This window comes from Staurois parvus, unplaced genomic scaffold (assembly GCF_062004578.1).
Source record: "Staurois parvus isolate SC_StPar_1 unplaced genomic scaffold, SC_StPar_1.0 ptg000634l, whole genome shotgun sequence".
Taxonomy (NCBI): Eukaryota; Metazoa; Chordata; class Amphibia; order Anura; family Ranidae; genus Staurois; species Staurois parvus.
The window spans coordinates 15,145,383-15,214,342 of record NW_028318430.1 but is presented as its reverse complement, the minus strand read 5'-3'; the positions used below and the strand labels follow the sequence as shown (position 1 = coordinate 15,214,342).

Sequence of the window (68,960 nt, the reverse complement as noted above, 5' to 3'; positions counted from 1 at the left end):
GAATGAAGGCAGTCATGAGACCTAAAATTCTCATTATGGGTCTACGGGAGCAGTCTGAAACTGCTATCATGGCAGAAACTGCCTGTACTACCTTTTCGATCTTTTCTTGGGGTAGAGATAGCTTCTGGACTCTGGAGTTCACTACATACCACAAAAATGCCTTGGTTTGGGAGGGAGTTAATGAAGACTTATAACTGACAATCCACCCCAAATATTCCAAGAAGAGGCACACCTTTTCCAGCTCTCTCAGGACTTGGTGCTGCCAGACTCCGTAGATCATCAGATCGTCTAAGTAGGGAATGAGGGAAATTCTCTGAAGGTGTAAAAAGGCTACTACCTCTGCCAAGACCTTGGTAAATATTCTTGGATTAGCCACTAGTCCGAAAGGGAGAACTCTGGATTGCCAGTGACTAGAGATGAGCGAATCGAACATGACGAAGTGGAATTCGTTCCGAAGATTTGGAAAAATTCTATTCGCGACGAATCCGAAGATTAGCAAACTTCGGATGCACGAATCAAATTTTCCCAAAAATGGCGGCAACATGTGTGGCCACGGAGAAAATGGACAGAGAAGATGGGGCGGGGATCTCTGGGAAGGCGCGCAGACAAGGCGCGCTGACCCATAATGCATTCATGACATGTGATCGCATTAGCCAATCAGCAGCCAGCCAGCACTATAAATCGCGGCCATCTTAGAATTCTCCATTAGCCTCCGGTCATTCAAGAGAGACAGACCTGTCTGTATTGAGGGACAGAGTTAGGGCCACAGAGACTTTAGGGCCACAGAATCGTTACTCAGGGACACAGAATCGTTACTCAGGGACACAGAATCGTTACTCAGGGACACAGAATCATTACTTAGGGCCACAGCTATCAAAGAATCGAAAATTTAATGTGACATACACCCTTTTTTTTTTTGGTGGCTGTCGTGCACAGTTGGTGCTGCAGTTTGCCGATTGTGCAAAATAAACGGACTTTCTGCTTCACAACCACTATTGTACATTCAAAGAGTTAAATCCATTTACACGCCGGCTGGCGGTAATATTTTTTGGGTGATTAGTGCATTCCAGTGACACAAACGTACAGTTTCCAGCCAACGGCAAGCTGCAATTGACCGATTGTGCTAAATAAACTGACTTTCTGCTTCACAACCACTATTGTACGTTCAAAGAGTTAGATCCATTTACACGCCGGGTGGCGGTAATATTTTTTGGGTGATTAGTGCATTCCAGTGACATAAACGTACAGTTTCCAGCCAACGGCAAGCTGCAATTGACCGATTGTGCTAAATAAACTGACTTTCTGCTTCACAACCACTATTGTACGTTCAAAGAGTTAAATCCATATACACGCCGGGTGGCGGTAATATTTTTTGGGTGATTAGTGCATTCCAGTGACATAAACGTACAGTTTCCAGCCAACGGCAAGCTGCAATTGACCGATTGTGCTAAATAAACTGACTTTCTGCTTCACAACCACTATTGTACGTTCAAAGAGTTAAATCCATTTACACGCCGGGTGGCGGTAATATTTTTTGGGTGATTAGTGCATTCCAGTGACATAAACGTACAGTTTCCAGCCAATGGCAAGCTGCAATTGACCGGTTGTGCTAAATAAACTGACTTTATGCTTCACAACCACTATTGTACGTTCAAAGAGTTAAATCCATATACACGCCGGGTGGCGGTAATATTTTTTGGGTGATTAGTGCATTCCAGTGACATAAACGTACAGTTTCCAGCCAACGGCAAGCTGCAATTGACCGATTGTGCTAAATAAACTGACTTTCTGCTTCACAACCACTATTGTACGTTCAAAGAGTTAAATCCATATACACGCCGGGTGGCGGTAATATTTTTTGGGTGATTAGTGCATTCCAGTGACATAAACGTACAGTTTCCAGCCAACGGCAAGCTGCAATTGACCGATTGTGCTAAATAAACTGACTTTCTGCTTCACAACCACTATTGTACGTTCAAAGAGTTAGATCCATTTACACGCCGGGTGGCGGTAATATTTTTTGGGTGATTAGTGCATTCCAGTGACATAAACGTACAGTTTCCAGCTAACGGCAAGCTGCAATTGACCGATTGTGCTAAATAAACTGACTTTATGGTTCACAACCACTATTGTACGTTCAAAGAGTTAAATCCATATACACGCCGGCTGGCGGTAATATTTTTTGGGTGATTAGTGCATTCCAGTGACATAAACGTACAGTTTCCAGCCAACGGCAAGCTGCAATTGACCGATTGTGCTAAATAAACTGACTTTCTGCTTCACAACCACTATTGTACGTTCAAAGAGTTAAATCCATATACACACCGTGTGGCGGTAATATGTTTTGGGTGATTAGTGCATTCCAGTGACATAAACGTACAGTTTCCAGCCAACGGCAAGCTGCAATTGACCGATTGTGCTAAATAAACTGACTTTCTGCTTCACAACCACTATTGTACGTTCAAAGAGTTAAATCCATATACACGCCGGGTGGCGGTAATATTTTTTGGGTGATTAGTGCATTCCAGTGACATAAACGTACAGTTTTCAGCCAACGGCAAGCTGCAATTGACCGATTGTGCTAAATAAACTGACTTTCTGCTTCACAACCACTATTGTACGTTCAAAGAGTTAAATCCATTTACACGCCGGCTGGCGGTAATATTTTTTGGGTGATTAGTGCATTCCAGTGACCTAAACGTACAGTTTCCAGCCAACGGAAAGCTGCAATTGACCGATTGTGCTAAATAAACTGACTTTCTGCTTCACAACCACTATTGTACGTTCAAAGAGTTAAATCCATATACACGCCGGGTGGCGGTAATATTTTTTGGGTGATTAGTGCATTCCAGTGACATAAACGTACAGTTTACAGCCAACGGCAAGCTGCAATTGACCGATTGTGCTAAATAAACTGACTTTCTGCTTCACAACCACTATTGTACGTTCAAAGAGTTAGATCCATTTACACGCCGGGTGGCGGTAATATTTTTTGGGTGATTAGTGCATTCCAGTGACATAAATGTACAGTTTCCAGCCAACGGCAAGCTGCAATTGACCGATTGTGTACAATAAACTGACTTTCTGCTTCACAACCACTATTGTACGTTCAAAGAGTTAAATCCATTTACACGCCGGCTGGCGGTAATATTTTTTGGGTGATTAGTGCATTCCAGTGACATAAACGTACAGTTTACAGCCAACGGCAAGCTGCAATTGACCGATTGTGTACAATAAACTGACTTTCTGCTTCACAACCACTATTGTACGTTCAAAGAGTTAAATCCGTTTTTATTTTTGGGGTGCTTATTGAATTAAAGAGTATGTCAGACAACACGCAGAGGAGTGGCAGAGGAGGCAATGGTTCAGGAGCGAGCAGACGTGGCAGCAGAGGAAGGGGTCGAGGCAGCACTAGTCGCAGCCAGAGGCCAGTGCTCCCGGTGTCATCCAGCGGTCGTGTCTCCACCGACAACCCTGCCATCATCGATTGGTTGACTCGGTCGTCTTCCTCTTCCCAGGTCACCTCTGACACCTACAGCCAACGGTCGGTGGGTACGTCAGACACACCCGTTAGTTGGCATGGCCCGGGAGCAAGCCCACTGAAATCACGTGTCCTCGACCTGCCCCTGTCCTTTGGTGTTCCCTCACCAAGCAAAGTATCGCATGCTGTGGGCTCAGCCCCACTGTACAGTGAGGAAGAGCTAACAGAGGGCGGTCAGGAACGGGGGGAGACATCCGCCTCTTCAGCAGCCAGGCGAAGAAGTACTGGCGAGGAGAGTGGCTCGGTAGCCGGTCTAGAGACAGGTCTGTCTCCTGACCCACAGGCAGCCGAGGGGGCTAGTAGTGACGCGGAGACCCTAATTGATGATGATGAGGCTGATCGCACTTGGCAGCCTCGTCGTCATCAGGCTATTGCTTCCGCATCATCAGGAGAAGAGGGTGCCAGCTTGCCAGCGAGCAAAACAGTCGGTGGGTTGCCCAGGAGGCAGCAGGGTCGCAGCAGTGTCAGTGGAGCCAAACGGCCACGGAGTAGAGCACCAGCTCCACTGCAGCCTACCACCACGGCCAGTAGTGGTGCCGGTGTGCACGGAGGAAGTAGCAGTCATCCAGTGAGGAGTAGCGGGGGCAAAGTTTCCTACTCGGCGGTGTGGCAATTTTTCGTCAAGCCGCCCGAGGAAGTAAACGTAGCCGTATGTCAACTATGTGGCCAGAAAGTCAAGCGTGGCCAGGGGGCCCATGTTGGGACTACAGCGTTGCATCAGCATATGCAGCGTCGCCATTCGGTGGCCTGGGAAAACCGTGATAAAGATACGGCGGTTCTGCCTGCCCCAGCCCCCGCTCCATCACCCGCTCCGTTACTTGCTCCGTCACCCGACGTCAATCGCCCTCTATCAGCCAGTCAAGGCTCCAACACCTCTGCTGAGGGGAGTTGTCGCTCGTTGGCATCTTCCGCTCGTTCAGATGCTCCTTCTCCTGCTACTCCTCTTCACGGATTCCGTCAGCAGTCTTTCTTGGAATCCGTTTCCAAGAGACAACAGTTTGCAAGCACGCACCCGACGGTGCAGAAGCTGAACGTCCTCCTGTCCAAGTTGCTGGTGCTGCAGTCCCTCCCTTTCCAAGTGGTGGACTCAGCACCTTTCCGAGAAATGATGGCTTGTGCCGAGCCGCGGTGGAGAGTGCCAAGCCGGCATTTCTTCGCCAAAAAGGCAGTGCCAGCCCTGCATTCACATGTAGAAGAGATGGTGGGCCAGTCTTTGAGCATGTCGGTCTCTGCCAAAGTGCACGGCAGCGCCGACGTGTGGAGCTGTAACTACGATCAGGGACAGTACATGTCATTTACGGCCCACTGGGTGAACGTGGTGCCGGCACAGCCGCACCAGCAACTTGGACAGGTCACGCCGCTTTTGCCTCCACGTTTGCACGTCCTTGGTCCAGCAAAGATGTCCGCCTCTACCACCTCTTCTTCCGCCGTGTCCTCAGCCGCCACCCCCGTGCTAAGTCCCATTACCCGACCGGCATATCACATGTGCAGGGCGCAACGGTGTCACGCTGTACTGCACCTGGTATGCCTTGGCGAACGTAGTCACACAGGGGAGGAACTTCTGAGTGTAATGAACAGAGAAATCGACAGATGGCTGTCTCCGCGCAAACTGAAAATCGGAACCATGTTGACCGACAACGGAAAGAACATGGTGTCTGCTCTGCGTCAAGGAAGGTTGTGCCATGCGCCATGCATGGCTCACGTGTTCAATCTGGTTGTCAAGCGGTTCCTAAAATCCACCATCCCACTGCAAGACATCCTTAAAATGTCACGTAAACTTTGCATGCATTTCAGCCATTCCTACACCGCAAAGCACACCCTCCTTGAGCTGCAGCGGCAGAACGGAATTCCACAGCATCGCCTGATCTGCGACGTTGCAACAAGGTGGAATTCAACCCTACATATGTTAGACCGCCTTTACGAACAGCGAAAGGCCATCACCGATTTCCTGATGTTACAAGTGGATAAAGGTACTCCCCTGTGTAACTTAGATGTCAGCCATTGGCAGCTCATGCGTGACACCTGCCGCTTGCTCAGGCCCTTTGAGGAGGCCACGCTATTCGTGAGTCGGCAGGACTATGGGATGAACGACGTCATTCCTCTGTTGCACGTCCTGGAACAAATGCTGTTAACAATGGCTGGTCAGGGTGCGGTAGAGGTGGCGCACAGATCTCAACGCCACATGACCCCTGTGGGGGCAGGACAGGAGGAAGAGGAGGAGGTAGAGGTGGACGTTGGTGCTCAGGAATTATTGAGTGAAATGGGTGGTTTTTCCACTCAGCGGACAGGAGTGGAGGAGCAGGAGCATCTGGTAGAGGAGGAGGAGGAGACAGAGGACCCAGACGCACCGTGGCAGTATGCTGTGGAGATGGAGGCAGGGAGTCCCTCGCATTCCTTGGCACAAATGGCCCATAGCATGCTCGGTTGCTTGCGTAGCGACAGCCGAATAATAACCATCAGACAGAGGGATGACTTTTGGCTGTCCACCTTGTTGGACCCTCGCTACTGTTCAAAAATGGTGGCCTTTTTCACACCTGCTGAGAGGGAGGCCAAAATAAAGTACTATAAAAACCACCTATGTAGTCAGTTGGTCTCTGCCTTTCTGCGCCAACGTCCATCCTCAGACACTGTGGGCCCTGTGCGCTCGCGGGAATTGCTTTGTATATCTGTCGCCTTAGGGGCCGCTGTCTGGCGACATAATTTTTTGTCACTGTGTAGACATCTATTTATAGGCCGATGTTTGGCCACAAAAATATATTTAGTAATAACCTAGCCGTTCAGGCCGCTCCCTGAACACCTCGGGAATTGCTTTGTATATCTGTCGCCTTAGAGGCCGCTGTCTGAACAGCTCATGAATTGCTTTCTATATGTGTCGCCTTTGAGGCCGCTGGCTGGACAGCTGATGAATTGATTTGTATATATGTACTTATTGTCCGCTGTCCGGACAGCTCATGAATTACTTTTTGTATATAGCCTTCCAAACCACTCTCAGAATAAGTCATGATATTCATGCTGTGTATAGCCTTATAGGCCAATGGTCAATCAAGTCATGATTGTTATAGTGTGTATAGCCTTATAGGCCGCTGTCTTTACAACTTTATAATTCCATGCAGTATATAGCCCTATCGGCCACTTTCTGGCATCCAGTTGCTGTAGCCCCCATCACCACACTGTGCCACGGGCCCCTGTACCGCCTTCTCATACTGCTGCCAGATCCATCCTCTGCCATGTGCGTCTTTGTCGTCTGCTCACGCTGCTGGGTTCCAGTTTTAAACCTAGGCCTGTGTATGGCTTCCGAATACTGCTGCCTCCACCGCCACCCTGCGCCATGTGCCTCTGTCATCTGCTCACGCTGCTGACGGCTTCCGCTTTTTAACCTAGGCCTGTGTATGGCTTCCGAATACTGCTGCCTCCACCGCCACCCTGCGCCATGTGCCTCTGTCATCTGCTCACGCTGCTGACGGCTTCCGCTTTTTAAACTAGTCCTGTGTATGTCTTCCGAATACTGCTGCCTCCACCGCCACCCTGCGCCATGTGCCACTTTCGGGTCTCCTCACACTGCTGCCAGGTCCATACTGATTCATGGCCCCCTGTACCGGCTCCTCATGAACGTGGTTCAGCGGGTTTGCATCACTTAACGGCAAATCGTTGACAAATGCTGGGACGTTCAGTGTTGTGCGCATTAAGCCAGACACCAAAGGGCAGCACAGACCTGTTATTACTCGCTCAAGCATGGCTGAACAAAACCAGTCTCTACCACAAATTGGACCCAGACCTGCCCAGGGTCTCGTAACTAGATTGCACGGAGGAGTAGAGTCCGTTATCGGAATTAAATAGACAAAACGCCACACCAAAAAGAGTGGCCATTTCCAACACTTATTCCAGAAAGAGGAACAACCCGTTTCATATACGGCCCGTAGACGTTTCACGTCTGCCACATTCAGTCGATTTAAGATGCAAGCTCCACTTCCTGTGGTCTCTGACCGTCGATATACCTTTAAGTGTCAGCTTTGAAGCTATATTCCCTCCGGAGCACTGACACTGGTGCCCTTCCGTCAACATGCCTTTAAGTTTCAGTTTTCAACCATATTCCCCACAGAAGCCAAACTCTTGGGTATCCCAGAAGCTGCTTAGCGGGTCAGGGCAATAAAGCTCCCGGTTCGCAGGTTGTTCCGTCTTATGGATGGAAGTACGACGGTATATGATCTTCTTCGCACCCACGGCATTACCTCATAAAATTTCTGCATTGCATCTGCAATCACAACGCTGACTTCCCGGATCGCCACTCAGCCATTGGACTCTTGATAGTCGTCTCCCCACACTGCTGCTGGGGGGACTTTTTAACCTAGGCCTGTGTCTGGCCTTCAATTGAAGCTGCTTCCGCTCCGCCACTCTGCCATTGGACTCTTGATAGTCGTCTCCCCACGCTGCTGATGGGGGGACTTTTTAACATAGGCCTCTGTATGGCCTTTAATTGAAGCTGCTTACGCTCCGCCACTCTGCCATGGGCCTCTTGGGTATCCCAGAAGCTGCTCAGCGGGTCAGGGCAATAAAGCTCCCGGTTCGCAGGTTGTTCCGTCTTATGGATGGAAGTACGACGGTATATGATCTTCTTCGCACCCACGGCATCACCTCATAGAATCTCTGCATTGCATCTGCAATCACAACGCTGACTTCCCGGATCGCCACTCAGCCATTGGACTCTTGATAGTCGTCTCCCCACACTGCTGCTGGGGGGACTTTTTAACCTAGGCCTGTGTATGGCCTTCAATTGAAGCTGCTTCCGCTCCGCCACTCTGCCATTGGACTCTTGATAGTCGTCTCCCCACGCTGCTGCTGGGGGGACTTTTTAACCTAGGCCTGTGTATGGCCTTCAATTGAAGCTGCTTCTGCTCCGCCACTCTGCCATTGGACTCTTGATAGTCGTCTCCCCACACTGCTGCTGGGGGGACTTTTTAACATAGGCCTCTGTATGGCCTTCAATTTAAGCTGCTTACGCTTCGCCACTCTGCCATGGGCCCCTGTACCGCCTCCTCTTGCTGCTGCCAGGTCCAGAGTGTGTCATGGGTCCCTGTACGGCCTCCCATTGCTGCTGACTTCATCGCCAGACTCTGCCATGTGCCACTTTCAGGTCTCCTTACACTGTTGGTGGGTTCCATTTTGTGATAGGGTGCTGTATGGCCTTCCATTGCTGCTGCCTCCACCGCCACCCTGCGCCATGTGCCTCTGTCGTCTGCTCACGCTGCTGACGGCTTCCGCTTTTTAACCGAGGCCTGTGTTTGGCTTCCGAATACTGCTGCATCCACCGCCACCCTGCGCCATGTGTCTCTGTCGTCTGCTCACGCTGCTGACGGCTTCCGCTTTTTAACCTAGGCCTGTGTATGGCTTCAGAATAATGCTGCCTACACCGCCACCCTGCGCCATGTGCCTCTGTCGTCTGCTCATGCTGCTGCCAGGTCCATACTGATTCATGGCCCCCTGTACCGGCTCCTCATGAACGTGGTTCAGCGGGTTTGCATCACTTAACAGCAAATCGTTGACAAACGCTGGGACATTCAGTGTTGTGCGCATTAAGCCAGACACCAAAGGGCAGCACAGACCTGTTATTACTCGCTCAAGCATGGCTGAACAAAACCAGTCTCTACCACAAATTGGACCCAGACCTGCCCAGGGTCTCGTAAGTAGATTTCACGGAGGAGTAGAGTTCGTTATTGGAATTAACTGTGAGGGACTTTTAAACCTAGGCCTGTGTATGGCCTTCAATTGAAGCTGCTTCTGCTCCGCCACTCTGCCATTGGACTCTTGATAGTCGTCTCCCCACGCTGCTGCTGGGGGGACTTTTTAACATAGGCCTCTGTATGGCCTTCAATTTTAGCTGCTTACGCTCCGCCACTCTGCCATGGGCCCCTGTACCGCCTCCTCATGCTGCTGCCAGGCCCGTAATCTGCCATGGGCCCCCGTACCGACTCCTCATGCTGCTGCCAGGCCCGTAATCTGTCATGGGCCCCTGTACCGCCTCCTCATGCTGCTGCCAGGTCCAGAGTGTGTCATGGGTCCCTGTACGGCCTCCCATTGCTGCTGTCTCCATCGCCACACTCTGCCATGTGCCACTTTCAGGTCTCCTCACACTGCTGGTGGGTTCCATTTTGTCATAGGGTGCTGTATGGCCTCCCATTGCTGCTGCCTCCACCGCCACACTGTGGCTCCACACTCTGGTTTTGGCCCCGTGACTGCCCAAATGAGTGAAGTGTGCGGTGATTCTAAGATCGACGGCACTCATCTGCATGTCATACTGACTGACAGTATTATTTCTCTTCCCCAGCAGACTCCAAGGGCATTTAAATTAAAGGTACAGTGTTCTGCACTAATATAAAGGCTCTCTGAAGCCTAGAAACACCCTTTTTATAAGTTAAATTCGCAGCGAATATATTCGGCTCGAAGCGAATTTATGCGGCGAATTCGGCGAATCAGCCGAACCGAATTTTTGAATAATTCGCTCATCTCTACCAGTGACAGATGGTCGGATCTGTGAAGATGGCAAAGCATAAGAAGGCTTGGTATTCTGGGGCAATGGGAATGTGGAAGTAGATGTCCCTGAATTCCACAGTGACCATGAAGACTCCTTTGAGCAGATGCTTCTGTACACTGTAGATACTTTCCATGCTCCTTTTACCACAGGAAATGGTTCAACTTTCTCAGGTTTATGATCAGGCGTAAATTCCCTGAAGGCTTCAGGACCACGAACACATGGGAGTAAAATCCCTGAAACCTTTGGTCCACTGGGACGGGGACAATTACCTCCTGCTCCGCTAGATTTCTTATCCCTCCCAAGAGACCCTCTGCCCTTGTCCTGTCTCTGGGGAGATAAGTCAGCACAAAGGTATGAGGGGGGAGAGAGAAGAACTCCAACTGGTACACCTCCCTTATCAGCTGCAGGATGTACAGGCTGTCCGTAATCTTCCCTCACTGATGAAAGAACCTGGAAAGCCTTCTGCCCACCCTGAGGTCTATGTCATTTGGGGTCTTTGCTGGTGGGTTTGGAACCAGCAAAAAGGAAACTCCCCTTTTGTCTCCCTTTGTTGGCCCTGATTGGGGAGCTTTTCCTGAACCTTTGTTGGCCCTGATTAAGGGGGGCATGAAAAAACTTCTTCCCCTTATGAATAAGAAGGAACCCTCAATGGGTAAACCACAGAGATGTTTGATTGCCCTCCCAGGTTTTAACCCATACTGCCATTCGGGCTGAGTTAAGGAGGACCGCGGTCTTAGCCTGACCATCTCCACCAGAGTGTCTGCCAGTTAGGTCACTGCCTTACCAACCCCTCCAGGGAATCTAAGACTTCTTCTGATGGTTTCCCCTTTTTTCATCGTACCCCACGCAACGTGGACAATCACTCTGTGCATCCAAGTCAAAGCATTGGCGCTTCTCGCAATGCAGGTGGCTGCCAGGACTTATTTTTTATTGCTAGCAAATATTAAATTGAGGGTACCGATAATTTTGTCCAGTCCATTTTTGGAGTTGTGGGTGAAATGTGTCAGATTTGGCTTCTTGTTTCTGCACTTTTTTGTGTCATACCAAAACAAACTAAATAAACATGAGAAAGCCTAAACATTTATAATTGCAACAATTTTCTGGGTGAAGTGGTGCATTATCTGACAGAAATGCAGGGGTGCCAATATTTTTGGCCAAGACTGTATATACATAACACTTATCACCTTAGATCAGTTAGCAACCCCCGCCAGAGGCAATCACCTATGTTGGTAGTTTTGCAGTACTCTTCAGGTAGTTGATGGCCAAGGTGTACTGTGAATATGTAGCTTTTCACTTTTGGGCCTAATGGATAGGCCAGCCACTAACAAGCCTGCAGGGACACAACCTTTCCATTAAACCCTACATTTAAAAGCTATACATGACTGATAGGACGCAGATGACAACTCCCTAAAGAGGACTGCAGAACCACTGAAGTTGGCATAGGTTGCAGCTGGTGAAGAAGGTTTCCAGCTGATCCAAGATGAGTACTGTTGGGTATATACAGTAAGAGAGAATGGACAAGTGAGGCAGGTAGACAAAAGTTTTCTTTAATGTTAGCTATCATTAACAGCCGACCTGTGCTTTGCCCATGCTGATCTGAAATATCCTCCTCCCGAAGAGCATAGGTACACATTTCTTTCAATCCTTCGTCAAGCTGTTCAGCTCCTCTTATGGAGGAGCATGTGAAAGCTCTAGAATTCATAACTGGCCCAGCATTGTCACATGGGGGCTGGAAGAGTCTTTAGCCCTGTGTAAGCTCTGACTTGAGTTCACAGGACTGTATTTATTTCTTTCCATAGAGAGGGTAACTCCCAGCTTAGAAAGCTGTCACTGGAACATGTGTCCCTATTTGAAGATTTTCCCTCATCTCCTGTTCTGGTGACAATAGAAAATGATTCAACTTCCCATCCCTTTTGGTCCTAATTAACCAGGACAAATGTGGTTAATCTCTACAGCTGGGTCACAGACAACAACACAAACCAAAATCAGTCCAATACACCCTGTGCCACACCTATCTCACCATTTAGGGGATGCATGGTTAATGGCGATACTGCATTATAATTTATTAACGTAAAAAGCCAGCACATTGTTGCCCATTCACATAGGAAACTAGCACACTACATGGGTGAACCTGAGATTCTTTCCAATTTTTGCTTGCATTTTTGAGATTCCCCCATGTGGCTGGCTGGTTTTCTATGTAAATGGAAAACAAAACCCTAAAGAAGGTCTAAATTTTCCCTATTCTATCCAAAATTAGAAATAAAGTTTTTTATTACAGATATACTTTGAGGCTACATGACTAGAGACATGAGAGATGTCAATTATAAATGAAAATTGATACTTTCTAACACTGATGGCTACTCTGCTGCTTAGTTCGCTTCGCAGAAGAGGAAACAGATGAGAGCACTCTGTTTTTGGGGTGGCATTACTCTGTAGCAGAAAGATCTTAGGAAAAAAAATTACTAAGTGGTTCTTTAAATGTGTAATGTTGCTTGACCTCTACAGCCCCATCTAGTGATTGAAATTTGGAGTGCTTTGCATATTTTCATCAGTGCTTTTGGCTTGTGTGAAATCTGTTAAGAAACTGATCTAGCTAATGTCTTGTTACCATGGATACTGCATTTTATCCAAGTGTGGTGGCTGTAAGAAAATTGGATTTTTAAGCACACTTGATTTAACAGCATGCTTCATTGTATTTGTCCATTCCAAAGCATGCATTTCCCTCTAAAATTTGTACATTAAAATACATCTTCCAAGTTAGTGCCATCACTTCTCATCCAGGTTTAAATGTACTAAAATGCATGGACCAATCTCTTAAAACTGTTTGTGATGTTTGACATTAATATTAAATAGCTTCCAGATTATGTCAGAAGTGGCCAGAATGGCAAAGTCAATATATTATTTGTGGGCGATCAGCTTCAAGCAGAGAGGTAACCCAGATGCTAAAGTATGTTTAAGGGCTTCCTATCCACATTCATTTATCAGTGTTGCAGAAAACATGACCAAGCAATAGGTTCCCTCACAGAAAAAGAAAAAGTCAAAAATTCAACAAAAGTTATTTAGCCCCCTAGCTAGTAGCAAGACCAAACCTGAAGACATAATCCACCACATCCCACATGCATCCTGTCTCCAACAATAAATATCTTACAGAAAAGACAAATTATACCGTAGGTGGGGAAAAAGACGTGGTCAGTGCTTAATCCCGTGTATACTGCTACTGACCTTTGCCTGCCACCAGTTTGTCTTATGAAGCGTCAAAACCTCTGTGGCAGGTCCACTCCATCCACAACTCTTCTCTTAACTGACAGGGGCTGTCACACTCCACTCAGTCCACCCTTCCCCCCCCCACAAAAAGAAACAAATGCACAGCTAAATATGGTTAAGGAAAGGTCTTACCTTTTTTCGAGCATAATCTGCTTTCAACTTCTGTTGAGGAGATAAATCCATTTCCTCTGAGGGACCAGACTCTGATGAAGGGGAGTAGTTTTGGATCTCCGAATGACACCCATCCCCAAATTCTAACACATATACCCAAATCCAAAATCTGCATATACAACCACCAAATATGGTTAATGAAAGGACTACCATTTGTCGAGGATCACCTTCTTCTCTGCTTTTGTTGAGAAAATTCATTCAGCACCTTTGAAATACCTCTTTTCTCCTCCAGGCTCTTATGAAGAGCCGTTTTGGACCCCCAAAACATGCCTCCCTATATCCACACACCTGCCCCCAATTGCAAACATGTACACTCACACCCCAAGTCCACACAGATACATACACCTACCCACCAGATTTGGTTAAGGAAATGACCTTATGATGAGGATCACGTTCTTCCCTGCATGTCCTGAGGAGATATATCCAGCTACTCTTCATTTTCTTCTCCTACAGGCTCTGATAAAGTGGGGCAGTTTTTGGATGAAACTTTTCTCCCCAGTCCCAAATTCACACACCTGCCTGCCAAGTCCAAACAAATACAACATACATCCCATACACAGACAGCCACCTCACTAAATCCACATACTCACACACCTAAATTTGTTACATAGTTGGTAAGGTTGAATAAAGACACCAGTCCATCCAGTTCAACCTGAGTATGTGTGTTTGTGCTTATGTCACTCACATGTTCCATAGCCCTGTATATTACACATGTGAAAGTTTTTTAATTCATCTACACTCCCTGCTGACACTAACAGTTCAAGGACATCCTGAGGAATGGCAACCAAAACTGGACTGCATATTCAAGATGCAGCTGAGCCAGAGCTTTGTAAAGTGGTAGAATTATAGTTCTATCTCTTGAGTAAATACCCTTTTTAATGCATGCTAAATAGTCTGCTAGCCTTGCTTGTTGCAGCTTGGCATTGCATGCTATTGCTGAGTCTGTTATCTACTAGGACCCCCAAATCCTTTTCCATCCTTGATTCCCCGACAAGTTCTCCCCCTGGCATGTAACTGGTGTTCATATTTTTAGCTCCTAAGAAGATTGCTTTTCATTTTTAAATATTAAACCTCATTTGCCATATAACTGTCCACTAATCTAGTTGTTGATTGAGGTCCTCTTGTAAAGTTTCTATATCCCGTTATTGCCTTGCTTAGCTTTGTATCATCAGCAGATATTGAGACAGAACTATTTATTCCAATATCTATATAATTTATTAACAAACAGAATTGGTCCTAGAACAGAGTCGTGGGGAACCCCATTCACAGCTCTACACCATTCAGAAAATATGCCATTAATTGCCACCCTCAAGATGCGCTCCTGAAACCAGTTTTCAAGGTACATACTGTACCATTACAATAATACCAAAGGACCGTAACCACTTACCCCCCCCCCCCCCACCCTTCCTGACCAGGCCATTTTTTATGTTAAGGCACTGCATTACTTTAAATGACAATTGTGTGATCAATTGTGTTGTGCACAGCCATCCAAAGCAGCGTGCCAGTGTGCCCGAACTGACAGGGAGAAGAACTGTTAGTAAACAAAACAGTTCTTCTCCCCGTCAGAGATTGTCAAAAATCACCAGGTGCCGGCAAGTAATCACTGGCTAGGACCTGGTGACTGACAGCCGTGGTCACGAATGGCAGCGTGGATAGGGCGCACACACGGCTCATGCGGGCCCCCTACCCAGAAGTGCAAAATCACGTATATATACGTGATTTTGCGCACCCGTACCACCCTGGAGCAGTATTTCTGCTATAGGGCAGCGCGGAAGCAGTTAATGTGTAAATGAAGCATTTATGGGGTACTGTATCTAATGCCTTAGCAAAATCCAGATACACTACATCCACAAGCCTTCCTCTATCCAAATTGCAACTTAACTCCTCTTAGAATGTCAAAGGGTTAGTCTGGCAAGAACACATTTTCATAAATCCATGTTGGTTACTACTACTGATACTATTCTCATCAGCAAATTCTTGGATATGGACCCTTATAATTTCTTCCAATAGTATGCATACTATTGATGTTAGGCTGACTGGTCTGTGGTTTCCAGGTACTGTATATATCTAAGCCCTTTTCTGAATATAGGTACCACATTTTCTTATCGCCAATCAGCTGGTACTATTCCGGATATAGGTAAGGAAACATCCTACCTTTGGTCGAGGATCACCTTCTGTCTCTGGTTGTGCTGAGAAGATGCATCCAGCTCCTCTGATAGACTACCTCATCTTATTCAGGTTCTGATGAAGGGGGAAAGTTTTTTTACCCCCAGGACACATCACCCCTTTACCCCCAATTTTACACACCCGCCCCTCAAGTCTACATCCGCACACACATCCAAAAAGCCCACAGACACACAGCCACCTCCCCACTTACACCCCAAATCTACCCACCCAATCCACACACACACACACACACACCTAAATATGGTCCTGGAAAGGAACTACCATCTGTCAAAGATCTTCTTCCTTTTGCTTGTGCTGTGGAGATTCATCCAGTACCTCTGAGGGAAGAGCTCTGATGAACTGGTGTGGGTTTTAGATTGCCAGAATGGGTTGCCATGCCCCTCAAATCCATACACCGACCCACTTCCCTCACACACCCTAAATCAACATACAAAATATGGTTAAGGAAAGGTCCAACTTTTTGTTGAGGGGTCACGGTTTTCCTTACAAGTAATAATTGTAACACTGACATACTCATATAAAACCATACCGTATTACTGAACTGCTGCACAACTTTTGCTAGTGACAGATTTCCTTCCTCTTCTCCTGTACAGCCAAGGAAGCTGCCATCTTAGCCTCTGATTGATCTGCAGTTGTCATGGTGCTACATATGTGATCAGTTATGACACCAGCCATTTGATGGCTTGACAGTTCGGTAAAGGGCACAAGCAACTATGACCATTATCTTTCACAGTATGCCTTGAAAAGGACTGTTTTAAGAAAACGTTAAAAAAAAAAAAATAAGCACAAAGGCTATTACTTACGATCAGTGTGATGAGTCTTTTGTGCTGCTGACTCCTGGCTTAGAAGAAATCTTCCTTTTCCCCCTCCAATCCCTTCCTACCCGTCGCTTTAATCTTCCAACATGGCAGGGGTTAATAGAGCTGAGGTAGCTCATCAAGAGTGCCAGAGTATGCCCACCCTTTATGTCTAGCTTTCCATTCATAAAAGCCATACTATAGCTTCCATGAATTAAAAGCAATTTATGAATGGAGGCCAGGCACAGTGATTGAAAGGTTCACCTCTTCTATTTATAGATGTTTCATTCTTAAAGGTATAATACAGCTTCTTTGAAAGGAGGAGGAGGGCAGAAAGGGCAGGCATCGTCTGGCAGTTTTAGTGAGTGTCTGTTACAGCTCCTGAGTTGTATTAAGCCCCCCTGCATCAGAAGATTACGGCAGTGGGAGGTCAGGGGAGGAAAATTTAGACTAAACTGGGAGACAGCAGCACAAGGGAGACATCACACTGATCATAAGTAATGTCCCATAAGCTTTATATGAAACTGAAAAATAACTGGGTAGAATGCCTCCATTTTATACATTTAAGGATCTGTGAAAAACACAATATTTATATTCCCAACCAGCTGTGTTTATTAACTGCTTGCCGATGTCTAACTGCTTCCTGCGCTGGATCATGTATCTAATACGTGAACCAGCTCTTCCAGATAGGGGGCGCGCGCACACCCACCTGCCAGCCGCTGATTGACAAAGAGGAAGATAGTACAGAGCTCTGTGATTGTAAAAAACACAGAGCTGTGTCCTGACAGTGGGGATGAGCAGGTTTTTGTTTCTCTGCGAAGCAGGGAATAAAAACTGGCACATCCTGTAGTAAAAACAGCACAGTGACTACACCAAGCACTGATGTCACACAGTTAACCCTTTGATTGCCCCTAGATGTTAACCCTTTCCCAGGCCAGTGTCATTATTACAGTGTCAGTGTATATTATTAGCATTGATCACTGTATTAAGTGTCACTGGTTTCCACAAATGTATAAAATGTCAGTTAGTGTCTTTTTGCCCGCCATAAGTTACTTACTAGTATAAAAATAAAAAATACTAGTATATATACACTATAGTTTGTAGACGTTATAACTTTCACACAAAAACCAATCAATATACACTTATTGGGATATTTTTGTTAACCAAAAATGGCGTAAATTTATGAATAAATTTGATTTTTTTTTTTATTGGATATGTTTCATACCAGAAAGTAGAAAAAAATTCTCTAAATGTTTGGTCTTTTTTTTTGTTTATATTAAAAAAAAAACCTTGTGGTAATCAAATACCACCAAAAGAAAGCTCTATTTGTGTGAAAGAAAATTAAACAAATCTCATTTGGGTACAGTGTTGCATGACCACACAATTGTCAGTTAACCACTTCAAATCTTGACACTTTTACCCCCTTCCTGCCCAGGCCAATTTTCAGCTTTCAGTGCTATTTTTGAGACAGATAAAACTTTAGTTTGGTGGTATTTATTCACTACTGGGATTTTTATTCTTTTTGCTATATAAATGAAAAAGTCCAAAACTTTTGTAAATAAATAATCTTTCTTCATAAATCTTAGCCAAAATGTATTCAGCTATCTTTTTACTAAAAAAAATATAACCCAAATTAGTTTATAACCAAAAATTATAATATTGTTTTTTTAACAAACTGTCACCCTAGTAGTACAGTGTTACCATAGTGACACTGTACCACTTGTGGGGGTGTTTTGTTTTTTTTGTTTTTTTTTTTACACTGCTTGCTTTTACAGCCTTTATGGGTGTAAAAGCAATAATTTCTCCTCTCTGACTGCCTTCTTGCAGCCATTGAGAAATACTGTGAGAGCTGTGATTGATCACAGCTTGCCACATGGTACAAGGCTGTTGTGAATAGACTTGTACCATGTGACCTCAGAAGTAGTAAGCAATGATCTCAAGAAGTGATATCTTGTTTACTACTATTCATGAGATCACTGATTGGCCAATCAGTGCTCACATGATTGGGACCTTACACAGAGGTCCCGTACAGCGATCGGTGTTCCTAGGGAGCATGCACAGGCTGAAAATGCGGACGCTGTTTATGAATGGCAACCCGCTCCTGCACTTCTCCCGTCTGGCCGTTTATGTACATGGGCCAGATGGGAAGTGGCTAAAGTAACGCAGTGCCAAACAGAAAAAAATGGCCTCGTCATGAAGGTGATAAAATCTTCCAGAGAGCAAGTGGTTAAACAAACTGCAAAATCAATGTCAGATTTCTTCTAAACCAGACAGAATACTGCAAAGTACAGTGGTCAGAAGTTGTGTTATTAAATGAGCTTGATCTAAGGCAGCCCACTTTTTCATTCAAGAACCTCTTGACTCCTTAATGGAATGACACTCTGGCCCAAGTGATTGTAAGGGAACATGATGTAAATTGAATATGTTGAATAAATACATTATGCAAAGCTGCATGAAATTAAATGCTTAACACAATTTTTCAGCATGGTTTCACATAGCATGAGGTGCAGTCTCCAATACCAACATCCTTGACCTGAGCAAGTAACTGATCGGGAACAAATGTGCAAGGAATGAGGTGGACTCCTGACCCAAATACTCATGTCTATTATTGTTCTATTTCAAACCTTCTTTAGCTGCTCAAAAACATTGAATACTTGCTGTTAATTCTCAGTGGAGATTTGCCTTTAAAGCTGTACTCTGGGAGAAAAATGCTTGTTTTGTCTAGGAGGAACATTAAAAGCAATTGTACTCACCTCATTTCTCCTTTTAGCAGACTTCCTCCCAGCTGAACAACCACTCCTCCAAAGCTACTTCTAGTCGCAGACACTCTGACATCACCACGTACAATGCAGGACAAGCAGTCCTGCATTGTAAGCAAAGACATCAGGGGTTCTCCCAAAACCTAGAGCATCCGAGAGTGCAGGCTGCAGGAGGACAGGATAAGGTAAGTACAGTTGCCTAAGTACCGATTCACATATGTGAGATGCGGCTTACATAGTTACATAGCTAGTCTGGCTGAAAAAAGACAAAAGTCCATCCTGTTCAACCATAGAAAGAAAAAAAGTTATAATTCTATACCCACAGTTGATCCAGAGGAAGGCAAAAAAAACAAAAAAAACCCATGATCCAATTTGCTCCTGCAGGGGAAACAATCCCGGGATCAACTTTACCTATAAATGTTAGTATCCAGTTATATTATGAGTATCCAAGAAAGAATCCATGCCTTTTTTAAAGCAATCCACTGAGCTGGCCAGAACCAACTCTTGAGGGAGTCTATTCCACATTTTCACAGCTCTCACTGTGAAGAAACCTTTCCGTGTTTGGAGATTAAATTTCTTTTCCTACAGACGTAAAGAGTGCCCCCTTGTCCTCTGTGATGACCTCAGGGTGAATAGCTCTACACCGAGTTCACTATATGAACCAATGATGTACTTATAAATGGTGATCATATCTCCCCTTAATCTCCTCTTCTCAAGAGAGAATAAATTCAGTTCCTCTATCTTTCCTCATAGCTGATCTCCTCCATGCCTCTTATCAGTTTAGTTGCCTTTCTCTGTACTTTCCCAAGTTCCCCAAAGTTCTTTTTGTGAGTTGGTGCCCAAAACTGAACTGCATATTCCAGATGAGGTCTTACTAATGATTTGTAATGGCTTAACAGCTCTGGTTTCAGTGCGAACTGAAAAGCAGTCGTTTAGCAGTTCACTTCAGGATTTGAAAAGAGAAAACCAGCCTGAAATGGTGTTCACAAACGCATGACAGAAGTGGTTCCCATATAAGTCAATATGCTTGTAATCTGCGCCCAAAGCAGGCAACACTGCTCAGAAATCGCACAGAACTCTTTTTCAATTCGCACTGCCAGTGCACCGGACATATGTGAACAAGCATCATAGGAAGCAATGTTATTTCACTTGTCATGCGGATTGGATACAGTTCAAACCGCATCCACATATATATGAACCGGCACTTACTCTTTTCCCACAAATAAGCATGTATGCCTTGCCATGCTGGGGGACCCACACAGCAAGCATCTTTTTCCTCAGACCAAAACTGCAGCAGATGGTGCTGAAATTGAGCTCTATTAATATAATCTAGTCAATCACTGAGCTATGGGGAGAAAAATCTAGTAGAAAAAAGCAGAGGTACAGAGCAAAATGAACACAGCTACATCATGCACCTTTGCAGAGGGTGACCCATAGCCATACTCAACAGTATAAAGTAAACCTGTCAAAGTTTGACACTTCAAATTGAGCACATACTGAAAAAAATACATAACCTATAGTTAAAACCTCAATCAAAATGACTGGTGGATCAAGAGATGCGGGCAGTTGAAGTTACATACAACGCTTATCTTTTGCAGTAGTTGAGCTGCACTGGGCACTGTAAAAATCTACTGCCGGGCGCTGCTCTGAATTCAGAGCAGAGTTGCCATTCAAGTATTGTAGACCATTCTTGCATGCAGTACAGTGGGATGAGAAGATGTTGCAAGGGACATAATGCTCAGCATTGCCACAGCCTGTATGCTTCTCAGTCAGTGCCATATCCTTTCCATTGATTTCTGCTCACAGCACTGCCTGTTACTGAAACACTTGCACTTTGATCTGTAGTATCAGAGAGGAAGCATGTGAGAAACAAACGAGAAGAGGTAAAAAGGTTGTTTTTCTTTTTTAACTTTAGGAGGCATGTGCCTGCCATAATAACGGAGTATGACACTTATTTAGTGGCATACAGGAGCCTTTAATTGTACACACATATATATATATATATATATATTTCTCCAGCTTCGACAAGCTGTTTTGCAGGCCTCTGAATTGTTAGATAAAGGGGTTGATTTAATGAAATTGAAGAGTGCAAAATCTGGTACAGTTCTGCATAGAAGTCAATCGGCTTCCAGGTTTTAGCCCTGGTTCACAATGATTTCAAAGTGGTGCAATTTGGTCCCATTTAAAGCACGACTTCAAAGTAGTGCTGATATAGACACAGGTGAGATCTCAGTGCCATTTACCCTATAGTGTATGAGAGTTAAATTGCACTGAAGTGGTGAAAAAGTAATGCAAGAACTATTTTTCAAATTGCGCTACTTGAAATTGCACCTGTTAAGACAGTGCCATAGAAATACATTAGATGCCACTTCAGGTGTGATTTGTAAATCGCATGTTGTATCTGAAGTCGCAGTGTGAACAGCTCTTATTGTCAAAGCTTAATTGGACAAGCTCAAGTTAGAAACTGATTGGCAAACATGCACAGCTGTATCAGATTTTTCACTCTCCAGTTGAAGTAAATCAACTTCATAGTGTATGTGTCTCCACCCCTGTGCTGTCTGGCAGGGATGTCTGAATTTCTTTATATCTATCTACAGTAGATATAAAAAGTCTACACACCCCTGTTAACCACTTCAAGTCCAGACACTTTTACCCCCTTCCTGTCCAGGCCAATTTTCAGCTTTCAGTGCTATCACACTTTGAATGACAAGTGCACGGTCATGCAACACTGTATCCATATGAATTTTTTCGCTTTTTTTGAGACAGATAAAACTTTATTTTGGTGGTATTCATTCACCACTGGGATTTTTATTTGTTTTGCTATATAAATTAAAAAGTCCAAAATGTTTTTTAAAAAAGTGTTTTTCTTGTAAAATTTTGCAAATAAATAATCTTTCTTCATAAATCTTGACCAAAATGTATTCAGTTTTTTTAGTAAAAAACAAAATAACCCAAATTAGTTTAACACCAAAAATTATAATTTTACAAAATGTTTATTTTTTTATTTTATACTGTCACTCTAGCAGTACAGTGTCACCATGGTGACACTGTACTACTTGTGGGGGGTGATTTTTTTTTTTTTTTTTTTACACGGATTGCTTTTACACACATAAAGGCTGTAAAAGCAATAATTTCTCTTTCTCTCTGGCTGCATTCTTGGGAGAGCTGTGATTGGTCACAGCTTGTCACATGGTACAAGGCTGTTGTGAATAGCCTTGTACCATGTGATCTGTGATCATTCACAGATTTCACTAGTAGTAAGCAATGATGTCATAAGGAACATCTTGTTTACTATTCATGTGGTCACTGATTGGCCAATCAGTGATCACATGATCAGGACCTCACACAGAGGTCCCGTACAGCAGTGCCGCATGCTCCTAGGGAGCACGCACAGGCTAAAATGGCGGGCGCTGTTTATGAACGGCAACCCACTCCTGCACTGCTCCCGTCCGGCCATTTATATACATGGGCCAGACGGGAAGTGGTTAAAATGTTAGGTTTCTGTGATGTAAAAAAATGAGACAAAGACAAATCATTTCAGAACTTTTTTCCACCTTTAATGTGACCTATAAACTGTACAACTCAATTGAAAAACAAATCTTTTAGGGGGAGAAATTAAACATAAACTAAATTAAAGCGATTGCATAAGTGTGCACACCCTCTGTGGGGTGATCTGAAGAAGTTTGTGTGCAGGAGATGCCCTCACAATCTGACAGATTTGGAGTGTTTTTGCAAGGAAAAGTGGGCAAATATTGCCAAGATGTGCCATGTTGATAGACTCAAAAATACTGAGTGCTGTAATAAATTCAAAGGGTGCGTCAACAAAGTATTAGTTTAAGGGTGTGTACACTTATGCAACCATATTATTTTAGTTTTTTATTTTTACTTCCCTCCACCTAAAAGCTTTCAGTTTGTATTACAGTTTACAATAAAAAGGTGAAAAAAGTACAGAAATGATTTATCTTTGTCTCATTTTTTTTACACCACAGAAACCGGATATTTTAACAGGGGTGTGTAGACTTTTTATATCGTGTGTGTGTGTGTGTGTAAAAGAAATTAAGACATCCCTGCCAGACAGAACAGACAGGTCTAACATCGACCACTATACAATCACCTTTAGATCTACCAACAACAATATAATGTATGGGCTTGTGTGAATGGATACAAATTGAATAGATTGTTTTGATAATTTTTTTTTTAAGAGCTTGTACAATCCCTGTACCACCATACTGAAGTGTGTGCAGCTACCATAAAACTGTAAATTTTTTATAAACTAATTAAGCAATAGAATTTGATGAAAAGCAAGAGCCCTTATTGGCTCAGCTTGTTCACCTTCCCTCTCCCTGTGTAGGGGTTTATTGGGCAGAGGGTAACAGGCGGCTGACTGCATATTCTGGATAATATGTTCCCCTGTTCAGAAGAATAATTTGGCTCCCATTCTTGGTCTCCTTCTGAAAATGCTTAATGCTTTAAACTGATCTGCCCATACTTTTTTTTTTTTTTCTTGAGTCAATGATCTGGGAAAAAAACATGCAGATTAAGACTTATTGATCTGCATATCTGTTCCAGGTTGGGGACTGAGAAAGTCATCAGGCCATTGTTTTTAGCATGATCGCTCAGGAACCAAATTTTCAGAAAGATATTGACGATTTCTCACAAATTTCTGTCAGGACAGATTACCTTTTAAAAAACACTTACTATGGATTCAATTCTGCTATGTGTTTGTATGCACCAATAGGGCTGAGAGAGTCAGAAAAAGAAAATGTGCAGTAGCTGCCCACAACTAAAAACCAGGCTAACCTGCTCTACTAGATATACTACAGATGGAATTCAGTTATTGCTATAAGCACCAAATGAAACCAAGTCCTATATGATGAGGTGTCAAGGCTTGGTTTATTTTAAGGTTTATTACCTAATGGCAAGTGTGCAGACTCAGAAATAGGGCTTTGTACTTTTTTTTCCCCAACAAACTGAATTAATAATTTTTAGTGGTAACAAACAAATCTGTGCTTATCTTTCAAAAATCAGCACCATTAATGATCCCACACACTGACAAGTAAATAAAGAGCAAAAACAGGTAGCGCACACACCTAGTGCATTATCCAAGGTTTATTGTAGGAGTGAAAGAATAATAAAAACATACTCACAAACGAAGCATGTATCTAAAAAGCATAGAAAAATGACAATGGCCACAACGGCAGGCAAGGTGTTCTCACTGTCAGTGTGGTCAAATGGTTGACGCGTTTCGGGGACGAATCCCTTTCCTCAGAGCTTATGACCAGCCTCTGATGCAGATGTGTGATGAATGGAAAGTACTAGCCTTGCTGTTGATGCCTCAACAGCAAGGCTCCTACTTTCCATTCATCACACATCTGCATCAGAGGCTGGTCATCAGCTGTGAGGAAAGGGATTCGTCCCTGAAATGCGTCAGCCATTTGACCGCACTGACAGTGAGAACACCTTGCCTGCCGTTGTGGCCATTGCCATTTTTCTATGCTTTTTAGATACATGCTTCGTTTGTGAGTATGTTTTTATTATTCTTTCACTCCTACAATAAACCTTGGATAATGCACTAGGTGTGTGTGCGCCACCTGTTTTCTCTCTATTCAGTGATTTCCCCATCTGAGGAGGGCTGCACCCCTGAAGCATTTCCTTTGGTTGTCACTGTCCTGGTACCCTTGGCTTCCCTTTTGGCTGTGCATATCCTGAGGCGCTGGAGATTACATACGATATCAAGTAAATAAAGAGCACCCAAAACGCTGTGTGTGTCATTCATAATAAAAAAATATATTTTTTATTTTACAATTCTAACACAGGAGTTAAAAGGTAAACACAAAAATACAATTAACAGTAATTTTAAAAGGCAGAAACACATTTTTGATACATAGATACAAAGATAGTTAATTTAAACAAACTACATATAAATGTATGTAAGAATAAATTCATGCAAGTTCACCTAAAATCCAAATGTCCCAAAACTATTAACACATAATTATAAAACATTATTAAAAATATGTTAAAATATTTTGAATACACTATTAAACATCTTCATTTTAAAACCTCAAATTGCATTACAATAAATAATTTTGTTCCATCTGGACTTTTCCCATTTTCAATGAATCTAAAACCCATGACACTGAAACAATTTTAAATTTTCTTTGAAATGTTCTCCTCTGAGCTTTCATCTCTAGCAATCGAGACTTGTCATCACTTACAATTACATGAGAAACTCCTTCTTGAAGCTGATTCACCACTTTAGCTCCATGAAATCGTAGCTGTAATGCAGTTATATTTAAACTAGAAGTTGGAATTTTAGTGTCTGGATCACTAATAGTTGTAAACATATCATTGTATACAACACATTGGCGAAATATACTGTGGAGAGTCTCCTCCCATGAATAACGTTGTTCTAAGTCAGCAATCATGTCCAGAGGAATTTTTTCTTTAGTGTCAGGCATTCTGCTAAACAGCTCCTTCAGCTCCCTCTCATTAGTATCTGTGAAATAGCTGTCACCGTAGCAGTCATATTCAGAGGCAAAGTGCTCTTTGGTGGATGGACACATATGAATCATATGCTGAGGCTGCCAAGGAACAAACATTTTGCTTTCAAAACACTCAAGAAGCCAGGCTGCTCTAACAACATCATGTTTTTTTGACAAAATTATGTTCTTTACTCGAACATTTGTGTCTCCAACAATGACACAATAGGTATCTTGCCCAGGATTTTGGACAACTATACCACCACATGCAGCAATCATGCTCTCCAGGTCACCCTTTGAATGTTTTTCTATTCCGCTCATTATGCAAAATTCAACATCTTCAAACATATTAGACTGTTTTGTGATGTTAGAAAAATCTGGTGCTTTTAGATGTGAAACCACTCCTATGACCTTCCTAATTTTAGGGGCAATTTTCCGCTTTTTCTCCTGTGGTTGATCATTTACATCTAAGTGCTTTGAAGCCAATTTTCCAGAAGCCTTTTCTCTGAATTGTTCTAAGTCATCAATGGTCATGCAGTCATACCATTCCTTGTCCTCTCTGATCTTCTCAATTCGAGGAAAACGAAGAGTACAGTTCGTTTTGTACATATCACTGGGAACAATTTCAGCAGCCTTTACCTGAATAATGACAGAGTTACAAGGTTGGATATAAACCTCAGGCTTCTCAGTTCCACATAAAATATCAGAAGGAGGATCTCTCTTGCGGTAAACCTTCCAGTGAGGAGCCAACTTTAAACCAAGATCATACAACTCTTTCATTGTGTAGCCAGAGCCTATGCGACAAACAGAATGAAAAACAGATGGTTTTTCTCCAGGTGCTGGGGTTTCAGCTACAGCACATAAGAAATGAGACATCATGCCACCTCGCTGGCCCTTGCCCCAGTAACCTCCAACAATTAGAAGATCTAACTCATCCATTAGTCCATTAACATATTCTGGTTTAATCTTCAGCCACCCCTCCCCACGTTTATCTGGTTTATAAATGGACATAGGGTCTTTTACCATTATACCTTCTTCACGATTATCAATGGCTTCATTTAGTGCATCCACAACCTCTTTTCTGGTGCTAGCATCTGTTTTCTGAACAATATGAATTCTCCCAGTAACTGGAGTAAATATTTCATGAAGGATATCATACCTTTTTCTCAGTGTTTCATGAGCTAATTTCTGGTTATTAAATATCAAGATATCAAACACGCAGTAACAAGTTTGGAGATCGGAATCATCAACCATTCTCTTTATATCAAATTTGTTTCCTTTTTGCATAAATGTCTTTGTATTTGGATTGTAAGCCATCATCTCTCCATCCAAAATACAATTTTGCAAATCCATATGAAACACGTTATGAATAAATGGTGTTAAGGAGCCTTCAAGGGGAGACGCGCCAAACTGCTGAGTGTAATCAAATCCATTTCTGGAAAAATATTTGTACACATCACCATCTTTGTGCAACTGCATTCTCTCCCCATCAAGCTTTGTTTCAATGTAAAAGCTCTGGTGGTTCATCTGTTTTTCTATTTGTTGAATATTGGCAATTGCAGCAAGCATGGGTTTGAAAGCAGAAAACATGGAGATGGAAACATCACTGAGACATACACTGGGGTCATGTAGTTGAACGCACACTTTCTCAAGATCTGTGGTAACATTGTGAAGTTCTGCAGCATCACGATGAAAGATGGAAAACACAGTTTGCTGGCTAAAGCCAAGTTTCATGTCTTTAATAATCATTCTTATCAGCCACTTCTGTTCTAGAGCAGTTGTATTAGCAATCAAATGAAGAAGGCTTTTTTCTATGAGTTCCTTCTTTCTAGCTGCATTGTTGCTTGCTATTGCATCCAACTGATCATTGACATCTTGTATGGTCAAGTTCCCATCTTTTCGACACCGTGACTTAAGAACAAAGTACGCAATTGCAGCAAAATCTCCAGCATCAGAATTTGAGCCAGTAGGAGTTCTATAATTTAAAAGTTTCAAAGCATCTTTACCTTCTTTAGGCAAGCCCAGAACTTTAATATATAGTTTGGCAAGCATTGTCTCTTTGATTCCATATGCCATTCTCTCCCTTTCCAACTGTGGCAGGATAAGTCTCATTGCAGGATAGAAAGAGTCTGTTGCCTTGGGGTCATTTTTATGTAGAGCATCATGAAATTTCCTCCATGAGTCAACAAACTGCTTAAAAATATTTACTTTATCAGCTCGGTTCTTAGTCCTCTGAATTCTTTCCAAAGTACTGCAAAGATCAGCAAATGGGACTTGCGATGCTACAGTGCCCTTAACCACAGAACTTGAGGAGCTAGATGCCGACATCAGGAATTCTGTAAATTAAAAAAAATCAATCTGAAATATTTGTCCCCAGCCAAACATAACCATTTGAAATTACATTTAATAATGGGACACAATCTTTATAAAGTATATCTGAATCTAAAATTTGTATTTTTAATTTTGGATAGAATAGGGAATAGTTAAAACCTTTGCAAACTTTTTTTTCCTGTGTGTTTCTGACTGAGGAATTTTTTCTTCATATCCTATCTCAAGATACAGCAGGAAGTGATATACTGTCTCTCCAAAATAGACAGAAATGTCTTTTAAATCATTATCAATGGAACAATTGTTTCCACTGAAAGATTTTTTTGTTCCAGCGACACCTCAAAATTTAAAGTTTTCCTTACTTTCAGCCCTGATCATAATGGTTACCATGACAGGCCAAGTTCTCCTTTTGAGTACAATATGCTATTTAGACAAGGAATTCAAAAGGATTCAAAGACACTGTGCAGTTCGGTTTACTTGTAGGCTATTCAGGTCACCTCTGAAGCCTGGCTGAAAAACATCCACATTGTTTGCACACTCTTATCCTGGATTATTGGCAGGACATAAAATCTACTGGCTGCTCGCCCCCAGCAACACAGGAGCGATTGAACTACCATGTTTTAATGCTGCACATGTGTAGTGCACTTACTCCTATAGCAGCAGCAACTGAGCTAAGGGAGAGCACGCTGTGCATGCATGGCATTTGAACATGACAGCAAAATTTCTACTTTGCTGCTGAGGGCCGAGAGTGAGTGGACAACAGATTTTGTGCCCCATCAATTATACAGTGAGGGACAAGGCAAACAACGTGGGAGTTTCTCAGCCAGACTTTGAGGGTGACCCAAACAGCCTACTGTTAGATCAACTACATGAAACAGCACCGTGACAAAATGTAGATTCTGGAATTCCTCACAAAAAATAGCACATTTCTGGGTATTTGATTGTGCCTAGGCAATACTGTGCCTAAATAGTGCATATTGCTGAACTGCTAAGCATAACAGCAAATCTGTTGCTTTGCCTTGCAGAATCAAAGCCAAAAATTCACTTTTAAGTATTTCAGCTACAGGTAAATAGGGTTACCTGTATGATTTTCAGTAAAAGTTTGCCTTCAACAAAATAATAATGCATCACACTATCAAAGTCATCCTAACTGCTTCTTCAGCATTTTTTTTACTTTGTAACACACACACACACACACACACACAGATATTTTGTCCCATTTGATACACAACAGTGTATATCTTCTTTTATACTGCTTCCGTAATGATCGAAAAAACAAAAAATTCAGATGACATGGATGAGACAAACCTGAACAGGAGAGATTGTTCTGTAGTAGTGGCTAGTTAATGTTTGGTGATCTCCAGTGTCAAAAGAACAGGCACTCAGGACTAAGAACCTGGACAGACAAAAAAAAAAAAAAAAGTAAAAAATAAAAAAAAAAAAAAATCAAATATTCAAGCAGAATTTACTCCATACTAAGAGGAACAACAAAACATTTATTTGCAAAGCTCAGCTAAGCAGTGTATCTTACAGACTTCGTTCCCACTTTCCCTTATGATGTTATAACAGTAGAAGTGTAGAATGGGATGAGGGTTTTTACGGTGGATAATACTAAGAGAGAGAGGGAGAGACTTACTTTGCAGCAGTTATGCTACTAGCACCTTACATTGGCATTGAAGCATGAGCAATGCAAATTTCCATGCCATACTCCAGACTGTCCTACAGAAATGTCTCCTCTGCCATCAGGAAAAACCTCACTAGGCCTCTGACTCACATTATTACCTCTCCTCTAGTCCCTCACCCATTGTAGACAGCAAGTAAAAACCCACCTTAATCTCAAGGCCTCATAGGATGGGGAAATGCTAATTATTCCCAACAAATAAAGTCAAAATCTGGTTGACATCATTCTAATATTCCCTTTGACTTCCCAGATATTGACCAACTGTGGTCCTTCAGTCTCTTTTAAAGGATAAGTTCACCTTTTCGTAAAAAATAATAAATGCATATTTTATTGCAGGTAAAAAATTGTGCATTTATTATTTTTGTCTGTGGGAGCCTGTAAAGCATTGCACCAGCAATCAGCAGATCGCTGGTGCCATGCAGGTCTCCTACACATCTGTCAGAATATCTGCTTGCTTGTATGGGATGTATGAGCAAGCAAATATACTGACAGGAAAAATCAATGAACTACCACGGAGCTCCACAGCGCTGTGGTAGTTCACTGTAGACTGCAGGCTGACAGCCACTAAGGCTGCCAGGACTTATAGTCTCTCATTCACAGAATGCTGTGAATGAGTGACACGAGCAGAGCCCCGAACGGCCACGTTTTTTTAATTTGACAGCTAACGAGGAGGGGAGATGATCCCCCGCTAGCTACCAAAGCGAGGAGCGGGGATTGGTCAGATCGTAACATGTTACACCCTGAATATGGGTGTAACATATTACGAAAGGTGAACTTATCCTTTAAGCCAGAGGTCTCCAAACTTTTCAAACAAAAGGCCAGTTTACTCTCTTTCAGACTTTCAGGGGGCCAGATTGTGGCCAGTGGGGGTAGAAAATGTTCCTGACCCAGCATCAATGAGCATAAACATTACCTTAGGCTTTGTGGTCAGTAGGAGTAATGCATCATCATTGGCATTAGTGGCATAAATAGTGCCCCATAATTGGCATCAGTTGAAGACCTAGTGCCCCATTGTTGAAGCAGGTCAGGTCAGGTCAGGTCATCTTTATAATGCACAAGGCAGCCTCCCACTACTCAGGTTTCTGCTGAACTGTACCATCCCATACATACTGCTTGACAATTCTTTAACTCACTGGTGCCTACATATAGCCCTTTGGCACTATTTGTGCTGCCCTCAGGGCCCTTGCAGACACTAATTTGTGTTTTCCTATTACCCAATAATAGCAGTGATTTCTAACAGTCTCGTGTTGTACGTTCTATCTATGACTGTCTCTTGATGCATGTCCCCAGTCTGCAACAACTCTTCTGCAGTCTCTAACCATCTCTTGTGTCATGTCCGCAGTCTTTGACCATCTCCTGTGCCAAATCTGAAGTCTCTGACCATCTTCTGTGCCATATCCGCAGTCTTTGACCATAATTTGTATTATATCCATAGTCTCTGATCATCTCCTGTATCCTGTCTGCAGTCTCCAACTATCTCTTGTATCACTTCTGGAGTCTCTGACTAGCTCTTGTATTGTGCCCACATGCTTTGACTATATTCTGTTATGTGTTTGTTGTCTATGACACTGAGTATTCACTGAATTATACCTGTAACCCTTTGGTGATATCAAGACTGCACTTAAGGCCCCCCATATCAAGAAAGTTGACCACCACTTGTTTACTTATTGAAAGCCGATCAATCACTACTAAACCAAATAATTAAGAACCCATTAAGGAGACTAAAGTATAACTTTACCTATAATAGTTTGATGAAAAATAATGTTCTTTAGGACATTACATTCCACATTATTATTATTAATAATTATGCTACCAAAATGAGTGTGCGCTGTAAATTGCCTCCAGCATTGTTTCTGTTTCTTCTTGCTGAAGGCTGCCACTTTGCTGAAGCCCAGAGCCAATGAGCAGCAGTAAATCTTCATGTGTCAGATCAGTCTCTACATTTTAGGCACAGCACCAAAAAATAGAGAGCAACTCAGCATGTGAAGAGCAGGATGAGACAGTGTAATACTAGGCATTAAACAGTATAGGCACTTATTTATTATGTTTTACATAGCTATACCTGCAAAAGGGGCAATCTTGAAGTGACTAGCAGGACTTCACTTTCTGAGTAAAGTTCCACTTTGACAACACCCCCCTGAGAACCCCTTTCCAGATGCTACATACACAAATAGCCCATGACCATAGCTTCCAATTTCTGATATGATAAAGATGGACACCTTTTAGCATACATTATGTACACAAAAAGACATGGCCCAGTTACACTGACCACAAAAAACTGGCTAAACCACACAAGTGCTTTTGTGACCTATATTTTTCCTTTATATTAACTCTTCAAAATACCAAATACAGTAATGAAGAGGTTGGATAAATAATTCAGTGCAGCGCAACACTTTTTGTATAAAAATAGCACATTTTGTATAGAGATGTATGCATCAGACCAAGAGAGGCTGCACGAAGGACAGAGGGATTTGGTCTCCAAAGAGAGACAGTTCCTCCAAATTAGGGACAGTTGGAAGTTATGCATACCACGTAGCCGCATGTAAGGTAACCCAACACAAGTCCAAAATTAACAGATTCAGTTTTAATATGTTTCAAAAACATTATCTGTAAAAAAACAATCTTTGGAATTCATGAATATAAAGGCAAAAGAGCTAAAGCAATGTTATACAAAAAAAATTTTATTTACTACCCTTGCAAAGGATTCCTGGACCTATCTGAATCTCATCTTTCCTGTTTTTATATACAGTAGTAAACCGCTTGTTACAGCAGAAAGCGTTGTGCAAGGCTTAGGCAGCTTTTCCTGAAATAGTACAAAGGGTTAGGAATTTGCCTTATTAAGAGAACAGGGAGGGAAGAATGGCCAGCCTGAAATAGACCCTAGCCCCATTTTTTTTTTCCAAGATACATGCCCATCTCTCCTAACCAAAGCAGGATGGCCACAATAAAAAGCTGCTCTCGCCCAGTACAAACCAGGAAACCTCTGCCAGTGTCATGTGACCACATGTCAATTGTGTGACCACATGTCAATTGTGTGACCACATGTCAATTGTATACAATGGATGGCTTCTTGTCATGCCATCCATTGTCTACAATTATGTTGTAAGCTGTGACTGGTCAAAGCAGTCACATGATACACATAGGGCCATTCACAGCCCATCTGAATCATGTGATCAGCTTTGTCCAATCACAGCTAATCACAACAAAAGACTGAATTAATCAGTTTCATTCAGTAACAATTATTGCAAATATCAATGAGAAAAAAAAAAAAAAGGAAAAATCCTGATCACTTGCCCAGAGTAGTTCAATGTTACTATGGTAACATTGTATTGCTTTGGTAAAAAAAAAGTTGAAAAAAAAAATAATGTAATAAAAAATAAAAAAAAGTGAAAAAAAAAAAGTGATACTAGAGTCTTTTTTCAACCTAAATATGTAACATTCCTTTTGACTTTGAAAAGCTAAACATTCCACATGCTTCATGCAGGGTAATTCTGCTGACCAACACTTCAGCCACAAGATCCTGCGCAAGTGCACAGACAAAAGTCCAAAATAAGAAATTTGTTATATGGAATTTTCAAACATTATGTTGACTAAAGGCACGTGAGAAAGTATCCAGGTTTCTGCTCAAATCGGTATCTCTGCTAGAAGGATCTCTCTCTTTCCCTCATTGTGCCACGAGCCAAACCTTGAGGCTTGGTGGGCTCTTATAGCCGGAATCACTGGCAGCAAAGATGCTTTCCAAAGCCAATGAGGCTTTGAGAAAGTTTCCAGACATATTTAAACACCCAAGCGTTGTCCACTGGGTACGAGGTTCTTACTGAGATAGGATTCTGCAGAATCCACCAAAGGCATTCTCCATTTTTTTTAGTAAACTCAGTCTTCATGGAGTATTACTGAGCAAACTTTTTGGGTGGAACGAACACCTGGTCAGGGTGAGCCCAGTCCCCCTTCAAAACCTCCTTTTAAATGAAGATGTACAGGGAAGGACTGAGGATGCTGTGGTGGCGTCCAGAATGCAAATCCTGAGACCCTTGAAATAGAGGGTTCAGGAAGTGGTACTTTCAAATTAGTCCAGAAAACTTCCACGAGAAAACCCACAAAGCATTTTGGGTCAAAGATAAACTCTGACCCTGGGTTCTTCCAGCGTAGATTCCTTGAATGAGGACTCCTCCACATCCCTTTCCCTTGGAATATTCTTGTCTTCCTTTGCCTCATCTTCCACTGGTTCCTCTTCTGCTAATAAAGATAGTGAGGGGAGGGGAGGAGGAATGCTTCCATTGGTGATAGAGGTGGTCCAAACTGGCAAAGCTAAAGCTAAGGGGGTCACGAGCACAGACTACTCCAGGGCACTCTCCATTCTTGCCGCATGACCCTGCAGGGGGGGGATCCAGCCATTACGGTGGGCTCTGCCACTAAGAGCCTTCAGGGACTCAACTCTCCCACAGAAGATTACTGCCCTGACCTCTCTAGCACTCTTCTGGTCCACCACGCAACATCTTGTTCTGCAGGTCCAGTGACAAACGGCAACCTTACACAGGCTGTCCCCCTCCCCCCACTCCCTCCAGTGAGGGATCTGAAAGAAACTAGTCTCCTAATCCCACATGGAACCGCTGAAAACTAGGTATTGATTTTTTGTGTAGAGAATTGTCAAATGTGACCATCACCTTCAGACACTAGCAAAAAACAAAAAAGTCTTTTTATTTCTACATTTTCCCAAAAAATTGTAACAAAAAATTACAACCTCCAAAAAACTCACCATGCCTCTTATTACAGTACATCAGGATTGATCGATTGTCAGATATATATACAGTGAAGGAAATAAGTATTTGATACCCTGCTGATTTTGAATGTTTGCCCACTCACAAAGAAATGATCAGTCTAAAAATCGAATGGTAGGTGTATTGTAACACTGAGAGACAGAATAGCAACACAAAATTCAAAAGAAATGCATGTCAAAAATTATGCACTGATTTGCATGTTCATGAGGGAAATAAGTATTTGATCCGCTTCACAAAACATGACTTAGTACTTGTTGGTAAATCCCTTGTTGGCAATCACAGAGGTCAGACATTTCCTGTAGTTGGCCATCAGGTTTGCACACATCTCAGGAGGGATTTTGGCCCACTCCTTGGCAGATCCTCTCCAAGTCATTAAAGTTTGGTGGCTGACGTTTGGCAACTCAAACATTCAGATCCATCCACAGATTTTCAATCGGATTAAGGTCTGGAGACTACCTAGGCCACTCTAGGACCTTACCCCCCTGGCGGTAGTCCCGAGTGTAGCTTGGGGTTAAGTTTCAGTACCAGAAGCAGTAAAACCGAGCTACACTCGGAATTACCATGCAGGGTTGCTCAGGGATTCCCTCCAGCACTTACCTTGTCCTGCACTGCCGCGATGTCCCCCCCTGCAGCGTCCCCGGCAATGTCCTCCAGACGATGCCGGCATCTGTCTTCCGGGTTCCACTCCCTGCGAGCGTCGGGACATACGGGGTATGGAACCGGCGGGAGATTAAAATATGTGACATTCACTCAATACACCCAAATCTCATAGTATTACATTCCTGTATCAAACTATTTCACATACATTTTGTCCCTAGTGCTTTTCCTGTGCCCTGCCTGCATTTTACAGTTCTTTCTGCCTGGAAACTGAGAAACGTCCATGGCGTCCAAAAAGCGCCCCTTTAGGTCAAAAGTGGTTTTAGACCAGCTAGAGAACAACGATGTGCTCAGTTGCTCAGTGATGTGCGAACTTGGAGCTAATTTCAAATTTCAGTGTTTTTGGTTTGATTACATTATTGAATTAAATTTATATTATTATTTTTTTTGATTATTATATTATAATTTCGTGTTTCGAATTTTATCATACCTGGGATGTTTACTAGACTCTTGTTCGGACAGATTTCAGTGAGTTATTCCTAAAAAATTACAGGCCTGCAATAAAAAAACGAAATATTTCCATGCAAAAAAATTTACCGCTTTGAACACAGAAATACTGACATAATCAGACCGCTAGGGAGGTTAATGTGCTTCACTTGAGCCACTCCTTTGTTGCCTTGGCTGTGTGTTTTGAGTCATTGTCATGCTGGAACACCCATCCATGACCCATTTTCAATGCCCTGGTTGAGGAAAGGTTCTCACCCAAGATTTGATGGTACATTGCCCCGTCCATCGTCCCTTCGATGCGGTGCAGTTGTCCTGTCCCCTTAGCAGAAAAACACCCCCAAAGCAGAATGTTTCCATCACCATGTTTGACAGTTGGGATGGTGTTCTTGCGGTCATAGGTAGCATTCCTCCTCTTCCAAACATGGCGAGTTGAGTTGATGCCAAAGAGCTCGCTTTTGGTCTCATCTGAGCACAACACTTTCAACCAGTCCTCCTCTGCATCATTCAGATGTTCAGTGGCAAACTTCAGATGAGCCTGGACATGTGCCTTCTTGAGCAGAGGGACCTTGCGGGCACTGCAGGATTTCAATCCTTGTCGGCGTAGTGTGTTACCAATTGTTTTCTTGGTGACTGTGGTCCCAGCTACCTGGAGATCATTGACAAGATCCTCATGTGTAGTTCTGGAATGATTCCTCACTGTTCTCATGATCACTGACACTCCAGGAGGTGAGATTTTGCATGGGGCACCAGACCTAGGGAGACTGACAGTTGTTTTTGTGTTTCTTCCATTTGCAAATGATTGCACCAACTGTTGTCACCTTCTCACCAGGCTTCTTGGCGATAGTTTGGTAGCCCAGTCCAGCCTTGTGTAGGTCTACAATCTTGTCCCTGACATCCTTGGACAGCTCTTTGGTCTTTACCATGGTGGAGAGTTTGGAATCTGATTGTTTGATTGCTCCTGTGATCAGGTGTCTTTTATATAGGTACAAAATTAGATTAGCAGCACTCCCTTTAAGAGACTGCTTCTAATCTCAGCTTGTTACCTGTATGAAAGACACCTAGCAGCCAGAAATCCTGCTGAATGATAGGGGATCAAATACTTATTTCCCTCATGAACATGCAAATCAGTGCATAATTTGTTAGACATGCATTTCTTTTGAATTTTGTGTTGCTATTCTGTTTCTCAGTGTTACAATACACCTACCATTCGATTTTTAGACTGATCATTTCTTTGTGAGTGGGCAAACATTCAAAATTAGCAGGGGATCAAATACTTATTTCCTTCACTGTATACCATGGTTTGTGGACTCTATAACATTTCTACAGACTAAATAATATACTTATTTCACCAAAGAAATGTAGCAGAATATTTTTTGACCTAAATTTATGAAGAAATGTTATTTATATGCAAAATTATATAACAGAAATGAAGAAAAAAATTTTCTTCAAAAATGTCAGGGTTTATTTAGCAAAAAAAAAAAACTCAGTTGTGATTAAATACCACCAAAAGAAAGCTGTGTGAACAAATGATACAAATTTTTTTATGGGTACAGTGTTGCATGATTGCACAATTGTCATTCAAACTGCAACAACACTGAAAGCTGAAAATTGGCCTGGGCAGGAAGGGGGTAAACGTGCCCAGTATCAAAGTGGTTAAAAGTCAGCAGCTATAGTATTTATAACTGCTGACTTTAAATTTTATTTGGAGAGGGAGACTGGCGCTCCTTAACCCTTCAAATTGTGTACATTGCTGTAAATAGTTTGTAATCCCTGAAGTGTTAACTGGAGCCATCCTTGAGGTATTCAATACAACTGTGTTTATTGAAATATTGGGGTTGATTTACTAAAACTAGAGAGTGCAAAATCTGGTGCAGCTGTGCACGGCAGCCAATCACCTTCTAACTTCAGCTTGCTCAACTAAAGTGGAAGTAATTTTTTTTTATGGTTTACCTACAGATAAGCTGTTAATAAGGCTTACCTGTAAGTACTGTAAATATCTCCTAAACATGCACTATTTAGGAGACATTTACTTCTACAGTGCTGGTCATTTCACCGGCGCATGTGCACTGCGCTCTCAGTGGACAGTGTGCCGTGCCGCGGCCGCCCCAAAAGTCAGGACTCTGCAGCTAGCCCAGCAATGGGCAAACTACGGCCCGGCGGACCTTTTAATCCGGCCCGCGGAGCGTGGCAAACATTGGCTGTCAGGATGTAGGCGGGGCAGCGTGACAAACTCCTCTCACAGTCCGCCCTGAAGACCGGAACGGCGCGGGAACACGGCGAGAGGAACGCGCGGAGCAAAGGTAAGTGAATTGACACAATATGGGGAATGAATTACTATAGGGGGATGAATTACTACATGGGGGATGAATTACTATAGGGGGGATGAATTACTATGGGGGGGATGAATTACTATGGGGGGGATGAATTACTATAGGGGGGATGAATTACTATGGGGGATGAATTACTATGGGGGGATGAATTACTATAGGGGGGATGAATTACTATAGGGGGGATGAATTACTATAGGGGGGATGAATTACTATAGGGGGGATGAATTACTATATGGGGATGAATTACTATATGGGGGATGAATTACTATATGGGGGATGAATTACTATATGGGAGATGAATTACTATATGGGGGATGAATTACTATAGGGGAGATGAATTACTATGGGGGATGAATTACTATATGGGGGATGAATTACTATATGGGGGATGAATTACTATGGGGGATGAATTACTATGGGGGATGTATTTTCAGTTTTAAAAATGTGGCTCTCAAAATAAATTTCAATCGTGGTTTTGGTGAGATTTGGCTCAGTTGAAAAAAAAGGTTGCCCACCACTGACCTAAGGCTATGATTGTGATTATGACGATACACTGTTTCCCTGATTAACCCTTTGCTTACTGGGCCCTTAAACCCCCTTCATGACCAGAGCGCTTTTTGCAATATATGCAGTGTCGGATTTGTTTTAAATGTTGCAATGGTTTTGCGGCTCCTAGTCTTTTTTTCCCTTCGGAAACGGGTCCAAGTGGCTCTTTATGTCTTAAAGGTTGCAGACCCCTGGTATAGTGTATGGTCAGCTTTAATTTGATTCCAAAGGCTTAAGGTTTTTTACCTTCATGCATTCTATGCATGAAGGTAAAAAACCTTTTGTGTGTAGCAGCCACCTCCTCCCGTCAACATTTACATGAGTCCCATCCTGATCCAGATGTACACAAGAGCCTCGGTTTTCCAGGGACTCTCACTCCTGATTGGCTGAGGCAGCAGCAGGAGGCGTTAGCTGCCGGTGCTGTCAATCACAGCCAGTGAACAAATCAGGAGAGGCCGTAGCTGAGGCAAGACTTTAGTATCACTTTAACCTGGCTATACACTATATAACCTAACTGGACAATCCATGTACAATCTCCTTGAGCTTTACCAAAATTATGTAAAAGGGGGGTACATCTAAACCATCCATTCAATCAGTATCAAATCAGGTATGCCCTATTACTACAACTACTAGTAGAAGATAGGACTAAAGGAGATTGAATGATCTGACCGTATAGTGTATGGTCAGGTGATCTGCTGTACAGGGGGTGACGTTAGGAACAACATACATGGCCCAAGTCTAAGTACAGTGCCTTGAAAAAGTATTCATACCCCTTGATATTTTCCACATTTTGTTATGCTATAACCAAAAACATAAATGTATTTTATTGGGATTTTATGTGATAGACCAACACAAAGTGGCACCTAACTGTGAAGTGGAAGGAAAATCATAAATGGTTTTCAACATTTTTTACAAATAAATATCTGAAAAGTGTGGCATGCATTTGTATTCAGCCCCCTTTACTCTGATGACCCTAACTAAAATCTACTGAAACCAATTGCCTTCAGCAGTCATCTAATTAGTAAAGCGTCCACCTGTGTGTAATTCAATCTCAGTATAAATACAGCTGTTCTGTGAAGCTTTCAGAGGTTTGTTAGAGCAGCATCACAAAGGTCAAGGAACACACCAGACAGGACAGGGATAAAGTTGTAGAGAAGTTTAAAGCAGGGTTAAGTTATAAAAAAACATCCCAAGCTTTCAACATCTCACAGAGAAATGTTCAATACATCATCTGAAAATGGGAAGAGTATGGCACAACTGCAAACCTACCAAGACATGGCCGTCCACCTAAACTGACAGGCCGGGCAAGGAGAGCATTAATCGGAGAAGCAGCCAAGAGGCCCATGGTAACTCTGGAGGAGCTGCAGAGATCCGCAGCTCAGGTGGGAGAATCTGTCCACAGGACAACTATTAGTCGTGCACTCCGCAAATCTGACCTTTATGGAAGAGTGGCAAAAAGAAAGCCATTGTTGAATGTAAGCCATAAGACATCCTGGTCGCAGTGTGTGAGAAGCCATTTGGGAGACACAGCAAACATGTGGAAGACGGTGCTCTGGTCAGATGAGACCAAAATTTAACTTTTTGGCCTAAAAGCAAAACGCTATGTGTGGCAGAAAACTAACCGCACATCACCCTGAACACACCAACCCCACCGTGAAACATGGTGGTGGCAGCATAATGTTGTAGGAATGCTTTTCTTCAGCAGGGACAGGGAAGTTGGTCAGAGTTGATGGGAAGATGGACGGAGACAAATACAGGGCAATCTTAGAAAACTCTACAAAAGACTTGAGACTGCGGCGGAGGTTCACCTTCCAGTACAATGACCCTAAACATACAGCCAGAGCTACAATGGAATGGTTTAGATCAAAGCATATTCATGTGTTAGAATGGCCCAGTCAAAGTCCAGACCTAAATCCAATTGAGAATCTGTGGCCAGACCTGAAAATTGCTGTTCACAGACGCTCTCCATCCAATCTGACAGAGCCTGAGCTATTTTGCGAAGAAGAATGGGCAAAAATGTCCCTCTCTAGATGTGCAAAGCTGGTAGAGACATCGCCAAATGATTGCAGCTGTAACATCAGTGAAAGGTGGTTCTACAAAGTATTGACTGGGGGGGGGGGTGAATACAAATGCACACCACACTTTTCACAGATTTGTAAAAAAAATTGAAAACCATTTATCATTTCACTTCACAATTATGAGCCACTTTGTGTTGGTCTATCACATAAAATCCCAATAAAACACATTTATGTTTTTGGTTGTACCATGACAAAATGTGGAACATTTCAAGGGGTATGAATACTTTTTCAAGGCACTGTAGATAGATTTTCTGATTGTTGTACTAAATACAGAATTAAACGTCAGTTGCATATCTTCCTGCTGTAATGCAGCGCTAACGATCCAATGGCAGCCTGCTCACTAACAGCACCCGATAATAAACAGAAGAGGAATGTGATCGAGCAGTTACTATGGTAACAACAGAGGCCGCCCCAGTGACAAGCACCATGACTCTGAATGCAGACATGCCCAGACTCGCCCCCTTAACTTCCATTCCAAGCCCCCATCTTCCGCCTCTCACCTGCTACCCTTCTGTTATCTGCCACACTAGAGGGCCGTGCTATACCACTGACACAAGCAACACGGAACACCACATCATAGCTAAGCGCCAACACCCACCTAGCCCACTGACCTTTGGCCTACGGACGTCATCCTTGCGACGCCCTACTCCGCCACCTTTGAAAATCCTGAGCTACAGTAAAATGGGATTTGCTGTATGAGGCTATGGTCAGTGGGAGCACAGTTTTCACAACATTTGATGTAAAACCAGTACTTTTTTTTTAGATACTAATACGACATGCGTTAGTGACATTGATGTTGGAAGTGTCCCTTAACCAAGATGGCGGCGTGGAGAGAATCACGTGGCCCAAGTGACAGCTGAGCCTCCGTGACGTTTGGGTCCGGATCCCGGAAGAGCAGCGGGACCTGATATCGGGGCGAGATACAGCGCGATGGGATGAGAGGACGCCGCAGAGCCGATCCTTCATGTCACGTGAGCTGATCTGGGAGGGGAGACGGGTGAGCTGGGGTCACCGGGTAATGGTGGGGACACAGGCATCACCTATGAGCTGTGCCATGGCTGTGCTGGGTAGTCCTATGTCTGTGCATGGGCCCCCATCCACGGAGTGCTGGTTATGACATTGGACTCCTGCTTTGTCATTGTCAGCTGCTTCCTTTACTTCATACATTGACCTGAGTGCCCTGATGTATACAGGATCTCAGCTGATGCACCGTTTACAGTAGATCAATGACCTCTCATGAGAACAGAATGACATTAATATCAGAAGCTTTCTCTAAACCAATAACTGCAAGCAGTTTGTATCCAGAGGCGATCGTCTGTCCTAACCGCAGGTGATCGCTCCATGTGTGTCGCTGTTAGCCCGTCATTGCTTTCTATAGGCTGAGTGACCACAACGATTTGCATCCACCTGTACATTTAGCCACAGGAATAGGCTGGATTTGTTGCCGCAGCTGGCACTATATGGCCCCCTTTAGGCCGGTGGTCTGTTCAGGTCCACCTAGCAGTTTTTCAGGCCGGCCTAATCAAGTACCTTTTGGTACCAACTGTCTCCTGGCCCTTTAGGGGTTCTAAAAGAAGAAAGGCGGAGGTGGGCTTTTGGGGTCACATGATTGGAATGCTCCCGATCACAAGTATGCATAGGGAGCTTACCAGTCGCCGCTGGGAGCGCACTCTCAGCACGGTATGTCATCTTAACAAAGACGCATATATACGGCCACTCGGCATCAAGGCCCATACATCGAGGGGCCGCATATATGAATGCAGCCGGCGTCAGTAGGTTAATCATTGGGCAGGCAGATGTGCGTCTGTTTACATGTGGTTAAAAGAGAAGTATGGGATTTAGTTTTTTTTTTTTTAAATCATATTTACCTAGGTCAGGGCTTGACAAATCCCAGGCACCAGGTCCCCAAGGCAACTGGAAATTACATTCTGGCTCCTGAGTTGCACTGTAGCAGTGGTCTAGATTTGGTCTCCCCACAGGTACATCGATTGGGCTGTCTGGTAATTGAGGCCACGGCTTTGCAGCCTGCTGCAGTGGGATACAGAGCTTGTTTGTTGGAAATGGTGCCCTCCTCTGCTGGGCGAGGCTGTGATGAGCACAGTGTGCCTGCCATTCTGACTGAGGGCTTCCCCATGCTTGCTTTTACTGCCCACCCACCTCCGACATCTCCTTCCTGTTTGACAGCTGGGTGCTGGCACTGCAGTTGCGGGCACCAGATCCCGCCGGTGAGTGGGCAGGTAGTGTGGGGCAGCTGGCTATAGCTTTAGTTCATTTTATCCACCCCCCCCAAGAGAAAAACACAAGTTTGAATTGGGTAATAGAACATTATCAGTGCTTCCCCGTCAGGGCCCCCCTATCAGTGTCCAACCTCCTCATCAGTGCTGCCTATTAGTTGCTTTTCAATGCAGCCTCATCAGAGCACATCTGTGAAGGAGAAAAAATACTTATTTGACAAATTAGGTGATTGGACCGGAAGTGGGAGCGGGTACCTGTTACATTTGGGTAACCACTCCCCCCAAAGGTATCAATTCTTAATGGTGAGCGAGGGAGTAGTCCTTAAAGCGGAACATCTCCTTTTGGGTGGAGCTTCGCTTTAATGACAGCAGCTGAAGCCATTGGCTTTCAATCATAGCCATTAGCCAGTGAGGAGGGAGCGAGGGACGTACAAGTTGCACTCTGTGAGTCTTATGGACACACAGAGCCAGCATGCTCAAGTGCCCCCATAGCAAGCAGCTTGCTCTGGGGACACTGACAAGGGGGAAGAGCAAGGAGCTCTAGCAGGGGACCCTGTAGACGAGGAGGATTGGGGCTGCTCTGCAAAATCTTTACACAGAGCAGGTAACTATGACCTCCTTTTTTTTTTTTTTTTTTTTTTTTTTTTTTTTTATTCCTTTTACTGAACCACCTCATCACTGGATTGAGGACATGAGTATTTCTGTGAATTTAGTTCTGCTTTAGGGCATGCCTCTGGTAATAACTGTCAAGGTTGCCAGTATGCTTATGTCAGCTCACAACTTAATTGTCAAGCCAACAAATGACTGGTGTCATAGCTGATCACATGTGCGGCACCATGGCAGTTGCAGATCAAATAGAGGCAAAGATGGCAGCTGCCTTGACTGTAAAGGATAGAAGGGTTTAGCTCCGCTTTAAATGCAGCAAAAGCTGAACAGGCACAGATATGACAAAAGTGACATTTGTTCCATTTTTCTTTGATTCAGCAGGGGATCTGTGCACAGATCCTCTACTGATCAGACCAGGCCCATGTGAAAGGGGCCTGATAGTTTTCTCAAATGCAGCAGCCACAAAGGTCTTTAGTAATAATGTGTTTTTAGAGTGAAAAAGTCCAAAAACTGTTTTGGGCCAGAGCGCAGCTTTAAGTTGTCAACCCGTCACATGGGCTTCCAATAAAGACCAGAAGTGGTCCTTTCAACACCTATTATGACAGGCATGGTCCATTGTTGTCACCATCAGGTAACCCTGATAAATGCTAAGCAGCCATATATGGCATGTAGACAGAAGCAGCTACAAAGAGACAGCAGGGGATGTGCAGCACTGAGATACAACAGCGAATGAAAAAAAGGTCCAAACAAGTAAAAATGGAGTTTGTGTAAGATACAAGGTGCTTTAGCAAACTAAATGTTATTTGGGTATGGTCACGTACTATAAGGGTATTAGGATTTACTGGGGAAATTAGAGGTCATATATTGCACTAGTCTACAGTCAGTGTCCTTTCATATAAAACACAAGTTTGCACCAAAGCACATGTTCCTACATTCACTGCAAATAGATGACAAAAGAATAAAGACTGGCATTACATGAAACCTGTACTCGGGGATAGATATAGGTTGTCATAATGATCCGCTCGCTTCCATTACTTCTCAGTCAATATCTCAGAACAAGTATGCATAAATGGATATCTCACAACTGGGGCGGCACAGTGGCTTAGTGGTTAGCACGTCTGCCTTGCAGTAGATGGGCCATGGGTTCGATTCCCGACCATGGCGCCTCCTGCATGGAGTTTGCATGTTCTCCTTGTGCTTGCGTGGGTTTCCTCCGGGTGCTCCGGTTTCTTCTTCTTCAAAGACATGCTGGTAGGTTCATTGGATCCTGTCTAAATTGGCCCTAGTATGTGTATGTATGAATGTAAGCTAGGGACTTTAGATTGTACGCCCCTTGAGGGACTGATATATAGGACAATATATATGTAAAGCGCTACGTAAATTTACAGCGCTATATAAGTACCTGAAATAAATAAATAAATCTGTAGCCGTATGCTTGTTCTGAGTGACTCGGAAATAGTAAAGACAGACAGCCATTTTCAGAGGGATGTCACAAAAGGCTGTCTGTATGTTGTCTGAGATCTTGCCTTATATAGAGAGCCTTGTAGAACATCATGGTGGTAGTATTTTCAGATGTTATTAGGGACTGATATACACTATATTGTCAAAAATATTGGGACACCCCTCCAAATCATTGAATTCAGGTGTTCCAATCTCCTCTATAAAATCAAGCACATAGGCATACAGATTGCTTCTAGAAACATTTGTGAAAGAATGGGTCGCTCTCAGGAGCTCTGTGAACACAAGAGTGGTACCGTGATAGGCTGCCACTTGTGCAATAAGTCTATCCGTGAAATTTCCTTGCTACTAAATCTTCCACGGTAAATGTTAGTGGTTTTACAACAAAGTGGTAGCAACTGGGAAAAACAGCAACTCAACCACAAAGTAGGTCATATAAAATGACAGAGCAGGGTCAGCGCTTGCTGAAGTGCACAGTGCACAGAAGTTGCCAACTGTCTGCAGAGTCAATAGCTAAAGACCTCCAAACTTCATGTGGCCTTCAGATTAGTACAACAGTGCATAGAGAGCTTCATGGATTGGGTTTCCATGGCCGAGCAGCTGCATCCAAGCCTCACATCACCAAGTGCAATGCAGAGCGTCAGATGTAATGGTGTAAAGCACGCCATCACTGGACTCTAGAGCAGTGGAGATGTGTTCTCTGGAGTGATGAATCACGCTTTTCTGTCTAGTAATCCATGGACATGTCTGGGTTTGGCGGTTGCCAGGAGAACGGTACTTGCTTGACTCCATTGTGCAAGTGTAAAGTTTGGTGGAGGGGGATTATGGTGTGGGATTGTTTTTCAGGGGTTGGGCTTGGCCCCTTGGTTCCATTGAAAGGAACTCTTAAGGCGTCACCATACCAAGACATTTTGGACAATTTCATGCTCTCAACTTTGTGGGAAAAGTTTGGGGATGGCCCCTTCCTGTTCCAACATGGCTGCACACCAGTGCATAAAGCAAGGTCCATAAAGACATGGATGAGCGAGTCCTGACCTCAAACCAGTTGAACACCTTTGGGATGAATTAGAGCAGAGACTGTGAGCCAAGCCTTCTCCTCCGACATCAGTGCCTGACCTCACAAATGCGCTTCTGGAAGAATGGTCAAACATTCCCATAGATACACTCCTAAACCTTGTGGACAGCCTTCCCAGAAGAGTTGAAGCTGTTATAGCTGCAAAGGGTGGGCCAACTCAATATTGAACCCTACGGACTAAGACTGGGATGCCATTAAAGCTCATGTGCGTGTAAAGGCAGGCGTCCCAATACTTTTGTTAATGTGGTGTACATGTATTCAGCACCTGTACAGAAGGCTATATGGCTGACTGCTCTTGCCATACAAGTGGCACTAGGGGTAATGCAGAATACTTCAGAAATGTGTCTGTTTAAAGCAGCTCTAGACCCTCCTATCCTGTACAGCCAAGTTAGCTCCCATCTTAGCCTCTGTTCTGCAGTTGTCATGGTGCTGCACATGTGATCAGTTATGACACCAGCCATTTGATGACTTGACAGTTCAGTTGACAGCACAAGCAAATAGGACCGTTCTCATTCATGGTATGCCTTGAATGTAACTATTTTGGGGAACAGTTAAATTGACGGGTTCAGTTCTACTTTAATAGTCACGTGTTAGCACCCTGATCACTTGTGCAGCACCATGGCAACTGCAGTTTAAAGCAGTACTAAACCCATCAATTTAATGGTGTAAAAAAAAACAGTTACATTCCCAGCATGCCAGAAATGTAACTGTCACGTTTGCTTGTGCTCTCAACCAAACTGTCAAACCATAAGGCCTCGTTCACACCAAACTTGCAGAAGAATTGATGGTAACTGACACGCAGATTTTACTTGCAGAGACATTAGTTTACATTAGTTTCCATACGCGATTCAATGCGTTTTCTACATGTTGCAGATTTCTGCGCAGTAACAATCTGCACCTGATACTAGCTTTGTGGTGTGAACAGGGCACATAGAAAACAATTGATTTTGTTGTGCCTTTGCAAAACTCGTGAAGAAAAACTGATGGTTTGGCACCATTTGAACGGACGCTCAAATGCCTGGTGTCATGACTGATCACATGTGTAGCATCATGGCAGCTGCAGATCAAACAGAGGCTAAGGTGGCAGCCTCCTTGGCTGAAAAGGATAGGAGGGTTTAGTTCTGCTTTAAACAGAGGGTTGTAGAATCAGTGGACTACAGGTGAGGTGAGCAGTGTGTGTCACCACATTGTACTCTATTCAGAGCTACAGCTCCATCTCCCGTGGTTGCAGAGGGGACTTATAGTCTTCATATTCAGGAATATCTGCAAATTCTGTGAATGACTTAAATGTGCAGAGCCATGCACAGCCAAACTGAATCTAAAGAAAAACGACAAAAAAAAATTAGGGTGCTGGGGGAAGAAGAACCCAGTGATTCAGGAAATATGGTCATGTTTCATGTCATACCCTAAATATGGGTTTAACATGAACACACAGTCATTACATATTTCTGAATTACAGGGGATTTGTATTATAGTTTAGTTACCATAGACAAAACTATGAATCCTATTATTTCCTGTTCATTGATCCTTCTTAATTTATGCAGCAGGTCGTACAGTTGTCTGACATTCTTTGGTTAAAGAATCCCTTGTAGCCCTTTCAATTATTTAGCATGGTCTAAAACAAATGTAATCCATCACCAAAGCTCTGGAGTTTATCAGCTTGCTACAGATAGACATATGGTGAATATAATAATGCCATTTTCAATTCATCATGTTTTAATATTTTAGAACTTAAAGCAGAGCTCCAGTCAAAAGCTAAAAAAAAAATAAATGTCAGCAGCTACAAATACTGTAGCTGCTAACTTTTAAAAAAACAGCCATTCACCTATCCCACGATCCAGTGGTGTACTCACCGCAGCCGGTTTCGCCGGCCTCCCTTGCTCCCCCGGGCCAGCCAGGTGTGGGCACAGCTTGCGGCTTCACAGTCAGGCCCACTGCGCATGCGTGAGTAGCATTGCATTTTGTGAATGGTCCTGTAGTCTTCTGAGACCCATTATGTGTCCCATAAGACTACAGGGAGGGGAGGGGGAGGACAACTTCTGCTTCCAGTCACCTAGGCGATTGCAGCGGATGTGGGAGCTGGTACTGGTCAAAATTGGGTGCCCGCAACAAATCCTCCCAAAGTTTGACATGTTAGATATCTATTTACTTGGTTCTACCTCATCTTTTATATTTTACCAAAAAATAGGATAATGTATTGCTTTTTTGTGCTCTAAAATTAACTTAAGTGTATTTTTAACTGAAAGTTTGCATTTCCTAGACCATTTTGGTAATATCATGTGACATGAAAAATTGGAACTACCACTATTTTATTCTCAAGGGTGTCTGCTTTCAGAAAATGTATATTGTTTTGGGGTTTTTTGTAATCTTCAAGCATAAAACGGCTCTGGGAGCAAAAGGATAATCCCGACACTCCCCTTTCCTGTGGAGCACCCAATTGGTGCTCATTACACACTGCAAGGTTTCACCCCTCCCTGCTAGTCCCTGGGTGTGGTTCTGGAGACAGGCAGGGAGGGAAGGAGGAGATATACAGCACAATGTTAAAAAAAAATTAAATGTCCCAGACACTCCTAAATGCACCTCTGATTTAAATACGTTTTTGGTTAAAAAAAAATTTTTTTTTTTTTTTTTTTTCATCTGGACAAGTAGTCATGCGGGACAAGTAGATTGGGACCCAGATTTAGGCAGGCCATAGCCGGGGAGAAAATCGGCTTGTTTTGTTTTTAGAAAAACGAAAAATCGGTCGTTCAATCGGCCAACGTTACCACCATTGGTTAAAAAAAAAGTCGGCTGATTATAGTCCCGTCTACGGAGGGCAAAGATAATAGCAGTGTCCCTGCAGAGAGCTCCGCTATTATATTTGACATTTCAAAGTATAGCAAAGTTGCAACATTGTATCAATTTCGGATACAGATGTTTCTATTTGGATACAAATGTTGAAACCGCAATACTTTTAAATGTCAAATATAATATCGGACTGAAATTCTTTTTTTTTTTTTCCTTTCTTCTTCTTCATATTCTATTTCTTCTTATTATTCTATTTCTTCTTTTGCTTCTTATTCATATTCTTTTTCTTCTTATTATTCATATTCTATTTTTCTTCTTATTCATATTCTATTTCTTCTTTTCCTTCTTCTTGCAGGTTAAAATCGGTAAAAAGATCGGCCGATTTGTCCATCATTGCTGCAAAAATCGGCTGAACGACAAAATTGGCCGATTTTTTTCCAACATGACCGATAAAAAAAAAAGTGTCAAAATCATGAAAAATGGCCAACCGATTACCGCACTAAGGATCCGAAAAAATCCGAAAAATCGGCCAATTTTTGACCCATCTATGGCCTGCCTTCGTCCCTGGACAAGTAGTTTTTTGTCAAAGCGACAGCAATAGTTATGGCCCAGTCAGTCTGCACTGACATGCAAGGCCTCAAATTGAAGCCTTTTATTATATGTTGGAATGTGCTACTAATGGTGACACAATGTGCGGTGGCTACCTGCTGCACAAGGGGTGGCCTACTTTGGCTATGCAAAAATCCAGCCCTTTTTACATGCAATAAAATCCTTCACACAGGTCGCAGCACTTGCCACGCCTCTGAAAAACAATCTATGGTGGATCAGAGAGTACGGAGAGGTACTGTGCTTTCATATTACTGCTTTCAACAAGGAATGTTGACTGCATAGCAATAATATAATAGGTATGGTGCACTGATTAGAGGCAAGAATTTGCTACAGATGGGAAAAAAAAATTGCCATGACTTCCACACTTTAGCATACTTGTTCAATATTATTAAAAGAGACAGTGTCAGCTTGGTAAACGTATCAGTGTCTTTATAAAGGCCCACCCCTTCTCCCATGTCACTTTTACTCCCTTGCCAGTGCTCCTCTCTACTTTGATAATAAATTCACCAATGTCTGATGCTTAGGGAGGTGGTGACGTCACTCTTACTGTCATATGATAGTCCCGGGGCCAAGCAATTGTTTGGTAGACTTGAATGCTGTCACATGAGCAGAGTATTTTCAGTAGCTGAAGCAATAAGAGGAGCAGTGGGGCAGCATTGGCAAAGTGAGTATTATTTCAGCATGTCATAGGAGCCCCTTTACGAAAGCACTGTCATTTTTATTTGTTACAGGTACAATTCAAGGTCAGTTTACACAGATATTGTACATTCATATCAGTCCCTGCCCTCAAGGAGCTAACCTGCATTCATACATTAATACACTAGGGCCAATTTAGACAGGAGCTAGTTAATGACCTTTTATGTCTGAAGAGCGTGGGTGGAAACTGGAGCACCCAAAGGAAACCCACTCAGGCACAGGGGGAACATGCAAACTCCATACAGTTGTTATTATTTTTATACAGTATTTATATAGCGTCAACAGTTCACTCATTACAAAGGGAGACAATACATGAGACAGCACAATAACAATACAGTGCGATACACGAGGAGTTAGAGGGCCCTGCTCTTTCGAGCTTACAATCTAGGAGGGAGGGGGTGGTGGCACAGGAGGAAAAGCTGTGGGGGATGGAGTGGTAGGAAGAGTGGAGGAGATCGGCAATTAGCAGAGGGCGGGGTAGGCTTCCCTGAAGAGGTGGGTTTTCAGGGTGCACCTAAAGGAGAGGAGAGTAGGTGATTGTCTGATGGATTGGCGTAGGGAGTTCCAGAGGATGGGTGATGTCCTAGAGGTGGGCATGGGAGGAGGAGACCAGGGAACTAGAGAGAAGGAGGTCTTGTGAGGAGCAGAGAGTGCGTTTTGGGTGGTATTTGGACATTCGGTCGGTGATGTAGTTTGGGGCAGAATTATGGACAGCTTTGAACGTCAGTGTTAGCACTTTGAATTTGATCCATTGGGCAATCGGAAGCCAGTGGAGGGGTTGGCAGAGGGGGGTGGCCATGGTTGGGATTTGAACCAACAACCCTAGTGCTGCTAGACAGAAATGCCAACTAGAGCTTCAGATGGACCAGTTAGCCTGTGCTACTTTGCCTTGAATGTGTACAATGGGTGTCTCTAATGTTTAGGTACAGCTAATATATAGAGCTTCATTAATAGGACATAAGCAGCTAACTATAAGGCCTCATTCACACCTACATTTCAACCACTATGATTAAGCCCCAGTGGTCGGGGCAAAACAAGTCAGGATGCATGGCCTGAGGAGCGGCATTGACTGAAGCTTTCACATGGATTCATCCACGCTAGGCTTGGGCATGGTTAGCGGCGGATTCATGCTTAAATGTTCATTGTCACTGGATGAATTTTTCCCTACGCTGGCATCCCTACTATCCTGAGTGTCAATGGGGCCCTATGCCTGGAGCGGGACACCAAGTACTAATGGCCTTATTGTACATTTGAGGCCGATTACAATTTCCTGCAGGACATTCAGGAAAATGGCTTCCAAACAACTGAAGGCTCAGACAAAGCAGTAAGAGGCTGACTGCACCTGCAGTTGTGTGCATATAATTGGTCATGCAGCAATTACTGTTTGCATTCAGGTTCAGGGTTGACCATCCACAATTAATCACTGAATGTCCGATTACATGAGTACAGCCACAAATGACTTTCTAACCAAAGCTGTTCCTGCTGAGTCTCCTGCAGGAAAACCTAGCCAGCGCACAATGCACGTGTATATAAGGCCTCAATGCGTTTAGCTTTTCTAGACCGGGGAGGCCATCTGAGAAGTGTAAACAACTTTACACACATTTGCATGCGTTTAGCTGCATCCAGAGTGTCTGATTAAATCCTCAACCACAGATTTCTGTTTTCTGTAAACACATCGATAATGATTGCAACTGAATGCAGGTAAATGCTCAGTGTGATTGACACTACTGAAAAATCATTACATGAATTTGTATGCTTTTATAAATGCCCTCTAAACCCACATAATTGCAGATTTGACAGTGTCGGTGTGAATGGGGCCTAAATATTTACACAACGTGCTTGAAAGGTGTTTTATCCCCTAGGTATATTTTTTCAGGCTCATTGACCGTGGTAGTGTAAATGGTTCTTGCTGTTTTATAATCTGTGCAATGCAGTAATATTACATATAAAAAGATCTAGCTAAGTGGCTAATATTTTATTATTCATATCATTGTATTTCCAATAATCCATACAGGTCCCGTTAACTGTTCTGGAGCTGTGGCAGTTGATTCATTTGAGGCTGGATGGCCAACAACTCCTCAGAAAGATCATTGTAACTACAGAAAGCTGAAGACCTGTACTGCCAGTTTATTTCTGTCCATTATAAACTCTTCCATACTGGATTTTTGCTCATCAGGTATGTGTCGAAGGGAAAGTATACACTCACCGGCCACTTTATGAGGTACACCTGTTCAATTACTTGGTAACACAATTTCAAATTAGCCAATCACATGACAGCAATTCAATGCATTTAGGCATCTAGACGTGGTGAAGACGACTTTCTGAAGTTCAAACTGAGCATCAGAATGGGGAAGAAAGGGGATTTAAGTGACTTTGAGCATGGCATGGTTTTTGGTGCCAGACGGGCTGGTCTGAGTATTTCACAAACTGCTGATCTACTGGGATTTTCATGCACAACCATTTCTAGGGAAATCGAGAATCATCAGGCTAGGCAACATTTTCCAATCTTCTATTTTGAGCCTGTGCGAATTGTAGCCTCCGTTTCCTTTTCTTAGCTGACAGGAGTGACACCCGGTGTGGTCTTCTGCTTCTGCAGCCCAACTGCTTCAGGATTTGACATGTTGTGCATTCAGAGATGGTATTCTGCATGCCTTGGTTGTATTTGAGCTAGTGTTGCCTTTCTATCATCTTGAACCAGTCTGCCCATTCTCTGACATCAACAAGGCATTTTTGTCCACACAACTGCTGCTCACTGGATTTTTTTTTGACCATTCTCTGTAAATTCTAGAGATGGTTGTGTGTGAAAATCCCCAGTAGATCAGCAGTTATTGAAATACTCAGACCACCCCATTTGGCACCAACAACCATATCATGTTCAGAGTCACTTAAATCCCCTTTCCACCCTATTCTGGTGGTCAGTTTGAACTTTGTTGTCTTCACCATGTCTAGATGCCTAAATGCATTGAGTTGCTGCCATATGATTGGCTGATTAGCAATCTGTGTTACCAAGCAATTGAACAGGTGTATCCAAAGTCATCTTCCAGGATAGCCCATGAGACAGAGCTCCACCCACCAGGAAAGGAAACATGACACAGTCAATAGTTAAATGGAGGTGTTCAACTCAGTTTTATTGTTTCGTCCAGCTGGAGGAGATGTGTTGCCTGTTTGGAACTGGTATCGTTTAGAGCCCCTTGTCTTTGGGCTTTTATAATATGGGCTATGAATTTTCTGCTTTCAGTGCCTTAGGCGAGGCCAGCACCTGTGGTATGTTGCCTTCTTGTCAGCTAGTCCCTCTTTCTGGGCACCATGTAGCTACTGTGGGCCGTTATAGAAGGAAAAACATTTTTCCTCATGGAGCAGCAGAGCCTCTAGGTTCCAGGCTGGTTGACCACAAGATGCAGATGCATCATTTTTAGGTGGGGTAACATCATCACAGGTACCGGAGGCCATGGTTCCGGGTATCATATCTGCACAGGCAGTGGGATTAAAAGCAGCTGGTGCTTCAGTTAGCTTTCCCAGCATGGGCTGTGTGGTTTTGCTGCTCTGGAGAAATCATGGATCCTTCCACTCCCCCTGCTCAGGCTTCAGAAGATACAGGCTCCTCCAGCATCAGCTCTTCTCAGGTAAGCCTGGAGTGATGATTCCTACTAGCTTATTTATTGTTTTACTCTTTTCTGTTTTCTGGTCACTCAAGGCTCCTTGATGTTGGGCTTAGGCTGACATGGCACTGTTACTAAGTTGGAGCACTGTTGGAGGGAAATGGAAAGACTTAATTTACCGACCTCTCGTAGTGTTTGTCAGGCCAAGGCCCTGGATAAGACTAGATTCTGCTCCCAAAAAGAAGTTTGTGGTCTATGGAGCAAAAATTAGATCTTTGTAGACCAAGCCTTTATGTTGCTCTTTTATAAGTGGTTTTGTTAAAGAGGAATCTGCTATGGCCTGTAGCAAGCTTGTATTTGCAGTAAAAGAATTGGCCTCCACCCTTCATGCTTTGAGGATTTGAAGATGCCTTCAGTTCTTCCTTGTGAGCCTTTAGTACCTCGACAAGCTGCTACTTCATCAGTGTTTGAGGAAAATTTGCTTGGCTAGAATGTTGAATAGGAAAGGTGCAGTTATCTAGACAAGATCTTATGTATCGGGTTGCATAAGAAAAGGTCTAGGGTTTTTCTTGTACAAAACACCATGACAGATTCTATAATTCAAGAGTGGACTAGCTGGAGAAGCCTTTTTTCTCTAATAGCTTGAAATTAAGGTTTTCCTTCTATGATAATCCATTGCTTCTCTTGAATATGGGAGTCCTCAAGGATGCCATGGACACAAGAAGGGACATTATTTGAAGAGCCAGGGATTCCACTATTTTTAATCTCAAGCCTGCACTGGCAACTACTTGTGTGGCTAGAAACTTAGAATTTTGGCTTACACAGCTGCAGTTACATCTTGCAGCTGGTACTCTTAGGGAACAGCTCTTTTAATCTTTCCCCATGCTTTTTAAAGCTGTAGGATTTATAACAGATGTATCAGCTAAATAAAATGTCAGCCAGATCTACAACCTTGATCATTTCAGCTAGACATGCCCTCTAGCTTAAAACCTGCTCAGGGGATTCAGCCTCCAAGCTTAGGCTATGTAGTCTCCCTTTTTCTGGAGATCAGCTCTTTGGCCCCAAGTTGTAAGCAGTTCTTGAAGATACGGTTGACAGGCAGATCGCCTTTCCAGAAAGGAAGAACGGGACAATCCTACAACCACACCAAGCAGCAGTGACTCTATACTCAGATTGGGAGGAAGGCTCGAAGGCTTCCTTTTTAAAATGCAAATTGGTCACCTACAAAGGATTCATTCAGGACTTAATCAAGAGAGGATACAAGCTGGAATTCTAATCCCTGGCCACCCTCAAGCTTCTTGGTAACAAGGCTTCTCAAGGATCTTGTAAAGGCCAGGGCCGTATGTCTTTGTTGAGAGACTTAGTCGCTCAAAATGTTGACAATTCATTCCTCGTACTGTCTTAGGTAGTGTGGGTTTTAGGTTACAGCAGAGATTCCTTGAAACAGAAGGTTTTCCTACTGATGACAAGACACTCAAGATGAGTCAGGAAGCGGCAGAGCTTCAGATGGACTGCTTAGTCTCAGTAAGGAAGGTCATGATGGCTCTTGATTTTATGACATCTTGCAATCCAGCAGTGCCTTGGACACGTCTGCTTCAGAGACCCCCTTCAGCTGTTCCTGCTGAAAGTTTGGGATTTTTTGGATTGCCTGGTTTATGTCCTGACCAGAGTAAAACACATCCTCTGGTGGTGGAGATTCCAGACTCCTCTCTCAAGGGATCTAGTCCGGTTCTGGCCCATTTCTGTAAAAATGATGCAAGCTCCTGGGCCTGGAGAGCTCATCTAGGACGCAAAGTAACACAGGGCAAGCTTTCCAGGAGAGAGGCCAAAGTCTTTTCATACTGGAGGGAGCTAATGGCTATAACCTGAGCTCTAGACATCTTCCGAGTGTGTCAGAGGTCAAAATCTTCAGATACTTTCTGCCAGCATCACAACTGTTGCTTATGTGAATAAGCATGGAGAAGCAAGGAGTCCAGCTTTGCAGAAGGTAGTGGAGAGATTTCTGTCTTGGGCGGAGGAAAATCTGGTTTTAATATCTGCAATACACCTGGAAGGGGCTCAGAATACTTTGGCAGAGTTTCTCAGCTGTCACCAGGTGTGACAGGACGAATGGTTCTTAAATCAGGAAGTATTCTCTTCTGTAACAGCAGTGTGGGGTCAGCCAAGGATAGGTCTTTTTGCTTCTCAGGTAAACAGGAGACAGTTTGTTTTTACTAAACCCATGGGATTCAGCAGTGGCAATAGATGCTGTAGCCAGTCTCTGGAGATTCAAACTCTGTTACGGCTTTCCCCCGTTCAGCCTCTTTCCAGAATTTATGCAGAAGTTTACACAGGAAGATACAAATCTAAATCTGATTGCGACCTTTTGGGCAAAAGGCTGTGTTTCTCCCTTCCACAGTCTCTATCCTTTGCATCTTTTCTGATTCTGCTAGTGAGACCAGACCTGATCTCCCAGGGGCCAACCCTGTATCCCCAAATCTCCTCACTGAGTTTTACAGCATGGTTTTTGAATAGCAGATTTTGAAATCCATAGTGTTTTCTGAGAGTAGTCTGTATTCTGCTAAACATTTGCAAGCTCTTCACTAGAGCAGAAAGATAGTAAATATTTGGAAATGACTTAATTCATGGATGAGTGAACATGAGAAGACCTCAGCTAACGGTGTTCATTTTGAAAAATTTTCAAGAGGGTGCTGCTGATCAGGGTTTGGCTCTCGGTACGCTGAAAATTCAAGCTGCAGCTTTAAGTGTATTTCTTCAGAAATACTTTTTTGAGGATCCTACAGTTGCAAGATTTTTAAAGACATATCCATATTCAGATCCGTAACTTCTAGGGCTTCTCCAACTTGGGATCTGAGCCTAGTTCTTCAGGGCATTGTCTATGCACCCTGTTAACCTTTGGAAGAGACTTCAATCAGACTTCCTACGGTAAAAAACACCTTCTTAATTGCCATTACATCAGCTTGCAGAGTCTTTTAGCTGCAGGCACTTTTTATCAGGGAATGCTTTCTTTCTGTTTTTGATGACAGAATTGTTATTAAAGGGTAGGTTCACCTTTCATAACATATTACATGTTACATATTCAGGATGTAATATGTTATGATCAGACTGGCCCCCACTCCTCCTCTTTGACAGCTAGTGGGGGATATTCTCCCCCACACCCCCCCCCCCCCCCTCTTTAGCTGTCAAATTAAAAAAAAAAAAAAAAAAACGGCAAAGCGGGGCTTTGCCCACCCGGCCACGTCACTCATTCACTGTGTTCTGTGAATGAGAAACTACTAATCCTGACAGCCTTTGCGGCTGTCCACTTATAGCTTGGCCGTACATCCCGACAGGTCTGCAGGAGACCTGCATGACACCAGCAATCTGCTGATTGCTGGTGCAATGGTTTACAGGCTCCTGCAACAAAAAATAAATGAACTTTTTTTTTTTTTTTACCTGCAAGAAAATGTACATGTATTATTGTTTGTATAAAGGTGAACTTATCCTTTAAAACAGATCCTGGATTTTTACCCAAAGCTGCAACTTCCTTTTATAGGACTCAAGATATTAGGGTAGATTTACTAAAACTGGTTCACAAAGAATCTGGTGCAGCTGTACTTCTAACTTCAGCTTGCCCAATTAAGCTTTGACAATAAAACCTAGAAGCTGATTGGTTATACATAGCTGCACCAGATTCTGTGTGCATCACTTTTAGTAAAGCTCCCCCATTTTGTTGCCTACTTTTCTACAATCTAGCTAGTAGTGGAGAAAGAAACTTCAACCTCCTCCAAGTGAGGAGATGCCTTTTGGCTTGTTTGAAAGTTATTCAGTAAATCTGAGGCTCTTTTTTCTCTTTACGTGCAGTCACAAACAAAATCAGGCTTTGAAATATTCTATCCTTAGATGGATCCAAGAGGCTATTTATGAAGCTTATGAAATTATGCATAGTTCTCTGCCTTTTAGTTAATGCTCATTCCACAAGGACCTTGGCAACCTCGTGGCAGAGAGCTGGTGCAATGCCTGAACAAATATGTAAAGCAGCTACATGATTCTCATTTTTTACTTTTGTGAAGCATTACCGGTTGGATTTACTATCAAGGCGAGACAAAATGTTTGGTAGATTCTTCAGGTGGTAGTCCCTATCTAACCTGGTGAGTTCTTGCTTATCGTCTCATGGACTGTCCTGGAAGACGAATTGGGAAAACCAGAGTTAGACTTACCAGTAACTCTTTCCAGTAGTCTTCCAGGGCAGCTGGATTCCCACCCACTTCTGGTGTTTAATGCTTCTGATCTGTATTTTGTTTGTTTTTGTAGTGCATCCTTCAGTTCTCGAGTTGAGCACCTGGAAGGCATCCTTTTTAACTCTAGGTGGCCATGTATTTTCTGTCTCAGTGGGTGGAGCTCTTGTCTCAGGAGCTGCCCTGGAAGACTACTGCCAATAGAGTTACCGGTAATTCTTACTATGCTTTTCATCTTTTTTCTTTGCTCCTTTGTTGTAAAATCCAATGCTTACATACACAAGTGCATGAGTGCCTTAGAAATACTTTGCTGTGTATCAAATGCATTCAGTTGACCCCAAACCTTATCGTTTCCCTTCAAAAGAAAAAGTCCATCTTTCTGTTAGTGTTTCATATTACACCCATATTTAGGGTGTAACATGAAACATGGTTACAGTCTGCAGCTTCCCTTCCCACCTAAGGAATCCAGGGGTTCTTTCCAACTGCAGTAATCTGTCATTATTTAAATTTGACATGGTTTGACCCGCCCAGCCACATCATTCATTCAAAGGTATGTGTGAATGAAAAAACTGCAGGTCCCATCTGTCACGACACAAGTGTGGCGATGTCATGGCACTTTTTCATTGATACTTCCTCCAGCTTCATAACTGACAGTCCATATCTTCAGTTTTAGAAAGAGTCTGCAGGAGCCAGAGCATTGCACTCATGATCCACTGATTGAAATGTAAATTTTTTTTTATCAGTATGCATGCATTTATTATTATTATTCTTGTATGAGTTTTACAAGTGCCCACTATTGTGTTGCTCTTTAGTATGGGTATTCACTTTTTAGAAGGCATTGATTTACTCCCATATTCTCACAATCAAAATTTCTGCCCATAAACCGCCAAATATTTTTATTTTTTACATTTCCAATTCTAGATGGAAGAAGTTCATTGATTGTGAGACAAGCAGCCACTCTGTCATTTCTTCCTCTTTGCTGTCCATTCACAGAATACTTAGTGTTATCTCAACCCATTTGCAAAATACAAACTGCTCTGTAATTGAATAGGAAGAGAGGAGGGGGAGGTAGAGTGGCTGAAAACAACTCCACAGCTTCTGTGGAGGAGACCCGAAGGTCCAGATCAGAGAACTTAAATTGCAAATAAGAGGTATGTCTTTATTTGTAAGAGTATGTGAGTGTACATGATGCATTTCTTCTCATGTACATACACACAAGGGCTTACAATAAGTCCTAAGTAAATGTGATTATATAGGTTGTCGTCCTATTCTAATTTTTTTTTTTTTATGTATTACAGGTAAACTATTGAAGAAAGAGATGGAAAAACACTGGGTGTTTTGGGCTTGTGCAGAGAAATGGCTACTAACTTTGGGATCCTGGTCATGGGGACTGTGTAGGATATGTCTTCTGCCATTAATATTAACTTTTAATATGTATGGTGGTATTATTTTGCTGCTCTTAATATTTGTCTCCATAGCTGGAATACTGTTTAAATTTCAGGATGTTTTGCTGTACTTTCCTGATCAGCCTTCCTCATCACGACTTTATGTCCCAATGCCCACAGGAATGCCACATGAAAATATATTCATTAAAACAAAAGACGGCATACATCTCAATCTTATCCTTCTGAGATACACGGGTGATAACTCAAGCTTTTCTCCAACTATAATTTATTTTCATGGTAATGCAGGAAATATTGGTCATAGGTTACCCAATGCATTGCTAATGCTGGTCAATCTTAAGGTGAACTTGCTTTTAGTTGACTACAGAGGGTATGGAAAAAGCGAAGGAGAGCCAAGTGAAGATGGCCTTTACCTCGACTCTGAAGCTGTGCTTGACTATGTCATGACAAGACCTGACATAGATAAAACCAAGATTGTATTGTTTGGACGGTCACTAGGGGGAGCAGTTGCTATTCATTTGGCCTCAGAAAACGCACACAGGATTTCAGCAATCATGTTAGAAAATACTTTTCTTAGCATTCCTCATATGGCCAGCACCCTGTTTTCTTTTCTTCCCATGCGCTATCTTCCGTTATGGTGCTACAAGAATAAGTTCTTGTCTTACAGGAAAATCTCTCAGTGCCGAATGCCTTCATTGTTTATCTCTGGTTTATCAGACCAGTTAATTCCTCCTTTCATGATGAAACAGCTCTATGAACTCTCCCCATCGCGGACTAAAAGATTGGCCATCTTTCCTGACGGAACTCATAACGATACCTGGCAGTGCCAAGGGTACTTTGCTGCACTTGAACAGTTTATAAAAGAACTGACTAGTAATCACTGTCCAGAAGAAAATACAAAGACATCAAATGTGACAATAATATGAATGCCAACTTCCTTTGCACTGTTGTATATAAAGTTTTTGAGTGATGAAAAGAATGTCATTTGAACTGTTTGTTATCCAAACAGGAGAAGGGGAGTGCATCCAAGAGGTAGCTGATACCTTTCAGCTTCGTCTCCCTAGAGGTTTTTCTATGGAATTGTTACTAAACTACTTCTTCATAGTCCTCTACAGATGTTCAGTGCATGCACTGTTTTAACATATCCTTCAGTGTCACCGAAATGCTACTTTGGTTCTCAAAGGTAGCATTGGCATTATTTGGAATGACCTAAAATGTTGTCTTTTTTTATGTTCCACATTCATATTTGTAAATGCCCCAGATCCAGGTGAAAAGCTCCTGTTGCAAGTACTGATAGAGTAAAAGATTTGATGTTTGCTTGTTTTTCAAATCATTGGGCTAATTATATATTTCTGCTGACTGAAATGATTATTTTTATCATTTTGGTATTCTGCAGATGGCCTCAGGACTGAAAGTGTTTAATGGAACTGTCCTTATTTCCAGGGGTAACCATGAATGTCTTCCTTTGATTCCTCTTAACTATACTGCAGAAATGAAAGTGAGAAGCTTGCCGACAGTTGTGGGCAACAGTATTTTTCGTTTCATCAGTCTCTTTTGAATGTGAGGACCAGATGGAAGCCATGTTTTGTTTTGTTTTTTATTTTTTGCTCCTTCCTTGAAAAAATGCTTTGTAACTTCTTGCATAGTGATTGCTTCATCAGCTTGGTGATTTACACTCTAAATATTCTTGCTGTAGCTTTTTTTTTTCTGATGATTTTTCTCTTTTGTAATCAAATGCATTGACATAATTTGCTACTTATCCATGAGATTATTGCAAACGACGTCCAGAGTTCTCTTACCAGATACAAAATATTAAGTGTTAAATGTTGCAAGCATCGGCATCCTCACCATTGCTTTAGTATATGGTGTGTTACTGAGCCATAAAAACGTTGCTTGTTGTGGCTCAGTGCCTCCATAAATCTGAACTACAGGCAGATATATAAAAAAAAATCAAATTATGCAGTTATCTATCATTTGAAAAAGAAGTGCATTTTAAAATGCATCTCAGTTAAGTACCTATATTTTTTTGTCTTTTTTTTGGCCTCTTACAGCAGCACTTAGACTTGGAGAGAGAAATAAAGCCTCTGAGCCATTTGGACTCAAGCTGTTGGTTGCTGTATATGTGTGCTTACAGTGGACATGCTAACTGAAATAAAGAGCAGAGTCCTCCATAGGATGAGCTCTTCAATATGCTGCTTCACCCTTCATTGTTCAAACAACTGGCAGGTATGTGTGTAACCAGTGTTCTGGTCCAAGGTCAAAGTGCCTGCAAAGATACAACAATTCCCATTTATGTAGTCCACCTGTGTCTGTAGCTGCTTTCCTGCACTCCAGCTCTTTATAGTGAAGCAAGACTAAAGATGGCAGCCCTGCTGCGTGTACCTTTAAAAACAATCCGGGAATCTTCTATCTCTGGTCTGACAGGTTCCCTTTCAGTAAGCCTGAAAAAAAAATGCTAAAAAATGACAGGTGCAATATTTAATAGAAATTGTCCTTTCTTAGTTCTCGTGCATACGGGCACAGATGTTCATACGGTGTAAAAAAAGGATGTAGTTTTGTGCCTGGTAGTCACAGCTGTCTGTACAAATCAACAACAAGATGAAGCTGGTTAAAGCAGATTTGAGCATATACATGCATACAGATGTACACCCCTGGATGCAGACAATCTCAAATCTGTTTTTACTAGTGTATAGCTGAATCCTGTTCTTGATCTCTACTACCATTTGCATGCAACACTTCTAAAATACACAAAAATATAGCCTTTTTTTGACACGGAATGGCCCTCTGTCCCCATATGCATGAGCTTTTAGATTAAACATATTGTGCCACGGAGGGGAAAATCCAAGCAGAAATTTGCTGTAATTTGTGTACATCATAAAAAGGGCAATGGCAGTAAAACAGATATGTGATAACAATGCTGCTTTAAAACTTCCAGGTATGCACTATAATTTAATTGACGCAAAATAGACAAGCCAATGTTTTGATAATTGTCAAACTTACCGTTCTGCATTTTTCAACGTGTTGTAGTAACCATGCATTGGTCTATAATATTGTGTGTGCTATCCATTCAGCTGTTATGATGCATGCTCATATTATTTTCCGGTTTCCTTGATTTTCTTTGTGCAACTTATCTTTTCACTTCATCAATGTGTGGACTTATTTACCTGGGGATCACTTTGGGCTGGTTTAAGGATGTCCTCGTAAGATATATATATTTTTTTTTCTTTTTGGACTATATAAAGTGTTTTAATTGACTTGTGTGTTACAATTTACATTTTTTTATTTTATCCATTGCAATAAATGGCCAAATCCTGAAGTTTAAGCAATAGTTACTTCTACCTATTAGAATGCATGCTCAGGTCCTGAGATATGTTCCGCTGTGTTACAAAAGTGTATTTGGGCAATGAAAGGGTTCATTACCACATTCAAGCACCAGATTTTAGGTCATAAGAGTCCAGAGCTTTTATTTGCCTTTATTTTACATTAGGTGATAAATTATTTCTTATAATATACATGTTTCTCTTCAAAAGACTGAACCTATGGCCCCTGAGTCAAATCTTTCCAGCAAAAAAAAAGGCATAAGCTGGGCATAAGATCTTTGAGTTTTTAAAAAATTTCTGAAGATGTCTCAAATATATTTCTACATTTCTACCTCTGAAATGCTTTTCTGTTATAAAAATGAATTTGTTATGCATATCTTGCATTTGTCCATAACAAGAAAAAAGCAAAGTACTACTTAATAATGTAAATAATTAGTGATACTTTTTAAGAATCCATCCCTTTACTAAATATACAGATATATCACAGTAATTTGCGTGTTCACATGTAAAATTAATATATCTCAGCCAGCAGTGTGCTTTCATACAACTCATGGGACTCCAAATTGAGCTGTGACACACTAGGGTTGATTTACTAAAATTGGAATGCAAAATCTGGTGCAGCTCTGCATAGTAATCAGCTTCTAACTTCAGTTTGTTCAATTAAGCTTTGACAAAAAACCTGGAAACTTGGTTTTAGTAAATCAACCCCCTTATGTGTTATGTAGTAAAGGATATTGTTATTTCTTATTACACCAGGTTGAAGTTTGAAACTAAGGCAATTTACAATATTGGGTGACTTCTTGCATGTAACATTCCATGGACCACATAAAAATATATTCATACATACAGCATATTTGAAATATGTAAAATTCCTTTAAAATCAATGAACCTATGGCTTCCAAAGTGTGAACCAAAATCCAGACAGATATTAAAACAAACTAAAACGGTTCTTAAATTATTTAATTTATCAACCTCTGCAAACTCCTGTGTGGAAGATAAGGCCAGTACTAGGAGCCATTGAGGATCAACTGCATGCACATGTGCTGCTGCTCCAATATCCAACCAGCTCTGCTATTGATGCTGCAGTAATGTAAACAGACTGGCCAATGCTGTCTGGCAGGGGTGGGTGGATCTCAAAACTGGCAGCACAGAATTGCAAATTCCTCGGTTGGTTTTCATTTCAAATGTGTACTTATCTGCTTTGCTGGAGTTCAGTTATAGAGATGTAGTTGAGAACATTGCTTTTTTTTCTACATGTTCGTGTCACATTTAATGTATTGTAAATCTGTATCTCAGGACCTCTTAAAAACAATTATTTATAGTTATGGTAAATTATTTGGCAATGTGGTATAAGAATACCAGCACCATATGCAAAGTATATAATTAATTATATGTGGTGCTGAGAGATCCATTCAAGGGAGTGAATTTATCATTGGCTTTCATGCAGTCATCATTATAAAATATTGACTTAAAGTATACAGTATATAAAGCTAAAACTTTTTTTTCTTTATACCATTAATGTCTCATTAGGGAAATGTCCCTATACTTCTTGTCCTATAGACTCAATAGGAAGCTAGAGTATATCTTTCAAGTGTTAATGAAATGATCTCTTAGACAGTTGTCATGGGAACAGTTGCCCCTATTGGAAGCTTTTTGTTCATGTTATGGTGGCAGTGATTCACCCTAATTTTTATTCTACTTTACTCCAGGTAGAATGGTTATCAGAATATATGTAGAGAGTGAATCTCTACAAAAAAAAAAAAAAAAAAAAAACACTGACGTAGGGTTCTAACCTTTCACTACTCAAAGAAAAAAAAAATTATGGGGTTTGCCTGTAGTTCTACATTAACTGATGATACCTTACCTTACTACACTTTCAGAAAAACAGAAGTATTATGACTGAAGCGAATCTAGTCATAAACAAGTTGCAAGGGCTTATACATAATTGTAAGAATGTTCACTTTGTATGAAAGCTGTTTCAACTCCACACTTTTATTCATGTGACAATGTACATATTTAGAATAAATTATTCATGTTTTCAAACTGCTTGCTGAAGAGTTATTTCTGCTTTGAAGTCTCAGGCAAAAGGTTTTATTGAGATCCAAGCTGAAATTTTCATTCACTGGTTATGCTATCATTTTTCACTGCATTGCTGTATATTATGAAACTTTCATTCTTTGGGATTCAATGGCTTCAATATTCAAGATATTTTAAGCATTTTCACTGAAAATCATTGCTTTCTATAAACTGCTCAGATTTATCAAACTTCGAGAGCCAAATATAGCAGAGACTTTGATATTTCATAAGTCTGGCAGGTAGTAGACATGATCGTTTTGGGTGAAATATTGTAAAATGGGGAAATTGTTTCTACCACATCCATGGAGAGTAATAACAGAAGAAAGCATCCTCACAGACTGAGGAGAGTGTTCCAATCCCTCACAGTTCATGGGGGAACATGGTCACCCAGGAAAGCTAAGCTTGCCATCAACATACTGGAATTCAGAGGAGTCTGATCATCCCATGGGAGGAGAAACACTCTTCAGCCCTTTCTGCTGTGAACATCTCAGGAATAGACAATTAGAAGGCAAATTACCTCAGCAATCAGTGTCTGGGCCAAGGGGAATGGGCCCTTCATCCCAACATCTTCAGTGTCATATATTAGAAGTGGGGGACTCTAGATGTGGACATTCTGGCCTTCAAGTTCAGCTTAAATTTTGTAGTCAGTACCAAGAATCCTCTGACACTGGCATTGAATGGTATGTATATTCCCTGGACTCCTTTCCAGTTCATATGCTTTTCTTCCAGTGCGGGTTCTGTCTCTTCTGCTCCACAAAGTTGAGCAAGAGAGGATTCCTATAGAACCAAGCTGGCCCAGAAGATCCTGGTTCACAGACACATAAACTTTTAAGAGACCATCCTTGGCCTCTTCCAAACAGGCTTGACCTTCTGCTGTGGGACTCCATGTTCCATCCTGCTTGTCAGTCACTGGCTTCAGTGGTATGATTATTGAAATCCAGTTCTAGAGAAAAAAGCCAATTCCAGAAATATTTACAATCGTATCTTGAAATTCTTCTTTGCCTGGTGTGAGAACACATTCTGTCTTCTGTCCCAGAGATTAATCTGGCCTTCATACACTTGGGACCTTAACAGAATTTGAACTTAAGTATTGTTTTGACTTTTTATTTCCAAAAACCTTGGGTTTTGTTTTTACCTTGTAAACACTTTTATTCAAGATGTTTTCTTGGCATCTTAATTTGGTTCTCTCTGCAGAAACCATCATTTGAACCCATCAGGATACTCTCTTTGGATGATCTCTCTACAAGGTGGCCTTTATGTCTCTGGACTAGCAGCCCTCTCTAGTAAGGAGCCATTTCTGATCCTTTACAAGGATGAAGTAGTCTTGCACCGAAGACCTACCTTTCTATTTTTAGGGTGGTATTTAAATCCAACCTTCTTGAAGACCTGGTCCTCTCTACTTTGTGCCCTGCTCCTAAGCATCCCAAAGAGATTGCTCTTAATTGTCTGAGTGTTGTCATAGCTATCAGAATTTATCTGAAAGCCACAGCTTTCAGGAAGAGGATAGACTCTCTACGTGTCCTGTCCTCAGGGCCTTGCAATGGGCATCCTGCTACAAAATCCACCCTTCACTGTGCCTGAAGACAGCCTTTTAGGGCAGTCTTTTATCAGAAACAGACACCTGCAGGTAATGAAATATACAGTACGTGAGTACACACAACTGTTTTTGCTCTATCAAAAAAAAATAATAAAAATAAACTTCAGCTTTAGGTATTTCTAATGCTAAGGCTACATTTATATAGGCGGACAGGGGCACACATAGGTTTCCTCAAGTGGATGTGGGTAAACTGTACAGTTTTCTGAAGTCGGTTTGTGTGCATCCAGAACTCTGCAGAAATGCCAACTCTGGAAGCACACTTCCTGTATCCAGGGTCGTTCTGAAGCTCTATTTACATGTAACTGCTCATATGACATTAAATTGTGCAGAATACAATTCTGACAACTGCTGCTGTTCACACACATTGGGGTGGACTTACTACCTTTATTTTAACCATTTTCCCTCCTGAGGATTTACCCCCCTTCCTGACCAGGCCATTTTTTACGTTACGGCACTGCGTTACTTTAACTGACAATTGTGTGGTCATGCAATGCTACACCCAAATGAAATTTACGTCCTTTTTTTTTTCCCCATAGAGCTTTCTTTTGGTGGTTTTGATCGCCGGTGCGGTTTTTATTTTTTTGCGCTATAAAAAAAAAGTCCGACAATTTTGAGAAAAATACAATATTTTTGACTTGTCCAGTAAAATAATTTTTAAAAAATCTATTTTCGTCATAAATTTAACCAAAATGTATTTTGCTACGTCTTAAAAAATCCTAATATGTGTAAATGAATTGGTTTACATGAAATTTATAGTGATTTTACAAATTTTTACTAGTAGTGGCGGCAATCAGCGACTTATAGCGGGACTGCAGCGGGCATTCTGACACTGGGGGGAACTGACTTGGTGTCACTGACATCCCCAGTGACACAAATACAGTGATCAGTGTTAATAAAAAGCACTGAAACTGTACTAATGGCACTGGGCAGGAAGGGGTTAAAGTGGGGTGATCAAAGGGTTAACTGTGTGCTGTGTATGTTTTACTGTGGCGCTGTGTGTCTTGTGCTTCACTGTAAGCACACTGCTTTGCATGGCTGTGCTATGCTCAGCCATACAAAGCAGTGTGCAGGAGCTGATGGGAGAGAACTGTTTTGTTTACAAACAGTTCTCCCCCCATCGGAGATGGTCGGCATTCACCAGGTGCCAGCGATTAATCACCGGTCAGGACCCAGTGATTGACAGCTGCGAATGGTGGCGCAGGTAGGGCGCACGTGCCCTCTATATCACATATATATATATATATATATATATGACTTTGCGCACCGGTGCCGCCCTGTAGCAGTATTTCTGCTATAGGGCTGATGGGAAGCGGTTAATCTGGTCATCCTGCTATTAACTCATTTTCTTTCCTAGAGTGATAACCATACAGAGCAGTGTTTTCACCCTAGAACAGGGAGTGTGTTAGGACTGCATAGCACTATGTTGGGACTATAGAACACCTCCCCAACTTCTGCATAAATTGTGAGGTGTTTTGTAGTCAATGGAGATAGTAGGGAATAATGCTCACTGATAACAGTCCAGAGACAAAGAGTACAGGAAGTTATCAGTTCACAAGATACTTAACTGGATGAACAGCTTTTTTTTTTTTTCTGCACTTAATAATTAACAAAAAGGAGCAAATAAGAAACATGTATTACTAGTTTTTACATATAGTTTAGCTCTTTCTTTGTTGGAGCCATTTTTTCATTTTATTGCATTCATATTTAATCATTTGAGGTCTGATGATTAGTTAATCTGAAAGCAGACATCTTGGAGAATATGATGGTAGTTCCAGTTTTTTATGTCACGTGATATTGTTATATATAACGGCCATCCTCCCTCATTCCTCCCACCACTTCATCCCCCTCAGCCACTTCCTACTGTACCACTACCCCCTCCCTCCTAGATTGTAAGCTTGTAAGAGTAGGGCCCTCTTACCCCTCGTACGTTGTTTGTTGTTGTTGTACTGTGCCATGTATTGTCCCCCCTATTGTACAGCGCTGAGCAAACCCTTTGGCGCTATATAAACTCGTAGTAATAATAATAATAATAATATTAAGCACAGGATTTCAGTCAAATATAGACTACATTTTAAAGTTTAATTCCAGCTAAAACCAAACTAGTTTGAAAAATGTCCCCTCTCCCTTTCTAATATCTACATTATACAGTTGCAAGAAAAAGTATGTGAACCCCTTGGGATTACGTGGAGTTTTGCATGAACTGGGCATAAAATGTGCTCTGAACTTCATCTAAGTCACAACAATAGAAGAACACAGTCTGCTTAACATAATACTACACAAACATTAGATGTTGCAATGGTTTAATTGCACATAACATGTAAACATTCACAGTGCAGGGAGGAAAAAGTATGTGAACCTTTGGACATAACTGGTTGACCCTCCTTTTGGCAGCAATAACCTCAACCAAACATTTCCTGTAGTTGCAGATCAGACTGCACAACGATCTGGAGTAATTTTGGACCACTCCTGTTCACAAAACTGTTTCAGTGTAGCAATATTCTTGGGATGTCTGGTGTGAATCGCTCTCTTAAGGTCATGCCACAGCATTTCAATCGGGTTGAGGTCAGGACTCCGACTGGGCCACTCCAGAAGGCGTATTCTGTGCTGTTGCAGCCATTGTTTTGTTGAATTACTTGTATGCTTTGGGTCATTGTCCTGTTGCATCACCCATCCTCTGCAGAGCTTCAGTTGGCGGACAGATGGTCGTACGT

The 68,960-nt window shown here is 42.5% G+C and overlaps 2 protein-coding genes across 4 annotated transcripts; one reads left to right on the top strand and one right to left on the bottom strand.

The window, feature by feature from the left end:
• Positions 1 to 25,014: 25,014 nt before the first annotated feature.
• LIG4 (DNA ligase 4) lies at positions 25,015 to 41,159 on the bottom strand. The gene is made up of 3 exons (XM_089693603.1): positions 41,073 to 41,159; positions 29,364 to 29,451; positions 25,015 to 28,063 (listed from the first exon to the last, which is right to left on the bottom strand). Exon 3 carries the CDS (start codon positions 28,053 to 28,055, stop codon positions 25,320 to 25,322), a length of 2,736 nt encoding a protein of 911 aa, XP_089549729.1. The 5' UTR covers positions 28,056 to 28,063; positions 29,364 to 29,451; positions 41,073 to 41,159; the 3' UTR covers positions 25,015 to 25,319.
• Positions 41,160 to 41,403: 244 nt separating this feature from the next.
• ABHD13 (abhydrolase domain containing 13) lies at positions 41,404 to 64,619 on the top strand. Of its 3 annotated transcripts, none has more exons than XM_089693600.1 (3): positions 41,404 to 41,543; positions 52,052 to 52,213; positions 59,152 to 64,619. In XM_089693600.1, exons 1-3 carry the CDS (start codon positions 41,537 to 41,539, stop codon positions 60,180 to 60,182), a joined length of 1,200 nt encoding a protein of 399 aa, XP_089549726.1. In that variant the 5' UTR covers positions 41,404 to 41,536; the 3' UTR covers positions 60,183 to 64,619. The 3 variants fall into 3 exon arrangements, with proteins under 3 accessions (XP_089549726.1, XP_089549728.1, XP_089549727.1); XM_089693602.1 differs by having other exon boundaries at positions 41,426 to 41,569; XM_089693601.1 differs by lacking the exons at positions 41,404 to 41,543; positions 52,052 to 52,213 and adding an exon at positions 57,823 to 58,065.
• The last annotated feature ends 4,341 nt before the right edge of the window (positions 64,620 to 68,960 follow it).

Coding starts and splice junctions, on each gene's coding strand:
- ABHD13 (XM_089693600.1), top strand. Junction 52,214..59,151: donor ACTGGATTTTTGCTCATCAG/GTATGTGTCGAA, acceptor TATGTATTACAG/GTAAACTATTGAAGAAAGAG.
- LIG4 (XM_089693603.1), bottom strand. CDS start 28,055: ATGTCGGCATCTAGCTCCTCAAGTTCTGTGGTTAAGGGCACTGTAGCA.